This window comes from Astyanax mexicanus, chromosome 15 (genome assembly GCF_023375975.1).
Source record: "Astyanax mexicanus isolate ESR-SI-001 chromosome 15, AstMex3_surface, whole genome shotgun sequence".
NCBI classification, from domain to species: domain Eukaryota; kingdom Metazoa; phylum Chordata; class Actinopteri; order Characiformes; family Acestrorhamphidae; genus Astyanax; species Astyanax mexicanus.
In genome coordinates, this window is record NC_064422.1 from 1,470,064 (window position 1) to 1,533,185 (window position 63,122).

General features: G+C 39.7%; 6 protein-coding genes and 1 long non-coding RNA gene across 12 annotated transcripts in view; 3 read left to right on the forward strand and 4 right to left on the reverse strand.

Moving 5' to 3' along the window:
• Nucleotides 1-5,888: 5,888 nt before the first annotated feature.
• LOC125781331 (uncharacterized) lies at nt 5,889-8,634 on the reverse strand. Its single transcript, XR_007424538.1, has 3 exons — nt 8,425-8,634; nt 7,979-8,086; nt 5,889-5,946 (listed from the first exon to the last, which is right to left on the reverse strand). It is a non-coding gene; the product is annotated as an uncharacterized LOC125781331 (long non-coding RNA).
• A 12,342-nt stretch (nt 8,635-20,976) lies between these two features.
• Nucleotides 20,977-22,972, reverse strand: LOC111190932 (uncharacterized). Its single transcript, XM_049465164.1, has 3 exons — nt 22,534-22,972; nt 21,440-21,658; nt 20,977-21,360 (listed from the first exon to the last, which is right to left on the reverse strand). The coding sequence occupies exons 1-3, from the start codon at nt 22,932-22,934 to the stop codon at nt 21,156-21,158; spliced, it is 825 nt and encodes a 274-aa protein (XP_049321121.1). The 5' UTR covers nt 22,935-22,972; the 3' UTR covers nt 20,977-21,155.
• A 5,055-nt stretch (nt 22,973-28,027) lies between these two features.
• On the reverse strand, nt 28,028-31,211 carry LOC111193108 (protein NYNRIN-like). 4 transcript variants are annotated; one of them, XM_049464663.1, is made up of 2 exons: nt 29,385-31,211; nt 28,028-29,114 (listed from the first exon to the last, which is right to left on the reverse strand). In XM_049464663.1, the coding sequence occupies exon 1, from the start codon at nt 31,175-31,177 to the stop codon at nt 29,882-29,884; it is 1,296 nt and encodes a 431-aa protein (XP_049320620.1). In that variant the 5' UTR covers nt 31,178-31,211; the 3' UTR covers nt 28,028-29,114; nt 29,385-29,881. The 4 variants fall into 4 exon arrangements, with proteins under 4 accessions (XP_049320620.1, XP_049320618.1, XP_049320619.1 ...); XM_049464661.1 differs by having other exon boundaries at nt 28,028-29,237; XM_049464662.1 differs by having other exon boundaries at nt 29,189-31,211.
• A 2,619-nt stretch (nt 31,212-33,830) lies between these two features.
• Nucleotides 33,831-37,168, reverse strand: LOC111188716 (uncharacterized). 3 transcript variants are annotated; one of them, XM_049464666.1, is made up of 2 exons: nt 36,867-37,168; nt 33,831-36,596 (listed from the first exon to the last, which is right to left on the reverse strand). In XM_049464666.1, the coding sequence occupies exon 2, from the start codon at nt 35,125-35,127 to the stop codon at nt 34,009-34,011; it is 1,119 nt and encodes a 372-aa protein (XP_049320623.1). In that variant the 5' UTR covers nt 35,128-36,596; nt 36,867-37,168; the 3' UTR covers nt 33,831-34,008. The 3 variants fall into 3 exon arrangements, with proteins under 3 accessions (XP_049320623.1, XP_022518191.2, XP_049320624.1); XM_022662470.2 differs by having other exon boundaries at nt 36,671-37,168; XM_049464667.1 differs by having other exon boundaries at nt 33,831-36,435; nt 36,529-37,168.
• A 4-nt stretch (nt 37,169-37,172) lies between these two features.
• Nucleotides 37,173-44,092, forward strand: LOC111194352 (uncharacterized). Its single transcript, XM_049465045.1, has 4 exons — nt 37,173-37,459; nt 41,399-42,323; nt 43,793-43,889; nt 43,982-44,092. The coding sequence occupies exons 1-4, from the start codon at nt 37,453-37,455 to the stop codon at nt 44,090-44,092; spliced, it is 1,140 nt and encodes a 379-aa protein (XP_049321002.1). The 5' UTR covers nt 37,173-37,452.
• A 39-nt stretch (nt 44,093-44,131) lies between these two features.
• Nucleotides 44,132-46,280, forward strand: LOC111194353 (uncharacterized). The gene is made up of 3 exons (XM_049464668.1): nt 44,132-44,332; nt 44,700-44,801; nt 44,893-46,280. Exons 1-3 carry the CDS (start codon nt 44,244-44,246, stop codon nt 45,791-45,793), a joined length of 1,092 nt encoding a protein of 363 aa, XP_049320625.1. The 5' UTR covers nt 44,132-44,243; the 3' UTR covers nt 45,794-46,280.
• Nucleotides 46,281-61,944: 15,664 nt separating this feature from the next.
• fkbp10b (FKBP prolyl isomerase 10b) overlaps nt 61,945-63,122 on the forward strand; it is a 17,485-nt gene continuing 16,307 nt past the window's right edge. The window contains exon 1 of the mRNA XM_007241684.4: nt 61,945-62,287. Within this exon, the coding sequence (XP_007241746.1) occupies nt 62,100-62,287 (188 nt within the window). The 5' untranslated portion in view covers nt 61,945-62,099. The remainder of the gene's footprint in view (nt 62,288-63,122) is intronic.

Consider the following 63,122-nt stretch of genomic DNA (forward strand, 5'->3'; position numbering starts at 1 on the left):
AGAGGAAGACTGGAAAAAAGTGTTGTGGACGGATGAATCCAAGTTTGAGGTGTTTGGATCACAAAGAAGAACGTTTGTGAGACGCAGAACAAATGAAAAGATGCTGGAAGAATGCCTGACGCCATCTGTTAAGCATGGTGGAGGTAATGTGATGGTCTGAGGTTGCTTTGGTGCTGGTAAGGTGGGAGATTTGTACAGGGTAAAAGGGATTCTGAATAAGGAAGGCTATCACTCCATTTTGCAACGCCATGCCATACCCAGTGGACAGCGCCTGATCGGAGCCAATTTCGTCCTACAACAGGACAATGACCCTAAACACACCTCCAAATTGTGCAAGAACTATTTACAGCAGAAGCAGGCAGCTGGTATTCTATTGGTAATGGAGTGGCCAGCGCAGTCACCAGATCTGAACCCCATTGAGCAGTTGTGGGAGCAGCTTGACCGTATGGTACGCCAGAAGTGCCCATCCAACCAATCCAACTTGTGGGAGCTGCTTCTAGAAGCGTGGGGTGCAATTTCTCCAGCTTACCTCAACAAATTAACAGCTAGAATGCCAAAGGTGTGCAATGCTATAATTGCTGCAAATGGAGGATTCTTTGATGAAAGCAAAGTTTGATGTAAAAACAATGTTATTTCAAATACAAATCATTATTTCTAACCTTGTCAATGTCTTGACAATATTTTCTATTCGTATTCGTGGTGAATAAGTGTGACTTTTCATGGAAAACACAATTGTTTGAGTGACCCCAAACTTTTGAACGGTAGTGTAGATGAGAGTGAGGGTTTGTGACATTTGGTGACTGTCCACAGGTCAGTTTTGGTCTCACAGACTGAGGAGAAGCAGCCGAATTATCTCCTTCTAAATCTAGCTCCACTACTACAGGGTCACTCCTTAGACGACCTTGGCTATGGGTGACTTTGTGGGCATCAAATGACAACCAGGGAGTATTGGGCAGTGGCTTATTTGCATAAGCTAGCTGGGGTGGGGTTCCCTGAGATACGCTCTGCATTGTTCTCTTTTTTTAGTATTACTGAAGTATAATAGTAGTGAATTAAACTAGACAGTAGAGCTCTAAATAGCAATCAAAAATGTGTATCAGTGTAAAAAAAAAATAGCATAAAGACTTTAAAAGATACCCAAAAAACAAATATTACAAATTCAGAGTAGGTCAAACAGATCAACAAATTATGTGAATTGTCACAAAGATTAGAAGCTTTTTTTTTCTGAGAATTACTCACAGTATCTGTTCTCACAATATTATTCACACTTCAGTTTCAACCAACTTGTATATATATATTATTTTTTTTTTTGGAGGAAACTACTTGCAATTAATAAGATTAAATTATTATTATTTTTTTTTTTGTCCTGTTGGTTGTTTTTTTTTTTTTCCCCACACATTCCAAACCCAAAAAATAGTATTAAAGTGCAATATAACACTAAATGTATATAAAATATAAAGGATATTCAGTTAATCAGAAATAACGCTGTCGGCTGGGGATGCGTTCACGCTGATCTTCACATCCGGGTCACGGCACCAAAGATGTAACCCTTTCTCTCCTACGGCTCCCTAGCTGGACTCTGCGTTGTGTTAAGCCAGGCGGACACTGTGCGATTTTTTTAATCGGATGCGTTCTGGAGAGCTCACACTGCACGTTTGAATCGTTTGTCGTGTATGAACAACGCCTGCGATTCATCTGCACACACTGTACGCTCCGACTGACCTGCTGCGACGGGGGAGCTTACACTGCACGTCTAAACGCAGCCCGTAGGCGGAGCTTTCTTTGCGTACAAACTCTCGCTTCAACACAACGCCTTGCAAAAGAAAGCGCTTAGCTTTGCTTATTTGTGCCCTGTTGTGCGCTGAAAGTCCACGGAAGAGACGTACATGGACTCGCAGGTGGCTGAGGCGACGTGGACTCTACGGGTTGTCCGTTTTACAGAAGGAGAGCGCATAGAAAAATGACTGCGCGTCAGGCTGCGAAAGAAACACCAGCAGCTTAAATAAAATAAAATAATTGTATTTTTTATTCTGTTTATTGTTTATGTAAAAACTGGTTTTGAAACACTGAATATTAAACAAGCAATCGGTTATTCACACTGGATAGGGACCCTCATTTACAGTGCCGCTGAGCATTAACAGTTTAAAAGGGATTTAAAAAATATATAAAAAATAGGAATAAAAACTGACATTTATTATAGACGAATAAAATATATACGTAAAAAAGGATAAATAGGACTTTAAAAAAAGATCATAAAAATTGACATAAAAGGGAAAAAAATTATATCTTATGAAGATATATATTTAATGATTTGATTAATAAAAGAAGAAAAATAATTTAAATGAATAAATAAAAAATATAAAATATAAACTCATTAAAAATTCGTTTAAAATAACCCAGGCTTTCTGCAGAATAATCAAAGTTTCAGTTAGTTTCAGTTTCAAATCATGAAAACAGCTCACCAAAACCTCAAACTATTCTTTATATTTGACTATATTTACTTACAGGTCCTTCGTTGTACTTACAGGCCCTTACTTATTTTTATTCAACTGAACTGAGTTTTATATTATCTGTAGCCTCGCGCTGAATTCAGCTCCGCACTGCGAGAGAGAGGCGCAGCGCATTTTGTCTGATTTATCTTGATTAATTATCAGTACATTTATTAGCTTTAGTAAGTTTAATAGCATTCATTTTACTACACTTCTCCGACCTTATTTATTAAAACGTTTATTTTAGAAGACAGAGGTTATTATGCGGGCAATGCCGCGCGCAATGCCACGCGCTGCGCTAAGCTCGCTTTGCGTGGCTAATATTCTGGAGCACTGGACGAGATTTTAATTAATAAATTAACATATTTATAATTTTAATAAATTTGCCCTGGCGAAAAGAAACGAATTATAAAATATAGCTTTATATTTCTGTGCATGTTTTAAGTTTTATATAATTGACGGGCAGCACCAGACGCTGACAATGTGCTTTATTTTTCAGATATAATAGCAAAGTGAAATAAAATAAATTTATGTTTGTCAAAGTTATTTTCTCTTTTAATTTATCTTTTCAAAAACTCCAGCTATTGACTGAGAATAAGCATCTGTTGAAATTCTTAAACAGCAGAATGCCTGTGTCTGCTATATTAAGCTATAAGTCTGTGTACCGAACATAAATATAAATCCTTATAACTGACAGAAATAAATATGACTAATAATAATTTATAGTTACTGTGCAGATTTTTGGGAAAACAGGTCGTGACGTTAAGAAATCGGCCCGCAAAACAGCTCACACTGTGAGACAAGCAACCAAAATTTCTGGCATGTCAGAAATCCCTGGTCGCGTCCGACTGCTCATTCGCAGCTCGTATGGGCAATTAATCGGACATCGCTTCCCCTCTCACACTGCACGACAAACGACGCACGATCAAGCTAAAATTCGGCCCGATCATGAAATTCAGTCGCATCCGACCAGATCGGGCTTAAAATCGGGCTAAAATCGCACAGTGTCCGCCTGGCTTTAGATGGAATAATGATGGACCAGGAAGCACAAAGATGCGGTGTATTCAGCTGGACGCTCTGTTTTATTGCCAGGCTCACACAGCAGCTCATCATAACTTCAGCTTTAGAGAAAGCACACAACACTGTCTGTTAATTAATTAAGTGCAATTATCCACTTGCACTCAGAGATCAACATTACGCAGAAATAATAGCTCTAAAATAACTCACAGATCGTATAAAAATAAAATAAAAGCATATACTGATTTAAACTGCAATAAAAACTGATATTTGAAACTCCATGACTAATAAAATAAAGGATTTGAACTCCCAGATATATGCCACATTAACTGAAATATTAAAACACCAAATACGCAAATAGAACACAAAAATACGGTTAAATATAAACATCTAACAGAACACAAGATGTAATCTAGTATAAATCTGTACAAAATATTAATGGATGGCATATATTTTTAAAGGATTATTTAGGATTAATATCAGAGCACAACACCGCATGTCTCACCTTTAGAGAAAGCACACAACACTGTGGCTTCCTGGGTGAGCAGCAGCAGGAAATAGACAAAACTAGCTAGGCATAGTGCATCTATTGCCACCTAGAGGCCAGCACCAGCAACAGCACCTTACATTAACAACACTTTGCTATAATGAACCCCGCCTACGCGATGCGGGGAGGGGAACTGTGATGATGTTGCTTGGGGTACAGTTCAGAACAGCTTGAGACGGTTCTCAAGCCAGGTCCCCCCAAAAAGAGGAAAGTGGGAGGACCAGCGGCCGAATCTGAACTGAAAGTGAAGTAAGCCATGGTGAGAGACTGAGGTCTTCAGCAGAATTTTATAAGATCTTTAACAGCGTTTCAGGGGTGGTATGAGTGAAAATGTATTTATAGTAGATACAGAGTTAGCGTCATCCTCGTGATAAGATTTGCAGACCAGTATAAGCTTGACTGAATGGGGAGTTCGACAGGTTTCGTGGGAAGGTGAGTTTTCTTCTCGACAAAGGAATGTGACGACCGTGTAAATTTAAATCGACAACTAGGTTATGACACCTGTTCCCGTCTGAGTTCAAAGTTTCTGGTCATTCAGCTGCGTACAGGGGTTGAACTCATGAAGTTTATGGTGGTCTGACTGATCCTTTCGGCCTGACGTGTGTTCATATGTTCCATAAATCAAGGAAGAGAAGCCTGAAGACAGAGTCCTGCGTAGTCCCCCCCCAAATATAAAATTTGAGCAACAGGCAGGACCAAAGGACGAAGAACACGGACACCAGATGGGATGCAACCAGCAGGCGGAGAGAAGCGTTGACTGAAGAATGCATCACGGTCCTCTCAACATATAGGACATTCTGGGGGCCCCCTCCTGGAGGCGCAAAATGGTTTAGTCCGCCCGATAGCTACCGGCTTCAGGTGTACCATCAGTGAGCCCAGATTTAAAGACCTGGGGTCTAGAGACATCCTGCTGCCCAAAGCAATCAGGTTATCGAAAGAAAGGAAAAAGAAAGAAGGCAGAAAGAGGGCAAGCAGCTGATGGTGGCTTTCTTTCCCAAAGGTAAACCGAGTTTGCTTGTTAAGCAAAAGTCCAATTAAAGTAAATGTAGTCCACTCCAGACATCTGCTGCTGATATTTTATGCTCACATTAGCTTAGCTAGTTGCCAAACAGGTAAAAGACATTGAGCCTCCTAACGTAAGATATCAACATTAACCAGTTTTGAAACAAACAGTGGATAACTGTTAATTGTTAAATAACTGATCTCGATTTTAATAAAAAATAATAATGATCATGGTTTTAGCCGTACGTTTTGTCAGAGATAGCTTAAAACTACGGTGGCCCTGAAGTGCAAAACAAATTAACATGTCAGAAAACACATTTACAAATATTAAAACAAATTTACAAATATTAAAACAAATTTACAAATATTAAAACACATTTACAAATATTAAAACAAATTTACAAATATTAAAACAAATTTACAAATATTAAAACACTTTTACAAACAGTAAAACACTTTTACAAATGTTAAAACACTTTTACAAACATTAAAACACTTTTACAAACAGTAAAACACTTTTACAAATATTAACCCCTTCAGACCCGCATTTTTTCTGCTGAGCCAAAATTTTTTTTTTTAACTGATAGTGACTCCTCTCTAACATATAAACAAAGTGGAAAAAACACATTGCTAACTCATGTTTTTAATAGTATTTTTTCATGTCCATTCAAATGGACGCCATGACACAATGGGCGTAAAATGTCATACAATCTTAAGAAAGATAAGGCTGAGTTTTTACACAAAGTATTCAATCAGGTATGAACTAAACATCTGGAACAGGATGTTTGCAGGTGCTTGAGTCTGTGTACAGTTCTGAACATGCACATGAACTTGGATATCACAGCATAGGTAGGGAACAGAAGTGAGGTCATCACCAGGAAATCCCAGAAACTGCAAGAAGAGAGGGAAAAAACGCAATCTGAACATGCACATAACCACAAGATGTATGATTGTACATATGATTACCTGAAATCAGTTTAGCCTTAAGTTAACTATCACAGAACTTCCAACACATAACCATACTTTTAATTTTAGGATAATGAACTTATAACATGTTAACTTGGAATGGAACCTGAATTTGAGAAGACATCAGCTTGTGGATGTTTTCTTATTTTCGATGAGCAGCCTTGAAGCAGTTTCGTTGTGTCACAAAGCACAAGTGGATTTTGCATTTGTCACAAAAGACATGTGTTTTTCCTGTACAGTTTGGCATCTTGCATCTGGTAGCCTCCTTTTTTTCATCATAATTTGGCATGTGGTCAACCATGTCATACTGCACTTCAGGTAAAGGCCTTTCGTCCTGAAATGGTCTGCGAATTGGTCTCTCGGGCACATGCTGTGGTTCTGGAGACATACTGGGTCTTCCACGTTTTGCTGCAACTGTTTTATGGACTCTCACCAGACACTGGGCCACATTCATCTTGAAATGGAGGAGATCCAGGATGTCTTTGGTCTGGATGTTGGCCCTCTTGGCCTCCAGTCTGTACTCCAACCAACTGTTCACCACAGCAATGTCAAAGGCATGCGTTATCATTCTCAGGGTCCACTTTTTTGAACGAATGTCTGTGCGATACAGACTGACAAGTTGATCAAGCAGGTCAACGCCACCCATTGCTTCATTGTACAGCTTAACCACCTCTGGACGGGACACCATCACAAATTGAGCCTTCTTTTTGTCCCACCGCTGCACTTCATCCATTCTGCCAACACCAATGAAGTTGGAGGCCATGAGAACTGGTCTGTTGTCATACCATTTGACGAGTGCCACCTTACCATCACGGCTTACAACTTCATCACAGCTTCCTCGAGGCTTTTTGGCCATCTCTTTGTCAGACTGTAGAGGAGGCCTTGCAAAGCGAGAGACTCTTGCTGTCCCAGCAGCATGAATTTTCCTCTCAGCCAGCAGCTCCAGAAGATTGTACGATGTGAAATAATTGTCGAAATACAGCTTGTGGTTGGCCTCAGTGATTCGCTGGCTAAGATGGTACACCACTCCAGCCCCAAGTCCCAGCTGCTTCCTGTGCTGTTGGGATAGCTCCATTGTAGTGCCTTGGTGCAGCAGGAAGTCATAGGCCATGCCACTTTTCCCACACATGAAGTATATTTTCACTCCCCATGGATGTGGCTTGCCTTTGATGAATTGCTTGACAGACAGAGTTCCACGAAATGGCACCATTTCTCCTCTAGTGGAAGCTCTAAGCATCTACTGCGTATGACATCATAGAGAGGACGTACCTTGAAAAACACATCAGTGTTCCCAGCTGGCTTCTCCAAATTGTTGACCAAATGCAAATGTGACCGGAGCTGGAAGAATCTGTCACGGGGCATGGTGTTTTGAAAAATACCAATGTCCATTCCAGCTTCCCAGTACATGGAGACTCTTGGCATTTTCATCACTCCCATGGCAAGGTGGAGGCCGATTAGGGTTTTGATCTCTCCTGAACTTGTTGGTTTGAAACATCGTGTAGCACTTTGCAAGGCATAAACATTTGTGTTGTCAGCCATCAAACTGAAGATCTCATCTGGTATATACCGTTTGAAATATTCATAGGGTCTCATGGGATGATCCTCATGAATTGGAGGATTCTCAAAGGAAGTGTCAATGAGTGTAGTGAACGGCCTGTGACGCCACTTGATTTCTTCCTTCCTGGTTACTGTCATCCCCTGTCCTCCTCTGCCCTGCTATTCTCATCTGTCCCTGCACTCTCTGTCTCCTCTATCTCAATCTCATCTGCCACATCAAGTTCTTCTGGCATGCATGTAACATCTCCACTGTCTCTCTCTAAATGTAATAAAAAACTCATTACTAATTTTATGTATTCTCACTCTTGAACTGCTATGCATTCCACTTAGCTCTTACATACAAAATATTAAAAAACCATATACAAAGAATTAAAACACTCTTAATTTCTTTGCAACTTACCACCTATCTCAATCCTGGTCCCATCCCCCTCATCTCCTGAATTCAAAGAGTCAAGCTCAGATAACTCTCCGTTTACAAGCCGTTCAAGAAAGTCTTCAACTCGATACTCTACAAGAACATTTTGTACAAAAAAATCTATTTTTACAAATGTATAATCATGAATAAATAAACTGTGGCACCATACCTTACTTATGCAAAGCTTACATGTATTGTGTTTCTTTATATACTGATACTAAACATGTGAGTGTTAGCTAAACTCGCCCAACTCCTGATGTCCATTGCAGTGGACATCGGACTTTGAAAAAATCCTGTAAATCAGTGATATGCTATATGTGCAAAATAACTTCAAATATTATCACTTGCAACAGTTAAAATTATGCTGACAGCATTTTTGTTTGGCCACCATGCAGATAAATTTATATTTTTGATTGAAAATGAATACTTACTCCTCCCTCTCTGCAGCTGCTCCGCCATGCTTGTCTTGTCCGATGTTTGTCACTGTCTCTGAGCATGCTCAAAGTCATGACATGATTGTGATTGGATAAGCAGGATCCAATCAGTAACCAGCATTATTGACATCATTCAGTTGCAGGGTATTTATTGGTTTAGAGACAGAAATATGTCATGTCCATTTCAATGGACGTTGGGTCCGAAGGGGTTAAAACACTTTTACAAACGCTGAAACACTTTTACAAACATTAAAACACTTTTACAAACAGTAAAACACTTTTACAAATATTAAAACACTTTTACAAACGCTGAAACACTTTTACAAATATTAAAACACTTTTACAAACGCTGAAACACTTTTACAAACTGCGATTTCTTACGGAAAGGGAGGGGCTAACACACAGGAAGTGCTTGCTGCGGACCCAAGCTGCTTCGCGGTGAAAGAGAGTGGAGTGGAGCTAAATATGCGAAAATATGTTCTGTCCGTTTTGTGGCAAGCATTTTAGCCAACTGGCACGCTTCTGTTTTTCATGTGGAAGAACGCTGGACTTTTTAAAAGAGCAGACGGAAGAAAAGGAGCACCCTTCGACGTCTAAACCATGTACAGTTGGACATATTAATGAGAGTAAGTGGGCCTTAATGCTTCGTGGCTGGCTAACCAGCTATTGTTAGCTTAGATATCGTAGCTGTAACGTAACCTACCACGATAAACTTTATTTATCTATTTAAATCAATTCATGTTGGTATTCAGATTTTTGGCGCTAATAACTTTTGAACACGAGGCTGAAGTTGGTTTGATATTCGAAGCTACCGCTTCACTCAACCACCGTGAACCGAAGGGAGCGTTCGTACAAACCCGCTTCTGCAATTTACTACATGAATTTGCTGTTCTAATGTAATTCATTAATTTCATTTAGTGTAAGGAAACATATTAAATAGAGAACTAGCCTCCTACTTTAAGGAAAACCTGGCATTAGCCTGGCCCAAGCCAATTTCATATTTCATATTTTAAAAGCCATTGCGCACAAAAAAGAATGAGGCAGATGATCCAGTGTTTTTTTTTTTCATATTGGGCCATAACAGATACAGTACAGATGAATAATTATAGTCTTCTAATTTAAGGAAATCCTGGAATCAGCTTGGCCGGAGCGGATTTTAGACTGTAAAATGAATTGATTCAATGTGTGACAGTCAGAAAATGGACCCTTTCATAAATCCTGCTACTGTATTAATATAATTATATTTATACAGGTATTCTATATTAACCATGGACGTCTACTACAAAAAGTACCTTATGGTTGGGTTGCCAGAAATACAGTTATAGTAGACAGAGTATCTGTCAGAAAATGCTTTTAGAATGTATTTGAAAATTAGAAAAGATATTTAGCATTTAGCACAAACAGAGACGACAGATGTGGTCAGTGAAGCTGCTGACTGCAGGACATTTCTGAACAGGTTCAGAGAGTCTTAATACAAACCAGAGTAGAGTTGCACGGTGTACCGAAGGTTCGATTCTTTTTCGATACTACGTCATCACAAACGATTCGGTTCTTTAGCGTTCGATGCTTTCGATACTGTATATAGCCCAGTCACTAGCTTCAAATGAGTCAAATTAGTAGGCGCGATTTGATTCAGTTCATAAGAAAACTGATTCACACCGCAGCAGTCGGTGTGGCAGGATTCAGATAAACTTAGTGTTCTGAACAAATGAATCGATTCACGTGTGAATCGATTCATTTGACTCGGTTGAGAGCGACACACGCACGCGCAAGCCAGCAGAGCAGCAGCGAGTGTAGAATGGCGACGGCTAAAATAACAGATGTCTCTCGTCCGCGACTTGTGGACAAAACGGGCGCGAGGAGTGAAGTGTGGGCAAATTTTGCTTACATCGCTGATGAAGAAGGGAATCCGACCAACACCACAAACCCAGTTTGTAAACGGTGTTATAAGTCTATCCAGTGCAGAGGAGTAGAGCTTAGATTCTCTGCCCGAACCCGAACTGACCCGAGGCACGTTCGGGCCGAGATTTCCCACCACATTCCTCGGGCCGGGTCGGGTTCGGGCTCCAGAAAATAGTCTGAGATGTAGGCATCTGTTTTTTATTTATATTTTTATTTTTAAATAAAATAACGAAAACTGAAAGTGAAACTAAACTACTTTATTTATAAGCGCTGTTTTCACTACCGCAGTTGTACAGCGGGGGGTGTTGTGCCGATTCTGTCCGCGAAGCGGGAGTCGGATTCAGCAGGGAGTCGGATTCGGCACAAGCGCGGCGGCACCTCGCGGTCCGCGGTGTTAGTTGTAAGCGCTCGCGCTAGCCGCAAAATACGACAGAAAACACTGAGGGAGCTGCAGACTTATGTGTGGGACTAGAATATGAGCACGAGGAGATAAAAGAGAACCTTTACCTGTGAGTAGCTCACATCAGAACAAGCAAATCTCTCTCTCTCTCTCTGTGTCTCTCTCTCGCACGTGAACGCCTCCGCGTTTGACCTGCAGCACTGTGTTTAGCTGTTCTTAAAAATCATTTTAATTAAATAATAGTTCTATGCTTCTATGTTACTGTATTATTTAACATAATTCTGATCATATTTCGCTCATTCAAACAGCCCGAAAACAGCCAGGATGTTCCCGTTTTCGCGTTTCCATTGCAAATCTGTGGTCAGGCACGTAGCCTGCTTGATCGTTACACTGAACATGGGCTTATTAAAAACGGTAAACGGTTGATTAATAAAACGGAGCAGTGAGTGTTAAAATGAACATAACATTGTAATGTTCTTCTGTCTCTTTATTTTCCTTATTCAGAACTTAACTTCTGCCCGCCCGTCAGGTTCACATAGTCAGGCTACCATTACCTCTGGTTTTAGTTTTAGTTTTTAGGAAGTGTTTAGATAATTATGTTATAGTTAAGGTTATAATAACAAAACTTGTTTTTTGTTCAAATGTTTCATTTTAGAATAAAAACGTTTGCACCGATTGTTCAGTGTTCAATCCAGTTCAGTCAAAAATAAACATTTTATGTTCAGATATTTTTATTGTTTTTTTTTTCTTCCAAGTATCGTTTTGGTATCGAGAATCGTGATACTACAGTTGGTATCGGTATCGAAGTCAAAATTTTGGTATCGTGACAACCCTAAACCAGAGCTAATTTTCCTATTTCTGCTGTGTCATTTTTGAAAGGGACAAATGAACCTGTTATTATACTGTTCCTACCACTTCCGTCTAACTAGCATTAAAGTTATCTTTATAAAATTACAATATTATATAAATAAATCAATACACTTGAGCTTCATCCTGTCTTGGTCTGCCATGTTGCCAAATGATTTTACAGTTTAAAATCAGTTCGGGCTAGTTTTAGGTATTCCTTATAGGAGGAGACTATAACTTCATATGATGTGTATTTGTTTAGGCCCAAAATGAAAAAGCCCTTTAAAATCACACTGGAACATCAGCTTTATATTCAATTTTTGGTGCATTATGCTCGGTATGCCATGTTACCAATTCATGTTACAGTATAAAATCAGCTCGGGCCAGGCTAATTTCAGGTTTTCCTTAACGTAGAAGACTATAACTCTTCATCTGATGAGTATTTGTTTTGGCCCAAAATGAAAAAGCCCTTTAAAACCACACTGGAACATCAGCTTTATATCTTTTTTTTTTTGCAAAACTGCTCGGTACAGGGTCATAGCAGCAAATTCTGAGCCCTGTACACTCTCAATGTCAGTGGGACCTTTTCCGTGCCAATACACAAGGGAACGTAAGAAAAACAAATCAGGATTTTCATGGGCCCCTCTCTCTACTTAGGCCCTAGGTAGTCAGGTCCACTTTTCCCCCCAGTACCACGCCCATGGTTCGGGTATGCCATTTTGCCAATTCATTTTACAGTATTTATCCGAATTTGATGAGAAATTTAACTTACTCAAGTCAGTTTATACCAGTGAGTGACACAAGTGGTGTATTAGGATTGATCTGTGATAACAGACTGATTCCTTTTAGTAAGTCTAAACCTAGATTGAAATTTAATAATTATCATTTAAAGAGCCTTTATTTTGAAATGACACGTCATAAAGTCCTGTTAGTACGTAAATGACACAAGTGTTGTATTATCAGGATTGAGTGAAATTTAGCTACAATATCAGGCGGATTGTTATAATTTAAAGGGCTTTTATTTTAAAATAACACATCATAATGTCCTGTTATTAAGTTAGTGACACATACAAGTGGTGTACTATCAGGACTAAGTGAAATTGACCTGTGATATTGGACGGATTCCTTTTAATAAAACATTGCAGCTGCTGGTGTGGCAGAGCGTAATAAATAATATAGCATAAAATAATATAATGAAGCAAAAAATATTGCAGAATATTTAGTGCATGCATATAAACTGCAAACTAAACCAATTATACAATAAAATACACCTAAAGCTGTAAATAATAGACTACTTTTAAGACAGAACATCCCTGTTATCACGATATGGATTTTTAATATCATGATATTTCTGTGTCACGATATAATGTATACGATATAATATTGCCCACCCCTAATGAGGATGTAAATATGGAACTAAACACTGATATATTTCTTTTCAAAATGTGTTGTTGATTATTTTTGTTCCAGCTGAAAAGCCTTGCCCATCATTTAAACAGTTCATGGACTACAGAAAAATAAAATCGAACAAAAGACAGTCTTTTAGCTGTGGGACAAATAAACGGCCAAAACAGGACAGGAAACAAGTTCAGGTAAGGTGGCTTAAGTGTGCTATATATAATTATATTACGGTTAGTTCCGACCCTGGCTGAGAGTTATTATTATACTGCCATTATTGTACATTAATGCACTGTTAGAAAAGCTCTCCATGTTCTACTCTGCTTCGGGTGCGAATTATTCAATGATAATACAATGCAAAAATACACACTATTGGCTGCTATCTTTCCTCAGCTTTCTTACCATTCAATTTTAATGATCTCTCCCACAGGAATCATTTCTTATTTAATTCTAAATAAATTTAAAATAACAATATAACTGAAAATCCCTGTATATAAGGATTTTGTTCCATCTCATCCACATATTTTGACACTGGGACTACAATATTAAATGTTAAGGGGAGATGTAGGAATGCATTTATATAGCTTGGCTAATGCATTTTAAAAAGTTTGACTATTGTTAATTTTCTTATTAGGTGGACACATTTGATGTTTATCTCCGTATGCAGCACATACAATTTACACTAATAAAATTATATGTCCTTTATGTTTCTAGATAAACATAGGATTGATGGTGGCACATGGGTGCGATTTAAAGCCAGTGAGGGGTAAAACACTTCCACTCTTTACAGACCCAGAGGTAGCAGCACCTGAATTGCGTAAACTAGCTGTCAAGAAAATGCAAGTTTTTTACAAGGACTTGGAAGAAGGATCATACATTCTTTTGTATCCGGATTGCTCTGAGGTTGTTTTTGTGCCTGGGATAGAAAGGCCGTTCAGACTGTCTGAATACAAACATGAAATTGGAAAGCCATATTCCAGAATCAGTTTTTTCATAGGCCTAGAAAAGCACTTTAGAGAAGGTTTGTTGATCTAACCATTTTATATATATATATATACATATATAATATTTTATTCTGTTTTTTTTATATATATTTTAAACTGTTGTGACATATGAAATATGTTGATCTTGATTTTGTGTCCTTCAACAGCACAAGATCTTACCTCAGATTCAGAGTCGTCTGATTCTGAAATTGTCCTTACAACTACAAGCAGAGCTGAATTCAATCAGGCTGACACTGTGGTGAGTTAACATGAAACAAGAAATATATACAGTGAAAATCAAAATTAGAGAACAATGTATAAACACTTAATTTTTGTAATTATTTGTGATTAATCGGTGTGTGTACGTGAGAGAGCGTGTGTGCGTGAGAGAGCGTGTGTGCGAGAGAGAGCGTGTGTGTGTGTGTGTGTGTGTGTGTGTGTGTGTGAGGGAGTGTGCGTGTGTGAGTGTGAGGGAGTGTGAGGGAGTGTGCGTGCTCGTTTGAGAATTGTAATTTGTTTCTTCAGGTTTTTGAACCCCAGAACCAAAGTACACCAAAGAACAAACCTGATGATGTGGTGTAAGTGAAAATTTGTTAATGTAAGTCATTGGTCTGTAAGCCAATAATGTGATGAGTTTGCATATTTAGAGAAAACCTTTGAATTTACATTGAGACTAGATAAACTGTCTCTGGATGAAAGAATATATGTAAAGTACAGGCCAAAAGTTTGGACACACCTTCTCTTTTTCAATGCGTTTTCTTTATTTTCATGACTATTTACATTGTAGATTCTCACTGAAGCATCAAAACTATGAATGAACACGTGGAGTTTTATGTACTTAACAAAAAAAGGTAAAATAACTGAAAACATGTTTTATACCATCAGTCTGGAAAATTGCTAAAAAACATTTAAATGTGTCCCCAAGTGGAGTCGCAAAAACCATCAAGCGATTGGTTAGACTGTCTTTCAACTTTGCTAATAGCCTCATTACTACACCCTTCTCAAAATCAGGAGAAGGCTCAAGCAGACACATGGGCAGAAGCCATTTTAAAAAGCTATGATTGGTTAAAACTTCTGTCAGTCATTAAAGAGTCCTGTAGCAACTGAAAAACACAGACTAATGCTTTGAATTAGTTTCTGGTTTTTTTTTTTTTTATGAATTTATAAAATAAATGCTTACACTTACAATAACTGTAATATATATTTCCTGATAAAAAAGTTTAATTATTTACATGCACTTATTGTCACCCCTTCTCTGAAGGGCTAGAAGGGCCTTACTGCACACCACTGATATGTATATATATGTGTGTTTATGTATATGTGTGTTGCACTGAGTACTACATTTGAATAAACAAGAAGTAGAATAAAATAAAAAAAACATAAGGTGTAAGGTGGCAAATACGTTTTCACAGCACTGCACGTGTCAAACCTTGAACTTAAACTTGCTTTGAAATATTATTTTCTATTATTTTCAGAGGTGTAGTGGGACATTCCGCTATAGTAAAGCCTGAGCAGGTATTAAAGAACACGCTGTGTCAATTTCTTGGCCTTCAGGTTTGTGTTTAGACATTTCGCTTAAGCTCATTTGTCCCTCTATTTTTCAGATCGTAATATCGGATACTGAGGATTCTCTGGATGCACCTGGATGCAGTCTGGTCAGGTCTACTTGTTACAGGTATATTCAGAAAAAGCTAATGAAAAAATATGGTGAAAGGTAGACTAGATGAAGAACATGTTTCTAAAATATCTTTAAAATAACTCAAAGTTAACTCACAAAACACTCACTGACAACTTGTAAATTGTTTTGTAAAGAATTACAAAAAAAAAAACTATTGTAAAATGGGTTGAGTAGCCTTTTAACAATGATAATTCTTCTACAGTAAATACACAGACCTTTATGCACCATGTGTTGAGGAAGTTGAGGAGCCCATTCCTGTAAATGTTAAGAGTGTACCAGATGTGAACAAGTAAGCTACAATTTATTGACTGATTCTGTTAATTTTTTTTTTCTCTTAGCCATAGCTGATAAAAAAATTAATTACTACAGTGGGGTGGCATTTTCGCAAGTTAGTTTCTTTAGATGAGTAAATCTAAAAACATTTCGGTCAAGCCTTATTCAGTTAAAACTAAAATGTTCTTGTTTATGCACATAGCGTCTCATTTTCACTATTAAAAATAGGTTTCAACAGATGTTTATGCCATTGTAGAGCTTGGTGATATTGCCTTAAAATAATATCACAACATTTCATGGTATTTTTCGTGATAAAGAATAAAACAAAACACTGAATTAAAAAACTATTTCAAGAAAACACTATGCAACAAAATGAAAATTAAATTTGATTATATTATATTATATTATATTATGTCATATGCCACACCCCTAACTGAGATAAAAAATACATACATTTTCATCAGATTTGTAACAGACGTTAAGGATCCAGAATGTCTTGGTACTAATAATGCACTCCATATATCCAGGATTAAATAAAAAAAATTATACTGGACAGATATAATCTGTCTCTAGTAGATATATAATAGGAAATGAGAACAGTGTGAATTTTCCTTTTGCGGCATGTGATAATTAGGGATGGGTGATATTATACCCTGAAATATCATACCATAACATTCACAATATTCAAAAATATTTTCAATATTATTGCGTACGATACGATATGGCACACCCCTATGCCATGGTTCTTATTAAAATAATGCCAAAATTAATACTGCTCGTATTGTACATTGCTTTGCAAATATGTGTACTGTCTGTAATTTCCACTCATATACGTCACTCTGTGTAATTTTAGGGAGGAGGTAGACATTACCTGAAAATACCAGAAATCATCACAAACCTGGCACATCCCATTGATCATGGAAGAGTCAGTCGGTTCAACATTTCAAGGTCAAATGTTTGGGATGGAGCAGTCAGAGGTTTTAAGCGTGATGTGATATGCTGGTCAGATTTACTGATGATGCTGGTGTTTTTGAAGATGGAATTGATACAGGTGGCCCAAGAAGAGAGTTTCTAACTCTACTAATGAATCATCTAAAAGATCTGCCAATTTTTGATGGACCAACAGGACAACGTTTCTTGGTCTATAATGCAAATGGTATGCATGCTTATAGATAAGTGATTGAAACTTTTTTGCATCACTAATATGCTTGTTCAGAGATATTTATGCCTGGTTCACACTAGAGGATAATTTAGTGTGCATGAAACTCCTGCAAGATTTTGAGGATGAGAGCTGGCGGATAGGTGTGTGTAGTCTTAGTGTGTGGGGTTTAACTTGGGCCAAATAATGTTGTTGGGGGTATAATGACTAAGTACAATTAAAGACAGAACAGTGGGTGGAAAATATGTTGGTGTGTGGACTCTTCTGTTTTCAACATCGGTTAGGATTTAAAAAATCGTTTTGTGTGAGCCAGGCATAAGCAATAATTTGTTGAGCTGCTTTTGGATGCCAATGAATTATGTAGAATATCTGAGTGTAGATTAATGGTTTTCATTCACAGCTGTGAGGGAGGATGAGTACTACTTGGCAGGAAAGATGATAGCAGTTTCAGTTGTGCATGGAGGTCCAGGCCCACATTTCCTCTCAGAAGATCTTGTAGATTACCTTGCAGGCCAGTCTTCATTCAAGGCAACAGTTGATATAATTACAGAAGATGAAATAGGGCAAGCTTTGAGAGAAGCTACCATGGTCCTTAGACGGTACATACAAGCAGGTGGTTTAATTTAATGTTTTTTCCGTGTATGCCTCTGTTTGCCTTTTAGATTGAGAGTGCTGCTACCGTGGAAGCTCTGCAAGAGTGTACTCTTAGGCACAGTACAATGTTACAGATTGCTGGATGTCTGCGACGTGTGACTACCGTTGAAGAAAAGAGAACAATTGTGTCCGACTATCTCAGATGGTATATAATTGACCGCAACTCTGTTGTAATTGACAGGTAACCTTTTTCCCCCCCAGCTTCTTGTGCTGGTTTTCTTGCTGTGTTTAAACAAATATAGTGCAGGTCTGCAATTTAGATGTTAACAGCTAACCTAACTTTACTAATATTGAACAAGACAATGGGCTTCATTCAAGAAACATTTATAAAAACAAAAGCAAATTTGTTAGTAGTTTGTCCTGAATTTTCTTTGGTATAAATAAAGCATCCATCCATCTAAGTAAATCAGGCCTTCCCAAAAACCTTCCACCAGATTCACAAACACTTCCTTAACTGGTGATTCATTGGTAGAAGAATAAATTCCAATGGTTACGTGCATGCAATTAAGCACATGCAAATTTAAGATTGGCATATAATTGCCATACTCCATGACCATGAATGAAAAATTATTACCACACTGGAAACCAGTGTCAGAGAAATAAGGGACGAGCCTCCCAATTGCTGCAGGAATAGGGAAAAAAAATAAAAAATAAATATATAGTTCTTGTGCAAATTAGTTCTTGTATACAATGTTAGTATTTTTTTATTGAATATGCATTTAGGCAATGTTATATTGTCCATACATGTACTGTATGTGGTTGACACTATACAGCAGCAGGGGTGATAGCGTTCCGGCGCCGCGCCGGAAATCCGGCGTAGTGTGGCTCAGTAAAAAAAAAAAAAAAATAATAAATAAATAAAATAATTAATAATAATAATTAAAACATCCATACGAAACCCTTAAATATTGTTTATGAGTATCTAAAAATATGTCAGCAAGCAGACAAGTTATATGAATAATGTCCCAAATGTTAACCGATGTAGTCGTTTAGAAAAAAATAAATAACGAATCAGCACGCAATGTCAATGTCACCGCGTGTGATGATCCTTGCATTGCTTTGCTAGTTTGCCTTGAAGTTGGAGAGTTTCTTTTTTCGGACCATCACGAAGTTTTCCAGTATGGCGGGGTTTATGAAGCCCGGAGAAGATGTTAAAGGCTTGGATAAAAGCATAAAGAATAAATGGCGTTGGGCATGGGTCGAAGATGTGGGGCTTGATGGTAAGCCCTTTTCGAGCTGGTGTCGAAAGCTTCGGCAACCTGGTGCCTGTTACTGTACGTTGTGCTCTAAGAAGTTGGTGTACGGTACAAGTGGTAAAAAAATTCTCTCTCGGCACGAACAAGACCCTGTACACAAAGCAGCAGCCAGAGCAGTGCAGTATACCACCCTTTTGCCAGGAGCATTAGCTACAGCGGACATTCCGCCTTTGATGGCAGTTGAGTGTCTAACTTAAAAATTCGGCTGTGCACCTTCATTGCGGAGCATGACCTGTCATTCACGGTTGCACAACCGCTCGTGGCCCTCTGCAAGAAGCTGGCAGAAGACCGTGCCGCCCTGTCACACCTGTCCGTTTCAAGGCAACATACGAGTTATCTGCTCACCCACGGCATTGCGCCAGAATTTAAACATCGCCTGTCTGAGAAACTTGGGAATGGTATGTTTTCCCTTAATGTTGACGAGGCAACGAACAAAAACATGGACAAGATCATGAATGTTCTTGTCCGTTTTTTTGACGAGGATGCTTTTGACGAGAGCTAAATGACGTCCTGCACACATATGGGCTCGACTGGAGACAAGTGACAAGTCTATTACTTGACAATTGCGCTGTGATGAGGGGGAAAAGGTTAGTTAATTCTTTCTGCACATGTTATGGAATCAACCAGTAACAATAATGATAAGGATAATAATAATAATAACGATGATATAATAATAATAATAATAAGCCTGATAATAATATATTATTATTATTATTATTATTATTTTTTTTTTTTTTTATTGCATTTGAATGAGGGGTGGGTATCGAAACTGATTTTTTTCAAATATAAAAGCGAATTTCAGTTAAATAATAGTGAAGTGAAATAAAATAGATTTATCTTCAGTCAGAGAGCTTTTTTCTTTTTTTATTCCCAAAACTGCACTTTCACGATGTGAGAGAGAATGAGTGAGAAGAAGCATCTGGTGTATCTGTCTAATTCTCTAATTTTTTCCACTATCACCCCTGCAGCAGTTTCTGTTGTACTCTTCAGATTTAAAGAAGGTCTTACAGCCCTTCACTTTTTGACTGCACTGCAGCAGTACCCTTCTCTGCTGGGCCCTGTTCTATGCCACACTGAAAAGAAGCTCACTGCTGTGGAACTTGAGAGACTTTTCAAACCTGACCTCAGTCCAGCAGGGAGCAACAGAAGACTTGGAGAAGGACAAACATTGGGTTATTGGGCAGACTATCTTCTAGACTGTGAAGGTTTGTAAAATACATTGCACACCCCCCCCCCCCCCCGTAAATATTCTGTAAATATTTACCAGAATGTGCAGAATGTGTACTATTTACAGAAGGCCAGGCTGCCGTGTGTGTGGAGGACGTTTTCATGTTTGCAACTGGACTAACTTCACTTCCCCCATCTGGCTTGGAACCACTTCCGAAGTTGGAGTTCCTGGATGATTTACCGTTTCCAATGGCAAACACATGTGCAAACACACTGAAATTACCACTCCTAGAATCGTACAGTGTGTTTAAATCAAACATGGATTTTGGAATTCAGAATTCCCCAGGATTTGGTTGTTTTTAAAACATGGAACTGGGTCACAGAATCAAGGGTCACTCGTACATATGTTGCTTATTTTAAAAAAGGATATGGAAAAGAAATGTATCCAGCTCTATATCAGTCCTGAAAACGTTCCACTAGGTTTTGGAACATTGCTGTGAGGTTTGATTACATTTTATGTTTTTGAGTTCAGGATTGTGGGTGATTTACCACCCAAAAGTACTGGATGAAGCACCTTCATTCCAGACAATAGTTTCTCTGCTCCATGTTTGGGAGCTTGGTTTTAATACCCATGATGGTTCTGTTTTCTTGCTTCTATTTCTCTACAGGGTGTATACAAGTTGTTGTGCATTTGCACATTTGTGTTACCAATGGATGCAATTTAAAATAGCTAAACACATTCTTTATATTTACATTTGTGATCTCTGTTTGTAATGATGGCCAGTTGCATGTAGCTATGTAAGCATTTTCCCCCTGAGGTTACTTCGGGACAGTTTCCTTAAATGAATTCAGGTTTATTGTAGATTCAGATATACAATTCTTGAAGCATTTTTGTTCATATTTGCAAAAAAATATATATATTTTTATGATTTTACAATATTTCTTATTATTTGGGTCAGATCTTTTCCAGCTGAACTCCAAAAGTTACAGTTAATATCTGTGATCAGAACAGTTATAGCTGTGCAATGTCTTTAAGCTGTAGATACAGTTCTGATGCTGCCTCCCAGTTATTTGGCATCTGCAGCTGAATGTGCTCCATAACAAAGTCCAAGTACTCCTGGATGTCTGGGTCACCACATGGACTGATTGACTTGTCCTCAGGGAAGACATCCAATTCTGTCTGTTGAATTCCAAACCCACAGTCCCTGGAGCCAAACCTAGGAAATAATTAATAATAGCATTCATTAGCATAAACAAACAAAACAGAAGAGTAACAATGTATCACCAATCAATTACCTGTGTGGTAAGTAGTACAGTTCATTGGGCACTCCCCCAGGACATGATGCTGTTCTCGATGTGCGAATCCTGTGACTGTTCCACAGAGTAACACATTCATCCAGGTCCTTCTGCAGGACTTCAGTGAAGCAAAACCTCACCAAGCATTGATGCTCATGACTTCCATTGAAATGCCCTGCATCTCTGAGGTCAGCAAATAACTCCATCCAGAACTGAGACCTATAAAATAGGATTACAATTAACCTTCCTATTATGTTTGGGGTGAATTTGATTCCATGTTTAAGGTCTTTCATAATTTACATATTCTAATTTAATGTGGGCAATTGGGTAAACTACTTAATTTATGCTTTCATTGTCCTGTACACATTAGCATTTCACACAATAATTTTTGATGACATTGAGGTCACGGACGTATAGTTTTCTCATCTTCAAAAAAAAAAATTTAATAAAAATCAGGGCCCAAACATAACCATAACTGTAGTAGTGCGAGAACCACTGATGGTGCATTTAACATGAGGCAGGGAAAACATAACATATTACCTATGCCAATGGGGGTGGGGAAAATATGATTCTTGCAAAGATAATATTTCAAACGAGGATGGAGCAAAAAAGGCTTGCACAAACATCCTTCTAAGCCATATTTTTGGTACTCTGTGCTCTCTTTTAACTCAAAAGTATCTCCAAGATAGGTTTGTGTCAATGAGATGTTTTCACATCTATTTGATTATTAAAATGACAAGATAATATTTCTGAGATTAATGAGGATGCTGAAGAGAATGAGATCTTAAGTGTTGACCCTTCTTTTGTCTCTCAACCACCTGTAAACACACCACCTTCCAAAATTGTACTACCTTAAAAGAAGGCTGTTTAAGCAGTCAACAAACAAATAACATGACATTAATGGATAATTTTAATTATAATAATTTTCTGGCAGTCTACATTTTACAAATAGACCCCAAGGATAAAATATGTTAGTACAATTGAGATAACAGGAGGGTTAACTATAGAATTTAGATTATGTACAATATCATAATATGTAAACACTTCAGGGTAATATCCATTATGAATAAGTACATAAACTAAAGACCACGTACCTTCCTTTTCTAAATATGGACCACCACGACTCAATGCGTTGATTGTTTGTGGATGAGCCGTACATGTGGCTAGACGCTCCTGAGAAGTAGTCTGTGTGCTGTTGGCGTAGGGTACACTGAATTGCGGCCATAGTGCCGTTCTCTGTGCCACAATCAGTCCTCAATCTCATAGGTACAACACCGAGGTTTCGTACACAAGAGAGGAAATTGTGAGCAATGACTGATGGGTCGTTATTTGTCGGCCCACATACAAGCCACAATATTTTCCGCGAAAACCCATCTATGCACCCCGACAGGGCCAAGCCGAACGGCTTAAGTTTGTCGTAACCATCAGCATTCCATAGATAATTCGGCCCCATCGAGTGATAGGTTCTTCTTACGAATCTTCGGCGTGCTCTCATCTCGCATCCTCGAGGATTGAGCTCCTGGAGTAGTAACATAACATCTCTCTTCACTCGCAACCTGTACTTTTGCTTGAGAACTTGCCACATCGTTCAGTATCCAAAGAGCTGTCCAGGTCCACGAAGCTCCAACCTAATAGCATTTCTGACTGCGTTCGTAGAGGAATACTGCTTTCTATGGAACAGTCCAGCCTCTTTAAGCTTAGTTTTAAGGCTCCGCAAGCTAAGGCTAACGCCATGTAAAGTGAACATCATGTCAACAATAACACCATAAGAGTGGCCTGCATTGAAATACCCTACACACAAATCCATTATCTCTTCTTCCGTCTGCTCTTTTAAAAAGTCCAGCGTTCTTCCACATGAAAAACAGAAGCGTGCCAGTTGGCTAAAATGCTTGCCACAAAACGGACAGAACATATTTTCGCGTATTTAGCTCCACTCCACTCTCTTTCACCGCGAAGCAGCTTGGGTCCGCAGCAAGCACTTCCTGTGTGTTAGCCCCTCCCTTTCCGTAAGAAATCGCAGTTTGTAAAAGTGTTTCAGCGTTTGTAAAAGTGTTTTAATATTTGTAAAAGTTTTAATGCTTGTAAAAGTGTTTTAATGTTTGTAAAAGTGTTTTAATGTTTGTAAAAGTTTTAATGTTTGTAAAAGTGTTTTAACATTTGTAAAAGTGTTTTAATGTTTGTAAAAGTGTTTTAATGTTTGTAAAAGTGTTTTCTGACATGTTAATTTGTTTTGCACTTCAGGACCACCGTATAAAACTTTATTAATGCTTTTTATTTATTTTCTCTCTTCTCTTTCCTCCTTGATGTACTGGTATTGATAGGGGGCCACGACATTGCGAGTGAACAGGGCCCAGAATTTGCTGCTACGCCCCTGGGTCCGCCTCGCCGGCAGTGATCGAGGTAACAGAGAAAACAATCGAGGGAACAGAAAGGAGCCATCGCGGCTCTTAACAGAAAATATACATTAGTAAAGCCGAGCGTAGGGGTCCGCCTCGCCGGCAGTGATAGAGGTAACAGAGAAAAGAATCGAGGTAACAGAAAAGAGAGCCGTTGCGTTCCTTTAAAAATAAATGTACATTAGTAAAGCCGAGCGTAGGGGTCCGCCTCGCTAGCAGTGATGGAGGTAACAGAGAAAAGAAATAAATGTACATGGTAAAGCCGAGCGTAGGGGTCCGCCTCGCTAGCAGTGATGGAGGTAACAGAGAAAAGAAATAAATGTACATGGTAAAGCCGAGCGTAGGGGTCCGCCTCGCTAGCAGTGATGGAGGTAACAGAGAAAAGAAATAAATGTACATAGTAAAGCCGAGCGTATAGGGGTCCGCCTCGCTGGCAGTGATGGAGGAAACAGAGAAAAGAATCGATGTAATGGAAAGAATAGAGGGCAGAAAAGAGAGCCGTCGCCTTCCCTCATGGTAAATGTACGTAGTAATGCCGGGCGTAGGGTTCCGCCTCGCCGGCTGGGATCGAGGTAACAAAAGAATCGAGGAAACAATTAATCAAATTGAGGGAACAATAAATTAAAATCCGTGAAACAATGAAATAAGATTAAGGGAACAATGAAATAAATTGAGAGAACACTAAATATAGAGGAAACAATGAATACAAATGAGGAATTGAATTAAATAAAGGAAACAAGGAATTAAATAGAGGGAACAATAAATTAAATTGAACAGAAAATATATCGAAGGAACAATAAAGTAAATAGAGGGAAACAACAAATTAAATCTAATTAGGGTTGTCACGATACCAAAATTTTGACTTCGATACCGATACCAACTGTAGTATCACGATTCTCGATACCAAAACGATACTTGGAAGAAAAAAAAAACAATAAAAATATCTGAACATAAAATGTTTATTTTTGACTGAACTGGATTGAACACTGAACAATCGGTGCAAACGTTTTTATTCTAAAATGAAACATTTGAACAAAAAACAAGTTTCGTTATTATAACCTTAACTATAACATAATTATCTAAACACTTCCTAAAAACTAAAACTAAAACCAGAGGTAATGGTAGCCTGACTATGTGAACCTGACGGGCAGGCAGAAGTTAAGTTCTGAATAAGGAAAATAAAGAGACAGAAGAACATTACAATGTTATGTTCATTTTAACACTCACTGCTCCGTTTTATTAATCAACCGTTTACCGTTTTTAATAAGCCCATGTTCAGTGTAACGATCAAGCAGGCTACGTGCCTGACCACAGATTTGCAATGGAAACGCGAAAACGTGAACATCCTGGCTGTTTTCGGGCTGTTTGAATGAGCGAAATATGATCAGAATTATGTTAAATAATACAGTAACATAGAAGCATAGAACTATTATTTAATTAAAATGATTTTTAAGAACAGCTAAACACAGTGCTGCAGGTCAAACGCAGAGGAGTTCACGTGCGAGAGAGAGACACAGAGAGAGACAGAGTGAGAGAGCGAGAGTGAGAGAGAGAGATTTGCTTGTTCTGATGTGAGCTACTCACAGGTAAAGGTTCTCTTTTATCTCATTGTGCTCATATTCTAGTCCCACACATAAGTCTGCAGCTCCCTCAGTGTTTTCTGTCGTATTTTGCGGCTAGCGCGAGCGCTTACAACTAACACCGCCACGAGGTGCCGCCGCGCTTGTGCCGAATCCGACTCCCTGCTGAATCCGACTCCCGCTTCGCGGACAGAATCGGCACAACACCCCCGCTGTACAACTGCGGGAGTGAAAACAGCGCTTATAAATAAAGTAGTTTAGTTTCACTTTCAGTTTTCGTTATTTTATTTAAAAATAAAAATATAAATAAAAAACAGATGCCTACATCTCAGACTATTTTCTGGAGCCCGAACCCGACCCGGCCCGAGGAATGTGGTGGGAAATCTCGGCCCGAACGTGCCTCGGGTCAGTTCGGGTTCGGGCAGAGAATCTAAGCTCTACTCCTCTGCACTGGATAGACTTATAACACCGTTTACAAACTGGGTTTGTGGTGTTGGTCGGATTCCCTTCTTCATCAGCGATGTAAGCAAAATTTGCCCACACTTCACTCCTCGCGCCCGTTTTGTCCACAAGTCGCGGACGAGAGACATCTGTTATTTTAGCCGTCGCCATTCTACACTCGCTGCTGCTCTGCTGGCTTGCGCGTGGGTGTGTCGCTCTCAACCGAGTCAAATGAATCGATTCACACGTGAATCGATTCATTTGTTCAGAACACTAAGTTTATCTGAATCCTGCCACACCGACTGCTGCGGTGTGAATCAGTTTTCTTTTGAACTGAATCAAATCGCGCCTACTAATTTGACTCATTTGAAGCTAGTGACTGGGCTATATACAGTATCGAAAGCATCGAACGCTAAAGAACCGAATCGTTTGTGATGACGTAGTATCGAAAAAGAATCGAACCTTCGGTACACCGTGCAACTCTAAATCTAATTGTGGATTAGAACGACGGAACGATGAGTAAATCGAGGGAACAATGAATTAGAGGGAACAATAAAATAAATCGAACATTGAAATAGATCGGGAACAGTGGAATAAATCGAGGAAAAAATTTAAATAGAGGGAACAATAAATAAATCGAACAGAGAAATAGATCGAGTGAACTGAGAAATAGATCGAGCTAACAATGAGCAGAGGGAAACAATTAAATAGAGGGAACAATAAATTAAAATGAACGGAGAAATAGACCTAGTTAACAATGAGCAGATGGAAACAATTAAATAGAGGGAACAATAAATTCAAACGAACGAGAAATAGACCGAGGTAACAATTAAATAGAGGGAACAATAAATTAAATCGAACAAAGGAACTGAGAAATAGACAGAGCTAACACGGAGCAGAGGGAAACAATTAAATAGAGGGAACAATAAATTAAATTTAACAGTGAAATAGATTGAGGAAACTGAAAGATCGAGGAAACAGTGAAAGATTGAGACAACCGTGAAATAAATTAAGGGAAAATTAATAAAGGGAACAATTAAATAAATAGAGGGAACGAAAAATTAAATAGAGGGAACAATAAATTAAATGGAGGGAACAATAAATAAAGTTGAACAGTGAAACAGATCAAGGGAAGGATGAATAAATCAAGTAAATAATACATTAAATAGAGGGAGCAATAAAATAATAAATAATAAATTAAATAATAAATTAAACCGAGGGAACCATGTATTAATTCGATATTAAATCGGCCTCACCGGCAGGGAGGGTGCCGCGCTGTCTGGGAGCCAAGCAATCGCGCTGGGAGACGCCTGCGCTGAACCAGGGATCCGACGAGACGTGCAGCGGCGCCGGCGGACGGTACGCGTCCACTGGCACTTTTCTTCAACGCAGGTCGCCGTGCCGGATGTCTCGGCTCGCCGCGTGTGGGCGTGTCTGTGACGTGAGCGTACACAACGGAAGCGCATTATTATTATTATTATTATTATTATTATTATTAGTATAATACTACTACTACTAATAATTATTATTATTATTACTATAACTACTATCATTAATATGATGGCGATTAATAATAATTATAGATTTAAAATAAAAGATTTATGAAATTATTCACATAGTTAACTGGGTCACATTTGATAAAACCTTCACCTAGTAATGATAATGATAATCAAATTAAAATCCTTCCCGCTCAAGCCATGTAAATATTGTCCAATAGTATATTTTCCCTCCAAATCTTCACGGTTTTATATAAGACCTGTTAATAATATCCATATCACAATGGATTCGAGAAAGAAAAACGCTGCCATCCTCGCTCTTCTTCATCTTCGGAGAAAGCGCCGATTCCACCGGGCTTTCTGGGTCCACCCGATCCTATGTGCTCGCAGGAATTTTGGGGAATATTATCGGCTGGTGCAGGAGCTTCGCCTGGATGCTGTTCTCTTCCAACAGTATTTTAGGCTCTCCAAAGATCAGTTTGATGAGCTGCTCTCAAAAGTGGGACCCTTGATAGCAAAGAAAACCACACAAATGCGAGAGGCAATATCTCCAGCTGAACGTCTTGCAATTTGTCTCAGGTAAATGTATGTGTGACCCCTGGGTACCTTATATTGGAATGTTTTATAAACCCACTCACTAAAAATGTAATAAGGCACACAGGAACGGAATGAGGCTAAGGTTTACAGAACACATTTATTATTTTGTTTAAAACAGATACATTAAACCAGACCAATCACCTTCTCTTAAAACGCTAGTGGTTATACAAAACTGACCACAGCAAGGGATTAACAATTTTTAAACATTTCTTTCAGGACACTCATACAAATCACTGTTTTCCATAAAATCACCCAATATAAGACTTCACGAGCATTATAATTTGGGCCTATAACACTGATCCCAATTATCTAAGTACTTTCACTTGGTAACACTTAATGATTTAATAAATTCGTCTATTAAATAAGGCTTCAATCTGGGCTATAACACTGATCTCAATAGTCTATGTACTTTCACTTGGTAAAACTGAAGGATTTAGTAAATTTGCCGATTAAGTCAGGCTTCAAGCTGGGCTATAACACTGATCTCAATAGTCTATGTACTTTCACTTGGTAAAACTGAAGGATTTAGTAAATTTGCCGATTAAGTCAGGCTTCAAGCCACCCATTAATTAGCACACAAAATAAATAAAAGAAAACCAAAAAAGAAGAAAATAATGATAATAATAATAATAATAATAAACCACACTGCAAACAAAGCGAAATACACTCAAATTAAAATGTGCACAAAACCATAACACTACAAAGTAAATATATCAATAAGGGGCTGAAGCTCTAAACCAAAAGGACCAGTTACTTCCCATAAATCAAGTTAATGTACTCGTTGAAGCTGTACTGGAAGGCACCAGATAATGGTTCTATGAGGAAGTATGGCAACCCTGGGCCAAAAAGCCTATGTTAAATCACTAAAACCATAATTTTATTTTAATTTAAACTCTAAAAATTATTTAGATGTAAAGATACAATCCTAAAACCCGGGAGAAGATGTAAGAGAAGATTTTGAGAGAAAAACAGTGGCTACTATCATTGGCCTTTTTCGGTCACTCCTAAAACATAAATAAAAGTTAGCCACTCCACTCATTGACTGTATTAGTTACTTTTTACTGCATAAATAAAGTATCCAGTCAGATAATACATACCAATCAGTCGTAAATGCGGAAGCCAGAACTCAATCGCCTTCACAGCACCTTCAGCATCAATACAAACGCTATATAAAAGCATAAACACACAGTTAGCTACCTCTTCCACCTACAGTAATTCAGTAAAGCAAACTTTACCCACCACTCAGCAGCTACACACCCCCAGCTGATTCCTGGAGCTCCCACATTCACTAAGATAAAACAAACTTTCTTTTAATATACTGAAAATTGAGTAAGCTTAGTAAACTTTTAATATTTATGTCCAGTACACCCCCTAAATCTAGTAAAGTCCACTGTAATTCAAACTACCACAATACAATATTAAAAACAACCCATACCTGCTTCAACTATGGATTCCTCTCACGCACACAGTGCCCCTTGATACACCCTCCAGGTGTTCCTTTAATCCTTTCCAGTCAGTAAGCACAATAAAACTATCTCCCACAGAGTTCTTTTAAAGCAGCTTTCCCACGAGCTGGAGCTTTCCGACCGGAGCTTGTACCTGTCGCCACGAGACCAAACGCTACTTCGTGCTGGTCCCGCGAGACTATAAGCAGCGCAGAATCCTGTTCTGCCAATCAGTAGCTATCAAAATAAAAGTCCTCCCCTCTACCTAGAGGAATCTATGGTTCCGTGAGACTATACGCAGCATGAGGTCCTGCTCTACCCATCAGGGACTGTCAAAATAAGAGTCCTCCCCTCTACACCTCACCTAATGGAATCTATAGGGCAACACTAGGAAATATTAATTAAAATCTTCCCCACAGCTCTACCCGCTACATCCACCCCCACTTTAAAAAGTCACCGTCCCGGTGACTACGCGGTGCCACAACAATCACCAAGGTCTAAAAAAACATTGTACAGTGCTAAGTGTGGGCTGAGCTGCAGTCCCCAAGTCCTCATGTTGAGGGGCCACTGCTCGAGGGAGGTTGTGTGGATTAGAATGCTGGCCTGCTGTTTTACGTGCTGAACGCCTTAAAGACACTGATGCAGGTGCTGAGGGCAACTCCCTCTCCTGCTGGACAGCATCCACCTCTGGTTCGGGGATGACTACTTGTTTCACCGCCCACTGACCACGATCGGAATCATCTGCTTCTTCACTGCCACTTTCTTCACAGGAATCCTTCCTTGGTTCGACAAGGCTTGGGCTTTCAGTCTCGGCACCGACTACAGGCACAACTCGTCTAGGGACTACTCTTAGCTCAGTTCTGTGAAAGTTCCGAGTGGGACCTATGGCACCCACTGGACATATGGTGTAAACCCGTCCACTTTCGTCCAAACACCGTACCACTTCATATGGCGTACTATCCCAGACATCTTGGATCTTATTTCGACCATGCGTGTGATTCTTCCTGTACACTATGGTCCCATTTGGAAGTATGGGAGCAAACCCCTGCGCTGTTGGTTCCCGTCGCCTAGCTGCCATCTTCAGTTGCCGCTCTGCACTTGCATAAGCAAACTGGAGAAATTCTTGTTGCTCTTGTACCCAATCTCCTACTGTACCTTCCACCATTTCCTCCGCCACAGTACCCAGCAGGGCATCAATGGGTAGTTGGGGTTTCCTTCCAAACATCAGTTCATATGGGGAATGGCCTGTTGATTGATGCACCGTAGTATTGTAGGCGAACAGTAACTGGGGTAGATGATGCGACCACCTTCGTTTCTTCTCCGCTGGCAAAGTTCTTAACAAATCGTGCATGGTACGATTAAACCTCTCACACTGCCCATTACCTTCTGGATGATAGGGACTTGATCTACTTTTCACCACCCCATAGAGCTTACACAATGCCCTTAGCATCTCTCCTTCAAAGCAACGGCCTTGGTCAGAATGTATCCGTTGAGGCACCCCATACACATGAAACCACTTCTCGGTCAGGATGCGTACTACTGTGCTTGCCTTTTGATCATAAGTAGGGAATGCCTGAGTAAATTTGGAGAAAACATCGGTCACCACCAGAACATTCTCTCGACCATCACTGGCCTTTTCAAGCAGAGTGAAGTCTATGGCCAAAATCTCTAGGGGCTTGGAGGCAGACAAGTGACCTGGGAAAGTTCGTACCTTAGGGAGTATGGCTTTTGCTGCCACGCAGCGAGCACACTGCTGAACCCATTTTTCAATGTCTCTACCCATTTGGGGCCAATAGCACCTCTGCCGAACAAGATATGCTGTATGTTCGCACCCCTGGTGACCATGATTGTCATGAAGAGCAGTTAACACCTCTGGCTGTAAGGCTTCTGGTAGCAACAACTGCAGCAGTTCTGTATATTCCCCCGGCCTGTGGGTCAAGCGGTACAACACACCTTCTTGGTCTCTTATCTGTTTCCATTGTTTGACCAGGTCTAATACTGTCTTTGTCTCCACTGCTCGCTCTTCGGGAGAAGGGGGGCGGCCACGTCTCCAATAGACAAGAAAGGCGCCAATTGTTGAATCAGCTAACTGAAGGGCTTTTAAATCGGCTTTTTGTCGTGTTGGTAAGGCATCCACGCTGCAGGAAGAACCAACACATTGATGCACAACAGGCAGACCCAAGCCAGTGAGTGGAACAGAGACCCCTGGAGCAATCTCTTCAATGTGGGAAGGTGCAGACAAGTCAGATTGCCTAGAAAGAGCATCAGCAGCCCTATTTGCAGATCCAGGGCGGTACTTAACTTCAAAATTGAAGAGAGCCAATTGTGAGGCCCAACGTTGTTCAACAGCTCCCAGTTTAGCAGTCTGAAGGTAGCTCAGCGGGTTGTTATCAGTGAATACAGTGAACTTCGCCCCCAACAAGTATTCTCTGAATTTTTCGGTGACTGCCCACTTCAATCCCAAGAGCTCCAATTTCATGGAGCTGTAGTTAGACATGTTTCTCTCAGTAGGATGCAACCCTCTACTTGCATATGCCACAGGACGTCTCTTCCCCTCTTGTTCTTGTGACAACACTGCACCCAGCCCCATATGACTCGCATCTACTTCTAAGAGGAAAGGTTTGGCAAAATCTGCATATGCCAACACAGGTGCTGTCACCAACTTGTCTTTGAGCAAGTTAAATGCCTCCTCGCATTTGTCACTCCAATGTCCCTGTAGAAATTTTACTCCTGGTTTTGACTTTGTCTTCTGAAGGGCGCCCACTAGCTGGTGAAGTGGTGCAGCATACTTTGCAAACTTGTCAACAAATCGCCTGTAATACGAAGCAAACCCAAGGAAAGAACGAAGCTCTTTTACTGTCGTTGGACGCTTCCACTCTGACACAGCAGTTATTTTATCCGGATCGGTTGCTACCCCTGAGGCAGAAATCACATGACCCAGGTAGCGAACTTCATTCTGAAAGAAATTACACTTTTCCAATTTTAGCTTCAAATTGTGCTGTTGTAGTCTTCCCAAAACCATTTGCAAACGCTCTAGATGGGAGTCAAAAGTGGAAGAGAAGATCACAATGTCATCCAAGTATAATAACAAGGATTGGAAGCGTTCATCTCCAAAAACACGTTCCATAAGTCGTTGGAAGGTACTTGGTGCGTTGCAGAGCCCGAACGGCATCCGATTAAATTCGAATAAGCCAAAAGGGGTGCAGAAAGCAGTTTTCTGTTTGTCTTCTTCGGCCATAGGAACTTGATTATAGCCACTGGTCAAATCAAGAGTGGAAAACAATTTAGCACCAGCCAAAGCATCCAATGATTCCTCAATCCGTGGTAATGGGTAAGCATCTTTTCTTGTCTTGGCATTCAGCTGCCTATAGTCGACACACAAACGCAGGGTGCCATCCTTTTTTTGAACCACAACAATTGGGGAGGAATAGGGACTACAGCTCACCCGCACAACTTCTCTCTGTAGAAGATCTTGAATGTGTGCCTTAACTTGTTCATACTGGGATGGGGGAAGCCTGCGATAACGCTGGCGAACAGGGGCATCATCAGTCAATGGGATTTCATGTTGGATCAAGGTGGTACAACCAATATCACCTTCACCTTGGCTAAAAACCTCACTATACTGTCGCAGTAAAGCCTTACCCTCCTGTTCCTGAGCTAGGGACAAAGTAGGCCAAGAAAGATTGGACAGATCCAATGGTTGACCTTCGGCACACAAGGACCGCATAACAGCAACATTCTCTTGATTTCCTTCCCGCTCTTCGAAAATCACCCTTTCAGTATTAGCCTGTGATTCTACACAAAATATAATTCCCAACACAGTGCGCGGAGGTAGCCACACATCCCGGGACTCCACATTGACTACTGGCACATAGAGCTGTCCCCTATTAAAAGAAAGGTATGCTCTAGAGAGTAAAATACCTGGTGGCAACTTACTGCTCCCTGGCTCCAGCAACACTGACTGCACTGACGACCCCACCTGCTGATTGCCAACTGCTTCCACTAGTTTGACTGAGCCTGCGGGAATGCGGACAGACGTCCGACCTGCTACCTTCACTGGACCCAGGCGGCCACTAAGTGGCAGACAATCTAGCTGATGACACTCCTTCAAAGCTTGCCTCCACACATCCCCAGCGGACTGCAAAGAGGGGGTCTGGAACAGAGCAGAACCATGTTGTTGAAACAATTCACGATAACACTGACTGATCACATTCATGCCCAATAGTCCAGGCACCCTGGCCTTTTGGGCTTTACTATGAGGGTCAATGGGATCTCGGACCACTAGAACGCCCATTCCAACCAACGGTTTCCCTAAGACTTGGATATCCAGCTCCAAATAGCCAATATATGGGACCTCCAAGCCATTTGCTGCTCTAAGCTGAAGCCAACGACACTCCTGTAAGGGTCTAGACAGAGACTGAAAGTGCTGTTAAAAAAACCCTTCAGTGATAGTAGTGACCATAGAGCCTGTATCTAGTAAGCAAGGAACTAACACCCCTCCCATGCATACCTCAACTACAGGACAATCACCCATCAACTTAGATAATTTACTTGAGTGCAATTTTGAGCCTACCCTAACCCCATCTGATGCTTGGCCCTCAACAACAGCGGGTATTAGTTTTCCTGTGGCTCAGAGGCACTAACCACCCTTGTCCCCATATTGGCCTGAAACCTACCACCCCTAGAAAAATGGTTTGACCCTCTGCCCTCCCGACAAAATCTTGCTATGTGGCCTGGCTTTTTACACCTCACACAAATTGGCCTACCAGAAGGGTCATAATGATATGTCGGTGCCGCTTGGCCCAAGGATGCCCCATTCATGGGAGATGGCTGGTTAGCCAAAGAAAAGTGATTTAACAACAGATCCAGCTGGGCTTGCTGTTTTTTTAAACACTCCTTCAATTCAGATATTTCCCTATTTGGTTGAGGTACTACTGCTTGAGTGGCGATGTTACACTCACCCACTACCTCAAGTTGAGTATCACAGGAGTATGCGCGTGTCCTTGTATGTGCCCCATGCTCACCTTCTTCCACCCAACGAATGGCATCACTGCGAACAGCCAAGAAAGAAATATCAGGGTTAAGCCTTACGGTACGTTTTAGCTCCCTCCGGAGCATACCATCTCGAACATGCTCAATGAACTGGTCGCGCACCAGGTGGTCAGCATTGGTAATGGGCCTAGGGCTTTGACGTTTAACAATTTCCATGAGAGATAAAAGAGAATGAGAATATTCTCTCAATGATTCCCCATCTAATTGTCGACGTTGAAAGAATTGCTTTTGTAACCCAATATAAGATTGTGAACAACCATACAGATCTACTAAAATGGCAAAAATTCTCTCTGGGTCATTCTTGTCAATAGCTGGGCGGAATTTAATTTCAGTCTTAGCCTCCCCTTCTAGATGATCATAGACAAATAAGGCTTGCTCTAATGGGGGCATATGGCGACCCTCCAAGGACCTGCGCACCTCCTCAACCCAATCTTCTACAGTCAACATATCTGAGGATTTACCAGAAAATCTAGGGCATTTTCGTTCTCTAGGAATATACACATAACGCTCAAATCTAGTTTGGTTACCCTCTGATTGAATCCTAGCCCTGGCTTCACCAGTACGGGTGCTAGCACCCACATTAACTTCCTCTGTTACTTTAAGCCTATCATTTTCGGCTTGCAATTGTTGTACACGTTCTGTCAATGCCCTGAATTGTTCTTCCATATCGGAAGTAGACATATTACTCCAAAAATAATATTAAAATACAAAAACCAAAAGAAAAAACAAACAACAAAAACACTTCTAGGAACGGTCCGCTCTGTTGTCTCTCCGGGATGGGGCTTCTTGAATAGCGTGGCACACCGTCCCACTGGATCTTCCGATAATAACCACTGTTTTTCTCCCTCTCTCTCCCTCTCTGCTAAAACCTCTGATATATTTCAAAACAAAAAAAATGAGTGTCCTGGAAAAAAATATTTGTACGTGTCTTAAAAAAAAAAACCTCTATCAGCCTCAATCCTGCCGACTACGCCAAAATGTGACCCCTGGGTACCTTATATTGGAATGTTTTATAAACCCACTCACTAAAAATGTAATAAGGCACACAGGAACGGAATGAGGCTAAGGTTTACAGAACACATTTATTATTTTGTTTAAAACAGATACATTAAACCAGACCAATCACCTTCTCTTAAAACGCTAGTGGTTATACAAAACTGACCACAGCAAGGGATTAACAATTTTTAAACATTTCTTTCAGGACACTCATACAAATCACTGTTTTCCATAAAATCACCCAATATAAGACTTCACGAGCATTATAATTTGGGCCTATAACACTGATCCCAATTATCTAAGTACTTTCACTTGGTAACACTTAATGATTTAATAAATTCGTCTATTAAATAAGGCTTCAATCTGGGCTATAACACTGATCTCAATAGTCTATGTACTTTCACTTGGTAAAACTGAAGGATTTAGTAAATTTGCCGATTAAGTCAGGCTTCAAGCTGGGCTATAACACTGATCTCAATAGTCTATGTACTTTCACTTGGTAAAACTGAAGGATTTAGTAAATTTGCCGATTAAGTCAGGCTTCAAGCCACCCATTAATTAGCACACAAAATAAATAAAAGAAAACCAAAAAAGAAGAAAATAATGATAATAATAATAATAATAATAAACCACACTGCAAACAAAGCGAAATACACTCAAATTAAAATGTGCACAAAACCATAACACTACAAAGTAAATATATCAATAAGGGGCTGAAGCTCTAAACCAAAAGGACCAGTTACTTCCCATAAATCAAGTTAATGTACTCGTTGAAGCTGTACTGGAAGGCACCAGATAATGGTTCTATGAGGAAGTATGGCAACCCTGGGCCAAAAAGCCTATGTTAAATCACTAAAACCATAATTTTATTTTAATTTAAACTCTAAAAATTATTTAGATGTAAAGATACAATCCTAAAACCCGGGAGAAGATGTAAGAGAAGATTTTGAGAGAAAAACAGTGGCTACTATCATTGGCCTTTTTCGGTCACTCCTAAAACATAAATAAAAGTTAGCCACTCCACTCATTGACTGTATTAGTTACTTTTTACTGCATAAATAAAGTATCCAGTCAGATAATACATACCAATCAGTCGTAAATGCGGAAGCCAGAACTCAATCGCCTTCACAGCACCTTCAGCATCAATACAAACGCTATATAAAAGCATAAACACACAGTTAGCTACCTCTTCCACCTACAGTAATTCAGTAAAGCAAACTTTACCCACCACTCAGCAGCTACACACCCCCAGCTGATTCCTGGAGCTCCCACATTCACTAAGATAAAACAAACTTTCTTTTAATATACTGAAAATTGAGTAAGCTTAGTAAACTTTTAATATTTATGTCCAGTACACCCCCTAAATCTAGTAAAGTCCACTGTAATTCAAACTACCACAATACAATATTAAAAACAACCCATACCTGCTTCAACTATGGATTCCTCTCACGCACACAGTGCCCCTTGATACACCCTCCAGGTGTTCCTTTAATCCTTTCCAGTCAATAAGCACAATAAAACTATCTCCCACAGAGTTCTTTTAAAGCAGCTTTCCCACGAGCTGGAGCTTTCCGACCGGAGCTTGTACCTGTCGCCACGAGACCAAACGCTACTTCGTGCTGGTCCCGCGAGACTATAAGCAGCGCAGAATCCTGTTCTGCCAATCAGTAGCTATCAAAATAAAAGTCCTCCCCTCTACCTAGAGGAATCTATGGTTCCGTGAGACTATACGGCACAATGGAGAAGTTTGCCCTGAACGTGGACTTACAGGCTGCTCAGCCTGTAAGGCTGCATCCCGCCTCCTCGATCACAGCCAATCAAATAACAGCATAGCCAAAAGCCCCGACCATGGCGCTAAACCCCACCCCCTCGACCAAAACCAATGAAATAACAGAATCGTTAAAAAGCTCCGCCCACAAGCACAACCAGTGAGAGACGAAATCACGAAGCCGCGCTGGGATTCAAACTTTCAGTCTGGACAGTAACTGCTGCTGCTGATGCTCCTGCTGCATGTTCGGTAAGTTCTAACTTTAAATATATTTAAACATGTTTTAAAGGAATGTCCAGTTGAACAGAAATATCAGTAAAAAACGAATGAAAACTAGTCAGTTCCTCTGTGTTGTTGAGCTAGCTGAGGAGCAGCTCTCAATGTTTTTAACATGTTGGCTAACGTTAGCTAGTTAGCAGGCTAAGGAGCCAGTACACAGAACACAGCAGAACACAAGCTTTCATGTAAAGACAGTGTTGGTGTTTTAGCTAGGTCAGAATGCTATTGTAAATGGCTTACAAAACTTTAAAGGAAAATGCACATCTTTCTGGTCTAAATGCAAAGCAAGTAACTTAGAAACAGACTGATTTAGCCTGTTGGTCTGATTTAGCCTGTAAAAACAGGCTGAAGTTTAGCCTTGTGGTCATTTCATATTTAATCAAACTTATTTCATATATAGGGTACCTGCCTTCAGTGCTCAAACGTACAGACTGATATAATTGCACTTATAATATTCAATCCATACATGTTTATATACTTATATTTTCATATTTAAGCTGCTCTGATATTTTTTACATAAAATGAACTAATGTGGATATAAAAATTGCAGTGGTCTTAAAAAAGAATACTAAAGATAATTGCTACCAGGTTGATTGGAAGCCCAGAAACTATTTTGTTTTACGTTGTTGTTTGATACTTCTTCTTAGCTGATGTGACATGTGCAAGCCTCGGAGGCTGAGGGGAAACACATTTAGCCTGACATAAAGGCTGATTGGAGGGCCAAGTTTACTGTAGTTTATAAGCATTCCTTAATTATGATGCTCCTAAAGCCGATTAAAGTGCCAGTGATCATTATACATAGATGCTTATTATATATCCTTCCAGGCTGGTATGAAGTGTGCTTGCCTCAGAGGCTGATTGTAAATACTCTTTGCCTTCCAGGCTGGTATGAAGTGTGCTTGCCTCAGAGGCTGATGGTAAATACTCTTTGCCTTCCAGGCTGGTATGAAGTGTGCTTGCCTCAGAGGCCGATGGTAAATACTCTTTGCCTTCCAGGCTGGTATGAAGTGTGCTTGCCTCAGAGGCTGATGGTAAATACTCTTTGCCTTCCAGGCTGGTATGAAGTGTGCTTGCCTCAGAGGCTGATGGTAAATACTCTTTGCCTTCCAGGCTGGTATGAAGTGTGCTTGCCTCAGAGGCCGATGGTAAATACAATTTGCCTTACAGGCTGGTATGAAGTGTGCTTTCCTCAGAGGCTGATGGTAAATACTCTTTGCCTTCCAGGCTGGTATGAAGTGTGCTTGCCTCAGAGGCTGATGGTAAATACTCTTTGCCTTCCAGGCTGGTATGAAGTGTGCTTGCCTCAGAGGCTGATGGTAAATACTCTTTGCCTTCCAGGCTGGTATGAAGTGTGCTTGCCTCAGAGGCCGATGGTAAATACAATTTGCCTTACAGGCTGGTATGAAGTGTGCTTGCCTCAGAGGCTGATGGTAAATACCTTTTGCCTTCCAGGCTGATATGAAGTGCGCAAGCTTCAGAGGCTAATGGGAAACCATTTTCTGTCTTCAAGGCTGATTGGAAGGATGGTGATAATTTACTGTAATTGATTTAGCATCACTTATGCAAGATGCCTCTGAGGCTGATTAGAAGACCAATGCTAATCTCCCTTTTTTGCATTTTATGTACCTTTCAGGACGATGTGTGCAAGTCTAAGAGGCTGATGGCAAATACTTTTTGCCTTCCATTCTAATTACAGAACCAAGGTAAATTATTAAGTGTCACTTTATCAAGATGCCTCTGATGCTTAGAAGACTAGTGATAATTTCACAGATGTTTGTTATATATCTTTCAAATAGTTTTATTGTCAATTCTGCATTTGTTCAGGACATACAGAGGATTGAAATTGTGTTACTCTCCTACCCAAGTTGCAGCAAAAATAAACATTAACAATAATAGATTCAATACAGATAAACTAAGTATATAAATATATGGCTGATTTGAAGTGTGTTTGCCTCAGAGGATGATAGGAAACACCTATTACCTTCCAGGCTGATTGGATGGACAATGACAGTAATTTATTTAAAATTATGTACTTAAGATGCCTCCAACATAGATTATAATGCCACTGATCGTTCCATATTGTTGCTTGATATAATTTACACTTTGATTTACTTCATGGGTGATTTAAAATTGAAATCATTTGAATCATGTTGAAAGGCTCATAACCTTAAGGTTGTTTAAGAAGTCAATGATCACTTTGTAATGTTACTCGGGTATATGTCTATTAGGCTGAATAAAAAGTCAGTGATAATTTACCTTAATTAACATGAGTATATTATATGCCTTCAAGGCTGATTATATGATAAACAATAATTTTAGTGTTACTTAGATATATACCTCAGAGGATGATGTTAAGTGTACAAACTTCAGAGGAGCATGGAAATATACCTTATGACTTCCAGGATGATGGAAGAGCAAAGATTTTTGCTAGAAATACTTTTTTTGTAAAAGGACATTACCTCCTAAGCTGATAGAAAAGACCATAGGTTGATCAGAAGGTGAGTGGTCATTTTCATGTCACAGCTCTGTTTGTAGCAGATAAAGCTCGGGAATAAAAACAGTGCAGTCATTTTGCATAAGCCATGATATGTCTGGCTATCTTGCTGGGTGTAGGATATTTATTTCTGTTTTCATTATTTCTGTTTTTCATGATTGTTACACTGGCATTCTTTATTTAAAGGGATAGTTCAGGATTTTTGACATGAATCTGTACGGCATCCCCATTACCAGTGTGGTGCATTCACTCTGACTAACCCCCGACAGCGTCCTGTGAGCAGAGTTCTCGTCCAGCTTTGGTCAAGGAGAAAGTAGTTGGGCAGGTTTGCTGGAGCCAGGAAAATAAAGCGTTTCTCTTCCCTAAACAATATGTGTTCAAAGGAGTGATTTATCTGCTCCAAACCCGCTGTAGAAAAAACGGTCCCACCTTGTAATCACTCGGCCCTATTTTCTCTAAATTCGTATGAACACATATTGTTTAGGGAAGAGAAACGCTTTATTTTCCTGGCTCCAGCAAACCTGCCTAACTACTTTCTCCTTGACCAAAGCTGGACGAGAACTCTGCTCACAGGATGCTGTCGGGGGTCAGTCAGAGTGAATGCACGACACTGGTGATGGGGATGCAATACAGATTCATGTCAAAATTCCCCAACTATCCCTTTAACAGTATGTATAGTTTATATCATAAAAGCATATTCTTTTTCCTGTTCTCTATGGAATATCACTCAAACTTTGCTTGTTTTGTACATGTTGGATCATAAATGCAATTATGATATTATACACTGGGTGTCTACTACACTTATCGTCTGTTATCATTGTTACTTATAGGTGCAATTTGTAGTTCTACAACTAGACCATCTGTTTCTATGTATAATTTGTTAGCAGCCTGAGTACATTTTAGAGCAGGTATTATGTGGTTGGTTATTTATTCCCAGCACTGCAGTGACACTGATGTGGTGGTGCTTTGTTAGTGTGTGTTGTACTGGTGTGAATGGATCAGACAGTTTGCTGGAGTTTACAAACATCTCAGTGTCACTGTTGGACTATGAATCGTCCACTAACCAAAACTATCCAGTATCCCAAATTGTAGAGTAGAAGTGTAAAACAATATAGATAAATAACATTTTGTGTTGCTGTATTAATGCTCAACAACTCCACTCCAAGGTAAACCAGTAGCATAAAGGTGCACCACTAATGTTACAGTTGGTAAATCTATGTATATTTCATGTTTTCCTAAAAATCAAAATACATCACCTTGCTTATAATATTGCAATATATTACAATATTTGTATTAATACCTCTGTATCGTGTTGATTATAAAATTGCCAGTTTTTGTCAAAAGTGTCCAGTTGCTCTTTGATCCTATTAATATTATGTTATAGGTTATTTAAATATATGCCTTTTATTTTCCAGCAATGGAGGCACACTGGATTGCTGCAATTGAGAGCTCTCTTCGAAAAGAGGCAGATCCTAAAGTCAAGAGGTCGATTCAAGTACTGTCTGGTCAGAGTCAAGATGCCTTCATGTCTTCACATCTGCATTACCTTGAAGAATGTGGCCTTGGTAACTTTGTAGCCATGAAGAAACGACATGCCAATCATTTTCAGTGGCGATGTGAAAGAGCCAGTCACTGCAAGGGGAAGTCTACTGGAGACCCCCAAAAAACAAGAGCCAACAGTTGTGGGGCCTACGTATCTTTCACATTTGTAAACAAGAACTGTTATGATGGGTGTATTATACGACTCATGAGTGACCATTCTGGGCATGATCCTAACAGTCCCTTAGAGAGCACTGTAAATCGGATTCATCCTGGTCTCACTGACTACATTTATACCCTCATTCAGCAGGGTCACACAAATGCTGAAATACTGCTCTGTTGCAAAGACTGGTCGGACACACAGAGCCAGTCGTATCTCAAGGACAGAAGGTACCACGTAGCACCTGATGATATTAATTTTATACGGAAAAGCTATAATGCACATACTCACATGGATTTAAATGACTGTGTTAGCGTGGACCGATTAATCAAAAGTAAGTTCAAAGATGACATCATCTACTACCAGCCTTTGTCACACTCTGAAAAGCAGGCACTCATCATTGTTTTTAGCACACCTTGGCAGAGAGATCAACTGAAGAACTATGGCTCTGACATGATATACCTTGATGCAACATATAAGGGTATTACCCAGTATGGATTCGCTTTTTATGCTGTCATCATTAAGTCTTCCCAGGGTCGTGGAGTCCCAGTGGCCTTCTTCATTTTAAGTGAGGAATCTACAGAGAACCTAAGTATTTGTCTTCAAAAGCTGCAAGAGTGTGTTAATCCCTTTCAACCAAGGTAAAACTAAAAGGTCTAAAAGGTAATGGATTACAATAAATATGGAATAGGAAACTGTATTTTTGCTCTTAAATGTATATTCAGCATTTGTGATGTGCTAATGTCTAATATATTTTGAATTCTGAGTTTTTATTATTTGCCTGGGATATTTCACAATTCACGATTACTGGAGAAACTCGGCTGTGGCAGTCTTGACCCAAGTTTTCCTTCTACCTATAGCGAATTGTCCAAACATTGGCTGGTGTCCAAAATTGAATTTGTCATTTAACATAAACTTTGGCCTGAGGAGAAAAATAGTAACTTAAAGTAGCATTAAACACCTTTGACTCATACTGTAGCTGCATTTTGTAGTTCAAAAATTACAGACTGTAGTCCATCTGATTCAATGCATACATTGTTTACCCCTTTCACCCTGTTCTTCAAAGTCAGAACCACCACAGAGCAAGTGTTATGTGGGTGGTGGGTCATTCTCAGCACTGTAGTGACACTGACTTGATGCTGATGTGTTAGTGTGTATTGTGCTGGTGTATGTGGATCAGACACAGCAGTGCTATTGGATGTTTAACACTTCAGTCTCACTCCTGGACTGAAAATTGTCCACCAACCAAACCTATCCAGCCTACAGCATCATGTGACCGCTAATGAAGGACTAGAGGATGACCAACTCAAACTGTGCAGCAGCTATCGTCTATGACTTTACATCTACAAATTGGACCAACAATGTAAGAATCTCTGACTTGAGTTGACAGTGTTTCAAAACTCCAGTAGCACTGCTGTGTCTGATCCACATACACTAATACAACACACACTAATATACCACCACCATGTCAGTGTCACTACAGCACTGATGATAATATATCACCCACATAATACCTGCTCAGTGGGGGTCCTGACCTTTTGAAAAACAGGGTGAAATGGGTTAACAATGTATGCAGTGAATCATATTGTATACAAACCGCACCAACAGTACCAGGCAAAAGTGTTTGGACACTTTGCCATTCAATTGAATGATCATTTATTAAAACTGTTTGGTATAACTCAGTTATGTTTCTGAACAACTGATGTAAAACTGGTAAAGAATGTAAAAAGGGCACTAGGAAAGACTGCTACCACCCAAGCTGATTACAAAAGCAATCATTATTTGTGTTCTAACTTGTTTTGCAGACATTAGATGCCATCAATACAGATGTACTAGACACTGTATTCCAAGAATAATACAAAATCCTATCATCCACTGGACAGATAAGAAGGCCAATGGTCATTTTACGTGGTACAATTTTGAATAGAATTCATGTGACTACAAGGCTGATATTAAAGACATAGACCTACCTTCTAGACTTTGTTAAAAAGGCACATTTCCTTCCATGCTATTTCTCACACACACACACACACACACACACACATATATATATATATATATATATATATATATATATATATATATATGAAATTATGTATTTTATTTTCAGGTGTGTCATGGTAGACAGAGATCTTAAGGAAATCAATGCAGTGCAGAAAGTGTTCCCACACACTAGAATACTGCTGTGCTGGTTTCACGTTCTTCAGGTAAAATTCCCCCACAACCACAGAATAAGATTTCATTTAGCAGAACTGTGCATATGTTTTATTATGCATGTATTTCTATATGTTCTATATAGGCAGTTCATCGCTGGATGCAACGCCAAGATGAATGTAAAAAGCAACCAGCTTTGAAAAATGAAGTCATCAGGGCAATGATAGCACTCAAACACTGTAAGTTGCTCACATAGTTGTGTCCAAAATATTTTGTCTGTTGATAATCCTTTAAACTAATGTTAGTCTTTGCTTTTTCAGGAAGCAGACTTTGAAGAGAGGTCAAACCAAGTAGTAGACAGCATTGATGAACTCTCAGGCACAACAACTATCTCAAACTATTTAAAAATGCAGTGGTTTCAACATTCCAAGATGTGGGCCAACTTTGGAAGAAGAGTATTCCACCAAAATAGTGAAACCAATAACTTGGCTGAGAGGTTTGGATGTCTGTAGTCTCCTGCATTGGTTACCAGCCCTGGTTCTACATATTTAACGTTGCTCAAAAACACATAAAAAAACTGATGAGGAGCATGGAAAGGGCAGTACATAAAGTACTTCAGGACCAAGGCTGCAAACCACTTGGCTAGCTTTTTTTTGTGTTCTTCAGTCATTTTACTTAAATAGTCCAGTATAATACTTGGACTTCTTTTTGGTGTGTTGTTTTGTGTTTCCTTGTTTACTGAATAAGGCAACTGAATGATATTTAACTTGAAAAATACTTTATTGTAAGTGTTTGCAATTTTCTTCAGCTCATTCATCTTTTAAAATTTCAGCAGATTTTTGAGCATCTGTTTTGTTTTTCAGATTCTTTTTCAGCATGAAATACCAATTTCTTCAAGGGTATGCAAACAGACGTGTAGATGACTTGCTTCATCTTTTGAGTGAGAAGGTGGTGACATATTACAGGTTAGTTGACAGTTATTACTGAACTTTTGTGTTTTTAATTACAATATTTTACCCATTTTTAACATTATTATAAATATGTTCTGTCTTTAAGCTACCTGGAAGAACTCTACAAAGCGGGCCGGATAACTGAGTTGAAGAAACCAGACATGGGTGAACTTGTGTCTAGGATGAAATACAAAGGCTTGCATGACAAAGTTGTTTTTCAGGCTGCTGGCCAAATATTAGTACCTTCAGAAACCAGTGAGGGAAAGTGTTATTTTGTTGATCTCATCACAATGCTCTGTGAATGTGATTGGGCTGAAAGGGGAAACCTATGCAAGCACATTGCCTTGGCAAAGCACGTTTGTGAAGAAAGAGATGTGGACATAGATGAGTGCAGAAGGGAATTGGCTTGCTGTCTGTCAGAACAAGGCAGTTATGAGTGGGATGGAAATGACTTAATTGTACATCACAGGCAAAGTTTTGGAGTTGTAAACTTGCAAACAAAGCACTGCACATGTCTTGCTAGTAGCTTAAAAGAAATATGTGTGTGCCTTAGAGTTTCAGAGATCCTAGTCCTGCGGGATGGTCCAGAAGAGAACATTCAGTCATTTGAAGGTGTTTCAAACCATGTAAAAGAGCATGTAACCCCATGCAAGACTGTAAAAGAAATGATAGGGGCATTGTACAACTGGTCTGAGAGCACAGAGTTCTGTGAAAGTCCAGAATTACTGTCTGCAGTTAACAGAGTTTATCAGCTTGCTTTTGGACAGTACAGTAGCAACACAAGGAAAAGAAAGATTCAAAAGCTTCACAAGTACAGACTAAGAGTCAATGAAGCAAAGAAAACAATACAGAACATGCACTCGTACACGCTGAAAAACAGCTTAAATCGTGCAATGCGCTCACATAGGCCTGACTCACACTTTAAAATTACTGCATTTAAAAAAAGAGTCAGAGATGGTAAGCACCGTATACACTTCCGTGATACTAATAAAGCCATGCAAAAATAAAGTTGCAATTGTGGCCAGTATGACTTTTCTGTATTTTGTACTGGGGCTGTCTCCAGTGATTACTACAATAACAATTATAATATATATTATAATTGTAAAAAGACAAAATCTTTGAATGTTAACTGCCATTTCTGTCCATATCTCGTTTCTCCAAAAGCATTCTCAACAGCAGATAGTTCCATTAAATAAAAGAAAAACCCAGATGCAGTGTTTCAAATTTTATTAACTTTATTAACATAAATTTTTCTTCTTAAACAATAAAATGCAATCACAGTTTCTGTAGTTATTTAAGAAAAAAAATGCAGAAAAGAAAATGTATTTGTGTTAGGATTGTTACAATAATACCTGGAATAATGTACAGTATATGAAATATAATAAACATGTTCACAAACATATACATGAACCTTTTTTTATGTTAGGAAAATAAATGTACATTGACAAGTCAACTTGACATAATAAAAAAACTATATACATGTAAACAGTTTTATTAATGTCTGTGCTGGGTTCTTGGGTTCTGGGTTCTTAATGTCTGTGCTGTCCCTTGGATTACGTGGCTAGAAAAACAATTCTTGGACTAATAACACCACAAGCATATTTGGCAAAATGAATATAATGACATGTACCAATCAGACATAACATTATGACCACCATCATGTTTCTACACACACTGTTCATATCATCAGCTTGGCAAACCACTGACCACATAAGAGAACTCTGTAGTTCAGACTGGTTCAGTACTTAGTTTGTAGTATGTCTGTTTCTCTATATACTTGATTACCTTGTTCTTCAATCACCCCCGCAGCATCACCACAGAGCAGGTGTTTTGTGGGTGGTGGATCAGTCTCAGCACTGCAGTGACACTGACGTGGTGGTGGCTTATTATTCTAGTGTAAGTAGATCAGACACAGCAGTGCTGCTGGACACCTCAGGGTCACAGCTAGATTGATAATCGTCCACCGCCCAAGACTATCCAGCTTCCTGGGCAGTGTCCTGTGACCATTAATGAAGGTCTAGAGGAACACAAATTGTGCAGCAACAGATGAGCTCTTGTTTCTGACATTACACCTACAAGGGGGAGCAGCAAAAACAGTGGGAGGGGCCAAGTGTGTACAATGAGTGGACACAGTGTTTAAACACTCCAGCAGCCCAACACACACTAACACACCACCACCACATCAGTGTCAGTGCAGTGCTGAGAATGATCCACAACACACATAGTACCTGCCCTGTGGGGGTCCTGAACATTGAAATACAGGGTAATAAAGTATACAGAGAAACAGATATACTACAGTCTGTAAGTGTGGAACTACAAAGCGCTCCTATTTGTTTAGTCAACCTGATAAAATGTACAGGGTAGAAATGTGGAGATGGTCATTATATTGCACCCGATTGATGTATGAAGATGAATTATAGGTTACATGATTGAATTTTAGTGTCTTTCAACAATGGTGGATACAAACGATAGAACACACTACACTACAATTGAAATACACAAGAAAATATATTTCAAGTCTTACCTTTAAGTGCTGCAATTTGTGCATCAGCACATTCAGTGAGCAGGTTTTCAAAGATATGCAAGAGTGAGAATCCAAGTCCATGGGTAGCCAAGTTGAACATGCCAGCCTCTGCTTTTATGCCTTCACTGGCTGTTTTGATCATTTCTCTTATAGAAATAAATGTATGATTAGTTTACAGTAGGGCTGTAATTCTACAAACATGACACTGAATTTAAATTGTTTTTACAAATATTTTTTTCTTTTGATCCGCAAATGAGTGTAATCCAATTTCCTTCCATTTGTTTCTTAATTAGCATGAAATAATGACAGATGTGCTATGATATTTTAATAAAATAATAAGAAGCAGAATATAAATAAATGCTGTGAAATGAAACATAAAAAAAATTAATATTCCTGGTTTTCAAAATATAAAAATATTTAAAAGACAATTATGTATAAAAGAGGATTGACTTTCTGGAAGATATAAGATATGTTTTTCTATTTTACATAAAGTATTATCATATGTTTTAATTATGCATCATGGTCACATTGGAGTACATCTGTATTTTTTTATCTGGACATCAGATATAACTGTTTAGGAAAAGGTGTGGTGTTACTTTTATAATATAATTTTAAACAAATTCTAAATTTGAAATTAAAACAGACTCTTACTTGAATAATGCCAGGTGACCAAGGGCCACATCGGTGTCTCGTTCCTCTAATAACTTCACCTTACTGAAAGGTACTTGTGTTGCCACAAGGTGACTAAGGCTTTGGCTCAGATCAACTACCTCCCCTTTGAACATAGAAGAACATTCAATTTAATCTAAAGTTCTGAAATAAGATTAATAAGTCTTAAATGTTCATAGACATTGCTGTACAGGATACACTTAAAAATGAAAATGTTAATATTCTACACTGCACTACATGTGGTAATCTGTACTGTACCCTCTGTCAGCTTGCTGCACATGGAGGTCAGTGTTGTAACTGGCCTTGGACAGACCCCTACATTGTCCAGTTCTGTCTTGAGACTAGCTTTTTTGTTTTTGTCCATCCTCAGGTACGCCACACAAGATGCAAGGGACATGCCCTCTGGTGGCCCAACTCTCCTTTTCAGCTCCTCTACAGTCACTGAATATCTTATTTAAAAAATCATGTCATTAATTTCAAACAAGGGCATTATATATTATAGGGTTACTTCTTCACTGATTCCTATACTACTGATCACTAATCTGGCTTCTGCCTTCACACAAAACATTATATGAAAACCACATAACATTTAACTACAATCAAATTCACATATTGTAACTTTAAGTACACACCTCTTTTTACGATGCCCAAATCCAAGAGGTAAGATGGCCTCTACCTCTTTAAAGAGGATCTCAGATGGACAGGCATTGCTGCAAAGGGTTGGGCTATGGGGAGTGCTTATGTTATTAGGTCCAGAGGTGGATGCTATTTCTTCAGTGGGTCTTATTGCTGGGGTAGGTGCTGGTGGTGAAGTGATGGCTGAGGATGGTGCTGGGGTAGGTGCTGGTGGTGAAGTGATGGCTGTGAATGGTGCTGGTGGTGAAGTGATGGCTGAGGATGGTGCTGGGGTAGGTGCTGGTGGTGAAGTGATGGCTGAGGATGGTGCTGGTGGTGAAGTGATGGCTGAGGATGGTGCTGGGGTAGGTGCTGGTGGTGAAGTGATGGCTGAGGATGGTGCTGGTGGTGAAGTGATGGCTGAGGATGGTACTGGGGTAGGTGCTGGTGGTGAAGTGATGGCTGTGAATGGTGCTGGTGGTGAAGTGATGGTTGAGTATGGTGCTGGGGTAGGTGCTGGTGGTGAAGTGATGGCTGTGAATGGTGCTGGTGGTGAAGTGATGGTTGAGGATGGTGCTGGGGTAGGTGCTGGTGGTGAAGTGATGGCTGTGAATGGTGCTGGTGGTGAAGTGATGGTTGAGTATGGTGCTGGGGTCGGTGCTGGTGGTGAAGTGATGGCTGAGGATGGTGCTGGCGGTGAAGTGATGGTTGAGGATGGTGCTGATGTAGGTGCTGGTGGTGAAGTGATGGCTGTGAATGGTGCTGGTGGTGAAGTGATGGCTGAGGATGGTGCTGGTGGTGAAGTGATGGTTGAGTATGGTGCTGGGGTCGGTGCTGGTGGTGAAGTGATGGCTGAGGATGGTGCTGGCGGTGAAGTGATGGTTGAGGATGGTGCTGATGTAGGTGCTGGTGGTGAAGTGATGGCTGTGAATGGTGCTGGTGGTGAAGTGATGGTTGAGGATGGTGCTGGGGTAGGTGCTGGTGGTGAAGTGATGGCTGTGAATGGTGCTGGTGGTGAAGTGATGGTTGAGTATGGTGCTGGGGTCGGTGCTGGTGGTGAAGTGATGGCTGAGGATGGTGCTGGTGGTGAAGTGATGGCTGAGGATGGTGCTGGTGGTGAAGTGATGGCTGAGGATGGTGCTGGTGGTAAAGTGATGGCTGAGGAAGATGTTAAGGTGGGTGCTTGTGTTAATATCTTGGCTGCAGTAGAAGACTGTACAGGATTGGGGGGCTTTTTTGAGGGAAGAACTAAGGGGTGGCAGGCTCTTTTGCGGCTGCGGGTCATTGGGGCAGATTGTGAAGGTGGAGGAGAGGATGGTGCTGGGGTAGGTGCTGGTGGTAAAGTGACAGCTGAGGAAGATGCTAAGGTGGGAGTGTGTGTTAAAATCTTGGCTTTGGTAGAAGACTGTAAAGGGTTAGAGGGCTTTTTTGAGGGAAGTAGTAAGGTGGGGCAGGGTCTTTTGCGCCGGCGGGTCATTGGGGCAGATTCTTTAGGTGGAGGAGAGGATGGTGCAGAATTTCTCACAGGCCGGATAGTTCTTCCTACAATAGCAAGCCACAGACAGAGACAGACTGTCAGATAATAATGATGAATAGAGACAAAGAAATGAATCAGCTTGTATCACCTAAATTTTAGGGAAAATGTGTTTAGCAATCAGGTGACATTCTGATACTCAGCTGGACTTGTGGGCTAATCTGCAACATAAAAAATAAAAGGTTAATGATGCTGGAACACTGCATGTTCAAGGTATTATGACTATTCCTATATATCACAGGCTTACTGTGTGGTCTTCGTGTTGACTGTCCTGGTAAAGTGAGTAGAAACGTATACAGATATATTGTTATGTAGTACTCAGTAACAAGTAGCTAATCATGTAGCAAATCACCCTCTCAATATGATATACAATTGCCTTTCTTACAGTCAGGAAAACTTATTTTCCAGTAGAGTTATATTAAATTCATAAACATGCAGTGGATAATCACCTCTGCAGTCACAAACCTGACATAGGCTATATGTAAGCCCATTATGTGTCATGGGCATTCATGGGCATGTAGTGAAGTAGTGAAGGCTTAAATGTTTCTACAAAAATGGTAAATTATCAGCTGCCACTTAAAAAGCCTGGAAGATGAAAGTCTTCTGCATTAGGTATTAAAAAGTTGAGCTTTTTACATCAGGCTGACATCCAATTAACTGACGCTAGATAAGTAATTTTACAACTTTAAAAAATTATTGTTCATCCTGATTCTTTAAGAATTTCTGTTCCATCAGTATTACGTTAACAGTAGCTTCTAAGTAAATATTACCAAAAAGGCAGCAATATGAAATAATTGGATGTTTAATTAATATGACTAATACTATAAGCCAATAAGCAACCTGTTAGTCTTTGAAATTAGTCATTTAATTTCATCATTTTGATGCAACATAAAATAATCACTGGCCTTTAAATCAGCCTGGTAGGTAGCTTACTTTCCTTAAAGATGGTGCCCTTTACGTTAGCCTTGAACAAATGTACATATCTGAGAGTTAACAAAATGCCTCAAAATACAGCATAAAAATATATTTGGTCTTCTCGTCACCCTAGAGGTTTATAGTCTATGCCATCAGCCTTTGAGGCATCAGTTAATGGGTAACAATATGCAATTTTACAATTGCACCACTTACTTCAATTAAAATGTAATATCACTTATTACTCTCTTCCATTATCCTGGATTCCATCAGCCTCTGAGTCTTCCTAACTTTACATCAGCCTGAAAGGCATATAACTAAATAGATGTTTTTCTAATATATAGTAATAGTTGTGATTTTCTAATCAGTTTTTCAACATGGCACCTGTGATACCAGATTTTAGGTAAATCAAATGTAAATGTTGTCAAGAAACAATGATAAACTATAACTCATATTTACATGCTCCAATCATCTTGGAATTGTATCACTGTATTTACAATCAGCCTCTGAGGCAAGTAAACTTCACATCAGTCTGAAACATATGTAACAAGCATCTATGTGAAATGTTCATTGGTTTTCTAATCAGCTTCAGAGGCATCCTGCATAACTAATGATAAATAATTACAGTAAATCATCATTGACCCTTTAATCAGCTTTGAAGGCAAAAGGTATTTACCATCAGCCTCTTAGGCAAGTACACTTCACCAAGAAAGAGTATGACAATGGATGATGAACACTGCCCTTCTAATCAGTGTCAGAGGTATCTTGCATAAGTGATGCTAAATCAATTACAGTAAATTATCACCATCCTTCCAATCAGCCTTGAAGACAGAAAATGGTTTCCCATTAGCCTCTGAAGCTTGCGCACTTCATATCAGCCTGGAAGGCAAAAGGTATTTACCATCGGCCTCGTAGGCAAGCACACTTCATACCAGCCTGGAAGGCAAAGAGTATTTACCATCAGCCTCTGAGGCAAGCACACTTCATACCAGCCTGGAAGGCAAATTGTATTTACCATCGGCCTCTGAGGCAAGCACACTTCATACCAGCCTGGAAGGCAAAGAGTATTTACCATCAGCCTCTGAGGCAAGCACACTTCATACCAGCCTGGAAGGCAAAGAGTATTTACCATCAGCCTCTGAGGCAAGCACACTTCATACCAGCCTGGAAGGCAAATTGTATTTACCATCGGCCTCTGAGGCAAGCACACTTCATACCAGCCTGGAAGGCAAAGAGTATTTACCATCAGCCTCTGAGGCAAGCACACTTCATACCAGCCTGGAAGGATATATAATAAGCATCTATGTATAATGATCACTGGCACTTTAATCGGCTTTAGGAGCATCATAATCAAGGAATGCTTATAAACTACAGTAAACTTGGCCCTCCAATCAGCCTTTATGTCAGGCTAAATGTGTTTCCCCTCAGCCTCCGAGGCTTGCACATGTCACATCAGCTAAGAAGAAGTATCAAACAACAACGTAAAACAAAATAGTTTCTGGGCTTCCAATCAACCTGGTAGCAATTATCTTTAGTATTCTTTTTTAAGACCACTGCAATTTTTATATCCACATTAGTGCATTTTAAGTAAAAAATATCAGAGCAGCTTAAATATGAAAATATAAGTATATAAACATGTATGGATTGAATATTATAAGTGCAATTATATCAGTCTGTACGTTTGAGCACTGAAGGCAGGTACCCTATATATGAAATAGATTTGATTAAATATGAAATAACCACAAGGCTAAACTTCAGCCTGTTTTTACAGGCTAAATCAGACCAACAGGCTAAATCAGTCTGTTTCTAAGTTACTTGCTTTGCATTTAGACCAGAAAGATGTGCATTTTCCTTTAAAGTTTTGTAAGCCATTTACAATAGCATTCTGACCTAGCTAAAACACCAACACTGTCTTTACATGAAAGCTTGTGTTCTGCTGTGTTCTGTGTACTGGCTCCTTAGCCTGCTAACTAGCTAACGTTAGCCAACATGTTAAAAACATTGAGAGCTGCTCCTCAGCTAGCTCAACAACACAGAGGAACTGACTAGTTTTCATTCGTTTTTTACTGATATTTCTGTTCAACTGGACATTCCTTTAAAACATGTTTAAATATATTTAAAGTTAGAACTTACCGAACATGCAGCAGGAGCATCAGCAGCAGCAGTTACTGTCCAGACTGAAAGTTTGAATCCCAGCGCGGCTTCGTGATTTCGTCTCTCACTGGTTGTGCTTGTGGGCGGAGCTTTTTAACGATTCTGTTATTTCATTGGTTTTGGTCGAGGGGGTGGGGTTTAGCGCCATGGTCGGGGCTTTTGGCTATGCTGTTATTTGATTGGCTGTGATCGAGGAGGCGGGATGCAGCCTTACAGGCTGAGCAGCCTGTAAGTCCACGTTCAGGGCAAACTTCTCCATTGTGCGACTATACGCAGCATGAGGTCCTGCTCTACCCATCAGGGACTGTCAAAATAAGAGTCCTCCCCTCTACACCTCACCTAATGGAATCTATAGGGCAACACTAGGAAATATTAATTAAAATCTTCCCCACAGCTCTACCCGCTACATATGGATTTATTTTTCTTTTTAAAATTACAGTAATAATTTAATGTATTAATTTAATGTATTAAACTAAATTACTTTAAAATTAATAAATATAATTTAATTTCAATGTATGTATATATATACACACATATATATATATACACACACACACGTATATATATATATATATATATATATATATATATATATATATATATATATATATATATATATATATATATATATACATATATACATACATACACGTATATATATACATATACATACACACACACACAATTTTCTATTTTATTTACAGGTACCTTGCAACGGGAGATTCCTTTCGCATCATTGCATTCAATTACCGTGTGGGGCACTGCACAGTGAGCAGGGTGGTCCGGGAAGTCAGTGAAGCCATCTGGATTTCCCTCGTAGATTACTTCTTGCCTGTCCCATCAAAGGAGGAGTGGAAGAACATTGCTGATGGGTTCCTAAATCGCTGGAACTTCCCCAACTGCATTGGTTCTCTTGACGGCAAGCATGTTGTCATCAAGGCCCCCTCTAATTCTGGCTCCCTGTACTATAACTACAAGGGGACATTTTCTATTGTTGTCTTGGCTGTTGTAGATGCAGACTACCTTTTCTGGGTTGTTGATGTTGGCAGCTATGGCAGAACGAGTGATGGAGGCACACTATACAACTCTGCCTTTGGTGAAGGCCTCAGAGATGGCACCCTAGACCTCCCAGAAGATGCTGTCATTCGAGGAGCAGAGCATCGTGGCCCATTGCCTCATGTCTTTGTAGGAGATGAGGCCTTTCCTCTACGCCAAAACCTGCTGCGTCCCTATCCTGGCACAAACATCTCCAGGGAACACAGGGCTTTTAACTACCGTCTAAGCCGTGCCAGATTAGTGGTGGAGTGTGCTTTTGGCATTCTTTCCTCCCAGTGGCGAATGTATCGGCGTGTGATTGAAGTTCATCACACAGTTGCTGAGAACTGTGTCAAAGCCACCTGTGCTCTCCACAACTTCCTCCGAGTGAGCAACCTGAAGGATGTAGGGAGGCCATCTGATGCTCCACACCAGGCACAACAGGACGCAGTGTCTATTTTGCAAGACATTGAGAGGGTTGGGTCCAACAATGCCACTAGGCAGGCTATTCGTATGAGGGAGACCTTCACAGACTACTTCAATCAAGAAGGAGCTGTTCCATGGCAACATCACGTGGTGTAGTCTGCCCTAAACCAGAAGCTCTTTTAAGAGCTGCCTACAACCCAAAGGCTCTTTTAAGAGCCACTTAATCCACTTTTAAAGAGCTGTTTCCTTTGATCATTAAATATATTCATGCACAATGTTAACACCTTGATTTTCATATTGACAATTCACATGATATACACATTCTTTTACCTTGCCTACATACAAATCTCATGGAGTGTTCTTATCAAATTATAGAACTAAAAGCAAGACTTTATGAATATTTTAGCATATTATATAACATTTACAATTGTTTAAATCAGTAAGGAAAGGATCATGTCATACCACCACCCCCCCCAACACACACACAATATATAAATGTTAAGAAATTAAATGGATTAAGAAAATTTTAGAAAGCATCAGTTTTTTCTTCAAGGATAGCAAAAAAGACCAAGACGATGGCAGTGGTTCAAATTTTTAATGTAAAGATTAAAATTCATTGATTAAACAGATTATAAAATGTAGATTAAAATAAAACTAAGTTCTTTTAGACTTTGAGCTGATGTATTTTAAATTTTTTTTTTTTTTTTTTTAGAAATCAGGCAGTTTTTTTTTTTTTAACTGGAACCAAACAGATTATAAAACAGAAACCCATAATTTTTTTAAGCACATTCCTCCAGACCTTCTACAATCAGCTGATGTATTTTCAATTTTGTTAGTGTTTTTTTTGCATCAGGTAGTTTTTTTAGAGCTGGAATTAGGCTTTTAAAAAATAACTCATCCTCATCTAATGGAGGTGGGCTGGGCTCACCTAAACATGCGATCAGTTTTTCTTCAAATGAGCTCATGGCTTCTCTCCTCTTTCTTTTTTTTGTGGTTGCAGGGGTGCTAATTTTTCCGCTGCTGTTGCTGGCTGGGATGTGCTGGCTGGCTGGGCTGTGTTGGCTGCTACCTGGCTCGCTTTGGTGCTGCTGGATGCCTAGCTTTGGTGGTGGTGCTGCTGCTGGCTGGCTGCTGCTAATGCCCAGGTGACTGCAACTGCTGCCTCGCTGACTGCCGCTGCTGCTGCCTGGCTGACTGCCGCTGCTGCTGATGCCTTGCTGACTGCCGCTGCCTTGCTGACTGCTGCCTGGCTGACTGGATGAGGCTGCAGCTGAATAGCGTCTCATTAGGTTTGATGTGGTTTCCTTTGCCTCAACAAATAGGGCAAGCAACCCCATTACATTAATGAACCGCCATGGACGGTGTAATGAGGCCCCTGCCCCACTCCTGATCTTCTCTCTCTCTCTTTTTACCTCCTTTTTGTAGGTGTCACGGAGACTGCGCCACCGAGTCCTACAGATATCCTCTGGGGGTGGAACAGAACACTTTATTAAAAAAACATTTTACAATTTACATTGGTCAAGAAATAATTTGGTGAAAATCCACACGTATAATATTCATAACACACACACACAAACAGGAAACACATACATAAGCCTTAATTACTAAATAAAATAAACGTTACAAATTATTATAATTTGCAAAAACCGATGTTATATTTAAAGGAATACTTTTTCTGTTTTTGCTAATGTACTGAACATATTCTAATTTATTAATAAATACTATAGTAACTAAATGTGTTACTAACATAACATAATTTAAATGTACATATAATCTATACTTTGAGTATATCCGATCATAGGCATTAGTGCTTCAAAATACTTTTTGTTAATGCACCAGAGCACAGCAATTATGGGAAAAAATTAATTCAACATATTTAAATAATCTTTAAATATATGTAGATTTTTTTACAGAGATATTTCCTAAGTTACTTTTTTTTAAGCACAGTTTTTATCATGTGTACCAGTTAACCAAGCTGTCTAACTAGCTAGTTAACCTGGTTAAATATTTAGACCAATCCAACTGCAAAACAAACTACTACAACAAACTACTACAAAAACATACCAATAAGGTACTCATTCACACTCACCCGAGACCCCCACACACTCTGCAACCCTCCGCCATGCAAAATTCCGCCTATTAAGGTCCTTGTAAATAACAAGTGAGGGGTCATAAAGCTCAGGGAAGCCAGAGACTGCTGTTATCAGCTTCTCCATTTTGAATTGCGCCTTTTCTGTGTGTGACGCTCTACGTGACGTAGCCTACTCTGCTCTGATTGGCCGGACGCAGCGCGGCGGCCGGATTCATTTGAATAAAGTTGAGATCTGATCAACTTTCCTGCCGGAGGGCGGGGCTGCTCTCAACGCAACGCAACCCAGCATGCATCGCGGCATGCGGCGGCTCTCTCCATTGAAATGAATAGGGTGCGTCGGTGCTTAAGTGCCAGTGGACGCGCGCCCAAAGAGCCGGCCAGCGATGCCGGCGATGAGCCAGGGATCTGACGAGACGTGCAGCAGCGCCGGCAAAGAGCCGGGCAGCGATGCCGGCGATGAGCCAGGGATCTGACGGACCGAACCGAATAGCTGGCTGCGCCGAATAGTTTAAGCTGGCGGTGAGCCAAGTATTCGAAGAGTCGAACCGGGTAGCTGGCTGGGTGCGTCGAGTAGTTTCGCTTGCGCTGAGTCAAAGATCCGAAGAGTCGAACCGGGCAGCTGACACGCTGTATCGAGTTGCTTTAGCTGGCGCCGGTGCTGAAGCGTGAAATCAGCGAGTAGAGTCCGGCAGGTAACGTGCTGGGCCGGGCATCTGACCATCTGAGCCGAGGAGACCACGGAGCGCAGCCTGGAGTGCGATGAAAGCGGCAGAGGATGAGCGGTTAGAGAACAGCTCGAAATCCGAGGCAACCATATCAAGGCCCAGGGCGGCAGGATTGTCACGTGCGAGGTCGGAAGTCACGTAGGTGAGCACCTGGGAGGTATATATATATGGGGCCAGGGGGAGGAGCTTCGGGAAATTGAGGCGTGGTTCATATCCCAAAATTTTGTTAATTCTTAACAACACTTAATAATTCACATAATGCTAACATAACATTAGCGCAACGTTAGCCTAACATTAGCGCGTTTATTGTCTGTCTGTATAAAACTCTGTGCATGTGGTTATTATTAATGAATTTAGCATTTAAAGACAAAACCCCTCCCTCACAAGTGCAAAGACACCCGGCTGAGGCCCCCGGAACTGATTTTAACTGATTTGTTACAAACACTTGTTTGTGTAAAATTGAACAAAGTATATGTTCTTTTGCTAGCATTGCTTAACCCAACTGCAAATTCTTGTCGTTGCTATGACAATTTGGTTATCTACTCGCCCAGCTGTGGCCTAAAAGTTACTTTGAGAATTGAATAGAGGAGTTATCAGCTTGGCTCCGGCCGGCTGCCTTCTCACCTGTTACATTAGTAGAACCCTCAGTACCCCTTACACAAACACAATGAGCCTTTTTACTGAAAAAAAAACTACTGCTACTGCTACTTTAAGTCACAACATATCTTTGATAGTTATTACAAAACATTGAGCACACATTTTATTAAGACAGTTCAATGTTATACCCCTGACTGACTCCCTCACCTCTCTGTCACAAGTACAGAACGTCCCATTATACAAGACAATATAGCAAAGAGTTTTACTGGCAGGCCCTGTTTTGTACGTGGCCGCTAAGCATTAATGCACACACATTATTCTAAGTATATAAGTGTTAACTAAATACTGATTAAGTAATTATTTAGCAAATTGTTATTGAAATATTGGTTATTTAGCAATTGTCATTAATAAAGTAATAATGTAGCAATTGTTAGCATAAGCATCAGTACCTTTCTTAACAATTTTCCTTTTTTAGGTACTTTAGGACCTGACAAACAACATCCACAGATAAATAAAACTGCAACAAAACAGCAAGTGACAATTAGATTTTCTATTGGCCAAACATGTTCACCATCCTTCTAATAGATAATCTATTTCCTAGGCCTCATGCATTTTGTTTAATACGGTTCTCAGACCCTCTAATGCTCTACTGACTGACCGTCTGGGTTAGTGTTGTTTGGAATAAAAGTACAATAACCATCCCCACCAACTCCCAATGTATTTTTGCTTGTGTGTGTTGGGAAAAATATAACATTTATGCTTTTGATTAAAAGCTGTTGATAAACGAAATAACTTAATAAATTTTAAGTCACCTGCTAATCTTGTGAGGTTGTGTGTTATATTGAAAAATACAGAATATTCAGGGTTCAGCTTAATTTGAATAAAATGTTAATAATTTAGTTTAATGTCATTGGCATTGTACCTTGTGTAACCCAGGGTTCAAATTCAAAGTATTTTCATTCAGTAATGCCTTAATAAAGGCCTGCAGCTTTAAGCCTTTTCTGTTTTTATTTTATATTGCTTTATATTGCTTTTTAGTTTTGTATGCAGTTGCCCTGTGTAAAATGCAGAAAAGTGATTTAATTGTTGATACATTGTTGTATTGATCAGTCTTTATTTTAGCAGTTTTTGATTAAAACAATTCAATTTATTAGTGTATTTCTGTTGACCTATATAACAAACACTTCTTAGTTTGTTAATCTAAAATCTAAAAATAAAAAAATCATAAACTGTAGTGCCTACAGAACCTGGTACACGGTTGGAAGATGTGTCAGGGACAGTTGCTTGTGTGGATGGTGTGCTAGTGCTGCTGCTGCGTTTATTCCTTTGGGAGCAGCACTCCGCTACATGCTTCAGTTTAAGGTATAGAGATAAATTTGTCCTGCTGCTTCGTTTGGAAGCAATCGGTTTAAACACACCTTACAGCAAGGACCTGTTTGGTCCACGTCCGATGCCACAAAACCGAACCAACTCCAGATCACGGAGCGAGTCCTTAGCTGTAAATTCGAATGAATCGGTAAAATCGATTAATCGCCCAGCTCTATATGCAGTTATATGTGTTGCTTCATTAAGAAATGTATAATGTTCACTAGACATACTTTAAAAGTACAGCTTACCTGAAAAACAGCAGCTCCTTGTTCAGGCTTTTTCTTTTCTGTGTTTTCTTCCCTTTTTCTCTTCAGTTTGTCCTTGCAGCTAAGTTGGCACCTAAAATGGAGCTGTTAAAATATCCATGCGCCGTGACCGGAACTAATTCATCAATGTATTTGTTTGTAACTAGAAATAATTACTCATTTGAAAATAATTACTCAATAGAGAACTAAATAATTAATATGTTTAACAATATAAATTTCCCACACCAAAAAAACGAAATTTGTTTTTTGCTCTATATTATTAGGCAAAGGGACTCACTTACCGTGTGACTGTGTGACTTGCTGCTGAATAAGTCTTTAGCCCACCAAAGAACAAAAAAAGTAAAACATTCAGTCATAGAGGTATTTTTTTTTACTCAAAGGTGTCAAATTGCTTTTGTACTGTAGCTGTGATTTTCATAGGTGCATTCTGGAAAACAGCAGTGTTAGGACCACTTCTGGCAGACCAGATTTGGTTTGCCGACATGGAGACATTGAATCCGGGCCAAATACAAAAAACGACAGTGACTGTTATGCGGGTTTGCCGGAGGAATTTGGATCGGAGTCGTCTGCTATCAGGGGTGTTTTTACGTCTACAGCTCTGTTCAAACTATAATTTAACTATTAAAATGTTTTATGACCTGATTTCTAGAACAACTTTTAAAATGTAAAATATTTATAGTCACATACCTACAATAATAATATACATTAAATCATATATAAATATAAATATATATTTACATACAAACATTAACAATATTACACAACTGGTTAATAAATGTTTACGTTTTATAAGTTTATAGTTAATAATTCAAGGGAACTGATAACATTTTTTTTACATTTACACGCCTTTACATTTTAGTCGACTAAATTGACTGTAATTAGACTAAAACTGAATCAAAATTTGTTGTCAAAATTAACACTGCCTGGGAGTAATCAAGTAATCTACCAATCAAAACTCGGGAAAGGAGAGGAGAGGGAGAGTCATTGTAGTCCATTGTAAGAGCATGACAGCAACAGGCATGAAATGGATGTACACTGTGTTGTTTTAGTGGGAAAATAAAACTTATTAAATAAAAACGTATTTGTGAGTATAAAAACAATATGTACTGTTACATATGTACTGTCTGTAGTAGGTTGTAACCCTAACCAAAAAAAGGCACGGTGAATGGAGAACCTCTGTCTATTGTTAGTTACATTCAAGTAAAGGTCACATATATGACAAAAACTGATAAGTTATCATCTAATGTTTAAAATAATATACAGATGTGATTATTATTATTATTATGTTTTTTTATATAAAACTCAGTAGCGTTGGGTGCTGTGTTTTTCTCTTTTTTTGACTAAAAGTACTTCTACTTTTGGCTGTTAGACTTTCTGACTGGAAGACCACAGGGGGTGCGGGTTGGCAGCAACACATCCAGCATCACCACACTCACCACACTATTGTCCTTTGTCTTTTGTCTCTATGTCTATATCTGTGACCTTGTTGTTTTGTACATATAGTGTCTCCCATTCTTTTATACTTATTCTCTGTACTTCTTCTTTTTTTGGAAGGAGAGTAACGTAATTTCAATTCTCTGTATGTCCATACAGAGTACATATGTACATATCCAGTATTGACAATAAAACTACTTGACTTGACTATTGCAGCCCGCATCAGATTCAGAACCCTGATGCTGGCCTACAGTTTCTTTATATGTTATATTTGGCAATGATCAAATCCAGATCATAAATGAGAGTTTGAGCTTCCAGTAAAACTCAGTTTGGCTCGACCGACCATCACGAAAGACCCACAGAAAACAGACACCCCGAACCGAGGTGGTGGAAAAACTTTTACTTGGTGTCAGAACATCAGAGTCTCTCAAGGTCTTCAAATGCCACTCGACACCAGTCACTTGGTCTTTAAAGTTTGATGTATCTCTTTGTGCTAATATTGACAAATCAGCTGTGGATATTTTTTTTTCAAAGTGTGAAGCAAGTCGCTCTGGATAAAGGCGTCTGCTAAATACCCTAAATGTGAGGTTCATGTTGATTTCCACAGATCATCCTTCCATTCTACTTCTTACTGGTATGATCCTGATAATGTATCTATTATATGACATAGAGATTTACAGTAGACTACCCATTACTGCGAGACTTGTATTTTGAAGGACCGATCTTCAATACCTAAAACCGCCCCACACAACACACTCCCCCCAAACCCCCAAACCCCCATCACAACCCCCTCCCCACCACTGAGAAGTTCCACGTTTACACGCGGCGCACACTCACTCACTCACACTCACTCACTCACTCACTCACTCACACTCACTCACACGCAGAGTTTATGCTGGGCTGCGGCGCTGTTCTCCGCTAGATTTTCTCGGGAGTTGGGAGACGGTTTTCCTGTATTAAGGATGTTTAGTCCGCGGCTTCTGATGCTGGTTCTGTGGGCCGGGGTGGAGGCCAGCCCGGGGCCGGTGGGTGATATTGTGGTAGATCGATATTTAATTCCTAAAAGATGCATTAGAGAGGTTAAAGACGGAGACTTCGTTCGGTATCACTATAACGCCACTTTTACCGACGGTAAGCAGTTCGACTCCAGGTAAGACCGGCTTTATTTCACTACTCTCACACTGACCCCCTAACCCAGCTAACCTCCATACTCTATTTACACCTATTTACCACACCCCCACTCTCTTCTGCTGATTTAACGCGGGTTTATTTTACTTTTTGTGGAAAAACTAAAACCATTCAGGTGTTAAAAGAGAAGAAGTTTGCACATTACAACAAATATTATACCTAATCTTATACCAAATATTGTAGCAAACATTATACCAAATATTCAGTAAACTCCAGAATGTTGATCATTCCCCCCACCCCCCCACCCCACCCCACCCCCCCACCCCAGCCCACCCCCCCACCCCAGCCCAGCCCAGCCCAGCCCAGCCCAGCCCAGCCCAGCCCAGCCCAGCCCACCCGTGGCATTGTTGCCACGTACACACACACACACACACACACACACACACACACACCCCAATTAGGCAAGATTTTGTGTTTCTCCCCAAAATACTGCACCAGAACGCACGCACTGCTCGTAACTGAATGAAAACACACACATAAATGAATGGGTGAATAAATGGATAGATGGAGTAAGTAGGTAGATGCCCCTATGTCATGTCACTTAATGAGGTAGATAGACCTGGTGTAGCGGATGTCGTCCAAAATATTTCAGTTACTTCAGTTTCAAGTCACATTATACACAGATGTTAAATACTGTTATAGTTAATATTTTCTCATTTTTAGTGATGTGCGTTCTAAAGTAAAATTGATTGATTGACTATATAATATAATAAAGGATTTGTGGTTATTTAAGACATACTGCCTCTGTAAGAAAGAGTCTCTAGATTCTTCTGATTCGTTCTTAAAAGTTGTGTTTT

Excerpts from the sequence above, each read along its gene's own strand:
- LOC111190932 (XM_049465164.1), bottom strand. The coding sequence starts at position 22,934 with ATGAGAGCACGCCGAAGATTCGTAAGAAGAACCTATCACTCGATGGGG. Across the intron at positions 21,659-22,533 it reads TCCATATTTAGAAAAGGAAG|GTCTCAGTTCTGGATGGAGT; the intron begins GTACGTGGTCTT and ends CCTATTTTATAG. Across the intron at positions 21,361-21,439 it reads CTGTACTACTTACCACACAG|GTTTGGCTCCAGGGACTGTG; the intron begins GTAATTGATTGG and ends ATTATTTCCTAG.
- LOC111193108 (XM_049464663.1), bottom strand. The coding sequence starts at position 31,177 with ATGGGTAGAGACATTGAAAAATGGGTTCAGCAGTGTGCTCGCTGCGTG.
- LOC111188716 (XM_049464666.1), bottom strand. The coding sequence starts at position 35,127 with ATGTCTACTTCCGATATGGAAGAACAATTCAGGGCATTGACAGAACGT.
- LOC111194352 (XM_049465045.1), top strand. Across the intron at positions 42,324-43,792 it reads GTTAATCCCTTTCAACCAAG|GTGTGTCATGGTAGACAGAG; the intron begins GTAAAACTAAAA and ends TTTTATTTTCAG. Across the intron at positions 43,890-43,981 it reads GCTGGTTTCACGTTCTTCAG|GCAGTTCATCGCTGGATGCA; the intron begins GTAAAATTCCCC and ends TGTTCTATATAG.
- LOC111194353 (XM_049464668.1), top strand. The coding sequence starts at position 44,244 with ATGCAGTGGTTTCAACATTCCAAGATGTGGGCCAACTTTGGAAGAAGA. Across the intron at positions 44,333-44,699 it reads ACCAATAACTTGGCTGAGAG|ATTCTTTTTCAGCATGAAAT; the intron begins GTTTGGATGTCT and ends TTTGTTTTTCAG. Across the intron at positions 44,802-44,892 it reads AAGGTGGTGACATATTACAG|CTACCTGGAAGAACTCTACA; the intron begins GTTAGTTGACAG and ends TCTGTCTTTAAG.